Source organism: Anabas testudineus, chromosome 10, assembly GCF_900324465.2.
Source record: "Anabas testudineus chromosome 10, fAnaTes1.2, whole genome shotgun sequence".
In the NCBI taxonomy this organism is placed as follows: domain Eukaryota; kingdom Metazoa; phylum Chordata; class Actinopteri; order Anabantiformes; family Anabantidae; genus Anabas; species Anabas testudineus.
In genome coordinates, this window is record NC_046619.1 from 14,176,371 (window position 1) to 14,247,021 (window position 70,651).

At 40.8% G+C, this 70,651-nt stretch overlaps 6 protein-coding genes across 6 annotated transcripts in view; 5 read left to right on the forward strand and 1 right to left on the reverse strand.

Annotated features, from left to right (window-relative positions):
* Window positions 1-1,973: 1,973 nt before the first annotated feature.
* Window positions 1,974-6,847, forward strand: rap2c (RAP2C, member of RAS oncogene family). The gene is made up of 3 exons (XM_026357850.1): window positions 1,974-2,925; window positions 4,862-5,147; window positions 5,696-6,847. The coding sequence occupies exons 1-2, from the start codon at window positions 2,653-2,655 to the stop codon at window positions 5,138-5,140; spliced, it is 552 nt and encodes a 183-aa protein (XP_026213635.1). The 5' UTR covers window positions 1,974-2,652; the 3' UTR covers window positions 5,141-5,147; window positions 5,696-6,847.
* A 2,537-nt stretch (window positions 6,848-9,384) lies between these two features.
* On the forward strand, window positions 9,385-11,433 carry zgc:92907 (ALG13 UDP-N-acetylglucosaminyltransferase subunit). The gene is made up of 4 exons (XM_026357851.1): window positions 9,385-9,588; window positions 10,559-10,721; window positions 11,009-11,147; window positions 11,242-11,433. Exons 1-4 carry the CDS (start codon window positions 9,508-9,510, stop codon window positions 11,351-11,353), a joined length of 495 nt encoding a protein of 164 aa, XP_026213636.1. The 5' UTR covers window positions 9,385-9,507; the 3' UTR covers window positions 11,354-11,433.
* Window positions 11,434-16,698: 5,265 nt separating this feature from the next.
* si:zfos-80g12.1 (sestrin-3) lies at window positions 16,699-29,077 on the forward strand. Its single transcript, XM_026358168.1, has 9 exons — window positions 16,699-16,939; window positions 23,335-23,532; window positions 23,702-23,884; window positions 24,063-24,308; window positions 24,719-24,833; window positions 25,031-25,143; window positions 25,784-25,950; window positions 26,058-26,202; window positions 27,194-29,077. The coding sequence occupies exons 1-9, from the start codon at window positions 16,874-16,876 to the stop codon at window positions 27,281-27,283; spliced, it is 1,323 nt and encodes a 440-aa protein (XP_026213953.1). The 5' UTR covers window positions 16,699-16,873; the 3' UTR covers window positions 27,284-29,077.
* Window positions 29,078-30,105: 1,028 nt separating this feature from the next.
* foxo4 (forkhead box O4) lies at window positions 30,106-37,672 on the reverse strand. The gene is made up of 3 exons (XM_026357863.1): window positions 35,646-37,672; window positions 33,639-35,171; window positions 30,106-33,116 (listed from the first exon to the last, which is right to left on the reverse strand). The coding sequence occupies exons 1-2, from the start codon at window positions 36,084-36,086 to the stop codon at window positions 33,669-33,671; spliced, it is 1,944 nt and encodes a 647-aa protein (XP_026213648.1). The 5' UTR covers window positions 36,087-37,672; the 3' UTR covers window positions 30,106-33,116; window positions 33,639-33,668.
* A 3,833-nt stretch (window positions 37,673-41,505) lies between these two features.
* On the forward strand, window positions 41,506-49,112 carry ubl3b (ubiquitin-like 3b). Its single transcript, XM_026358281.1, has 6 exons — window positions 41,506-41,663; window positions 42,234-42,346; window positions 45,363-45,471; window positions 45,726-45,812; window positions 46,775-46,852; window positions 47,808-49,112. The coding sequence occupies exons 2-6, from the start codon at window positions 42,320-42,322 to the stop codon at window positions 47,858-47,860; spliced, it is 354 nt and encodes a 117-aa protein (XP_026214066.1). The 5' UTR covers window positions 41,506-41,663; window positions 42,234-42,319; the 3' UTR covers window positions 47,861-49,112.
* Window positions 49,113-67,891: 18,779 nt separating this feature from the next.
* LOC113160715 (serine protease 23) overlaps window positions 67,892-70,651 on the forward strand; it is a 3,142-nt gene continuing 382 nt past the window's right edge. The window contains exons 1-2 of the mRNA XM_026358109.1: window positions 67,892-68,153; window positions 69,597-70,651. The exon at window positions 69,597-70,651 is cut by the window's right edge and continues 382 nt beyond it. Coding sequence (XP_026213894.1) covers window positions 69,610-70,651 — 1,042 coding nt within the window. The 5' untranslated portion in view covers window positions 67,892-68,153; window positions 69,597-69,609. The remainder of the gene's footprint in view (window positions 68,154-69,596) is intronic.

Genomic DNA, 70,651 nt, shown 5'->3' on the forward strand with positions numbered 1-70,651 from the left:
ACAGAGCAGCTCCACCTGTAGGTTGAAAAACATAGAGAGATGTGTTCACAGGGTCTTAAATTCACTTTCATTTCTGTCTCTTTGTGATTTTCTTTTTGTCCTTTCCTGTCATTATCCAAAACAACAAACAATCTGAATTCTCCTCAGGATTTTATTCAAAATTGCAAACAACCTGGTTTTCCAGTCTTATTCTTGCAGCAACAACACCCTTCCTCAACCCTGTTCCCTGCAGATTTGGACATGTGATGCTCTTCAATTGCTCTTAAAGCCAACGATTTTGTTGCCATGGCACTCGTCTTAGTGGTGGATTGACTGAGTCGTCCTGGTGAATCAGTTCATAGCCCTCTGACTGTTGAATATTGACTTTAAAGCATGTGTGCACAGAGATGTGTCTCTGTAGGACATGTACCCAAAACTCACCAAAGCTTGTCTGCTGTGGCTCACCAGCTCCCATCATCACTGCTGATGTACAACGTTGGGAAACATACACGTGGAGTCGTTTTAACATACTTATTGGTTAGTGTAATAGCATTATTTTTCAACAGCTGAGTTGCATTGTGCCTTTATCATACAAGATGTTTTTTTTTTCTTTTCATTCTATAGTTGAAAACAGCACGTGTTGACTTTTTTAAACCCTTTGTTGGTGAGTTGTGATTAAATTGGGTACAGTCACAGACTAAATGGCCACCTGGCGATGAGGGCCAAAGACTGTTTGAGGACTAAGCCATATGAAAAACTCTCTCTGACACTCTAGGACAGTCTTGAAAGTGACCGCTGATTTTTCGTCACCTATTGTTTCACTCTGTTTTCTGCTTGTGGTGCTTGTATGTGCTACTGTGCTACATGCCAATTTATTTTGCAGTGTATAGCTATTAAGAGTAAGTTACTGTGCCTATGATGAGTTCTGCGGTTTCTGTTTGACCTTCAATAAAACACATAATTATGAACCTCTAAGTGTTTTTACTATCATGTTTGCATAGAATACTGCTGAAAACCTGTCAGTATAGAAGTGATACTGTAGCATTATTACCTGTTATATGACCATAAGTAATTTAGTCTTAAACGTTTACAAGTAATATCCACAGATACCACCACTGCTCTATGTAGAATCATTGGAAAACACAAAGGACATGTACTTATCATAATAAATGTAATATAAAAAATTACATTACATTAAAGCAAATATACTTCTGCAGTGTTGTATAACCTATTTATGATTTAAATAATCTTTGTTTCTCCAAATTGTATGTGTCCCTGTTTTAAGAAGAGTAAGAGTATTAATTGGTAATCTTGTGATTTGTTTTTAATATCGGGAACATGTTGGAAACCCTTATTCTTCATATAGGCACTGTATGTGTTTACTTGATCCACGTTCTGACGTTGTAGGGTGACGAAACATTAATTTCCTTTTATAAGTTCATGAAGTTAAAAGTAACTGTATATTATCCTTTGAATTTTGATGTCTGCTGTACTTGTTGAATTTAGGTTTCTTGGAGTCAGAATTGTAGTACAGGGTAATGCTGGTGTGTGAATGTTGTTAGGTGCATAAAATAATACAAGAAACTGAGGATAAAATAATACCACCACATAGTCAAAGGGCATGTTTGCAACACGAGAGTGTGAGGGTGTAACAGAGCCTAGACTTAAAAACTGAACACTGAGCCCAGGTGTCACCACAAAGCACTGATCAGCACCCAGTTCCCCAAACGGTGAAGATAAATATGAGAACAGCAGGGGTCGCTACTAGGTATTGATTCCGTAGGGTGCCCAACATTTGCACATAACACGATTATAGAATTAACACTGTACCCCACATAAACATCTGTTTTTAGCATAAGCAAATTGTTTTCAGTATTTGTGGCTGTACTGATAACAGAACAACCGTACTACACGTCTGTTTGCAGCGCACAGCAGAGGCTTTTATTCTGAAAGGATTTCCGCCGGAAGTCTGGTAGCCTTTACCGGAAACCAGGTCGCTGGCTTCAGGAAACAGTTGGAGGAAAAAAGCTTTTCTTTCTGTAATCAAACCCGCTCAGTGCGGAGTCAAACGGACGCCAGGGTGGATACAAACCACCGCCAATGGACCCCCGGATTATAATATTAAACCCGCGGTTTGTCTATCGGTAACACGTTCGGCTACCGAGGGACCGGGTCGGAACCAGAACCAGAACCAGGCCCTCACGGACGGACGTAACCGGTGGTGTAGTTTGCGACACCGGCGGGGTGGAGTGTGTGTGTGTGTAGCCGAGTTGGCATGCTACTCTCGGGGACAGGGTAATGTTTATGCTCGTAACTTAATGTCGGTAGCTGGACAGCAAGTTCCCCGGTGCTTGTGGTTCGTCAGATCGGATGCGAAGACTCGAAGCCCGGGTATGGGACAGAAGAGAGCTAGCTTTGCTGCTAGCTAACACCGGAGTTGACCGACAGCAAGTTTCACTCGTTAAAAGTCACGAAAGCTACACAGCGTTAGAAAAACAGCAAGTATGAGCGGTAGACCAGTGTTTATGTGAATAAAGAGGGAATATTTTGTATCGCCTAACATTTGTCAGCCCACTTGTTAGCTCGTTTTAAGGCCCGATAAATGTTCCTGGAGCGAGTATAGCGCGGTAGCTAAGTCGTTAGCTGCTAAGTTAGCCTGCCTCGACCGCCCCGATGAAAGAGTACAAAGTTGTCGTGCTGGGAAGCGGCGGCGTCGGTAAGTCCGCGCTCACCGTCCAGTTTGTCACTGGCACATTCATCGAGAAGTACGACCCGACCATCGAGGACTTCTACCGCAAGGAGATCGAGGTGGACTCGTCGCCCTCCGTGCTTGAGATCCTGGACACGGCGGGCACCGAGCAGTTCGCCTCCATGAGAGATCTCTACATAAAGAACGGACAGGGCTTCATCCTGGTCTACAGCCTGGTCAACCAGCAGTCTTTCCAGGTACATGAGGTGCAAGCCACCGCACACACCTAAAAACACGTGGAAACTGGTCGTAGCTACAGGTCAGGGCTTTTGGACGCGGTGTTGGGTGTGATTCAAACCAGCCCTGCTGTGAGTGCTGCTATTAGTGGGCTGTTGTATGAAATGGTAAAAATGTCAGTGTCACAAAATCCACCTTGATGGCTTTAAATATCTTGTTTTGTCTCATCCAAAGTCCCAGGTCCAATTTATTAGATTAGATTCAGTTGAACTCTGTCATTATGCAAGTACAGGTTCAGAGCCAATAAAGTGCAGTTATAGCCAAACCAGGACTGCAAAGAGAAAGTGTTATGTACAAATAAGATGCAGGTATGAGAAGGTTAAATGGTGATAATGGTGTCATAAATCATATTACAGTGTGTCTTTGCAGTTAACAATGCAAGATGTACAGTTTTTCTCTAAACATAAATATAAACACAGTTGGTCATACACAGAAATGTAGTAGATGGAAAACGAGCATTGGGACTTGGAGAATGTTTAGGACAGGAGACAAGTCCTGCCCTTTGACGAGCTGGAACCTGAATTTGTGTCTGATTTTTAAGTTGAAACGTTACTTAATGATTAAGCATTTATCACTTTAGTTGCAAATATGTTTATGTTGATTTAGTAATTTATTGGTCACTTATAATTTTAGCTGTAAAGTCTCCATAACTGTCATGCTGCTAAGATTGGTCAGTGGGGAGAAAATTGACATGTTACCCCTTCAGTATTTGTTGTTTCTAGCTTTTCAAATCTTAACAACAATGTTATGAAGTTTAAATGTGTGCAATAAAATAACGAATTTACCTTGTAGTAACTAAAACAGTCATTGACAAACTGAGGTAAACCAAAAACGCCAAATATATAATTGCAACTGTTGGTACTATATACTAATATATTTTATTACATCTACTAATACACTCTCATTATATTAGTTTAGTTTATATTTACGTTTAGAGATAAACTGTATGTCTATATAATCTCATTATATTAGTATATTAATATAATTAATAGTAGTATTTTATTTTTTTGCAGTTTGGTGCAAAAGTGTATGTTGATGTTTTCTCACGCCAGGAAATGATGCAAAGGCCTAAATGTGTTTGCTTTGGAAAGTATTTAAACATCTTCACTTTGCAGATTTAATTTTAACTGGGTTGAAGTGTCATCAGTCTACACACAGTTTCCATGATCAAGTGCAAAGTGAAATTCTTTGCATTTTTATTGAAAATGAAAAATTGAAAGGCTGGAATTTAGGAGAAGTTGAAAGGTGCACAAGGTCATAAAGTGGTAATTTTGTGATATCTCTTTACTACTAGAACGACTAGTGGAGTAATATAAGTATAGGTAATGGCAGTATTGCTAAACATTCAGATGAAGCTGTTATTCAAGCCAGTGGGGACAGATACAACAGCTTAACTAAAGCAGATATAATATTTATATGAGGCTGGTTGAAGACGCTGAGTATTTACTCTTTGCCTGGATGAGAGTAAAACAGTTTTAAGTATGTTTGGTCAAAGACAAGACTGACATGATGGTTCGGGGTCATAGAAAGGGTTCTGTCTGTTGTGGGGGCCACGCAGATGCTCGTTTGTTTTTTTTCCCCATCATTTAACATGAGTACTGGACTTCCTTAGGAATGCTCACTCAATACTTGGCACATTCAACTGCATAAACTGTTGTCTTAATGTTCTAGTCAAATGTTATGTTTGCTTTTCCTTTTTGCAGGACATTAATGTAATATGTTGTAGCCACTCACTTTTTGCTTATGCTATTTTTACTATTCCACTATTTAACAGAATATATAATATAAGGCATGAAACTGGGGCACAGCTATAGTGTCGTATTTATTTTTGTCCCCTACAGACAGCCTTGTGGTTTTTATGACAACCTACACTCCAATGTTTTCTTCATCTTTCAGGACATCAGACCAATGCGAGACCAAATAGTGCGAGTTAAGCGCTTTGAGAAGGTGCCGTTGATTCTGGTCGGGAACAAAGTCGACCTGGAGTCTGAGCGTGAAGTTGCCGGGTCAGACGGACGAGCTCTGGCTCAAGAGTGGGGCTGCCCTTTCATTGAAACTTCAGCCAAAAGCAAGACCATGGTGGATGAGCTGTTCGCAGAGATCGTCCGACAGATGAATTATTCCACGCTGCCGGAGAAGCAGGAACAGTGCTGCACAGCCTGCGTGGTGCAGTGAGGAAGAGGTACGGGCACTGCTGTTTCTATCCTCTTCAGTCAGGTTGCACTCGTATTCACAAGCACAGCACAGTTGGCCGTTTGCTAATTTTACAGAATGTGATAAAATGTCCCTGCAGCTTCTGTGTAAAAATGGTTTACAAGCTGAGGAGAGATGTGACACATGGATGACTGTGTGGCGTTTCAGTGCAGTGTGAGGGAGAGGAGAGATTCGGGTGGAAGTGAGAAAGATGAGTGGGTGGTGCAGCTCCGCGCAAACCGTTGGTTTAGCTTGTTATCATAAGATCACAGAAAGTATGTGGCATAAAGAACAAAACTGTCTGAGTAGCTCGGGGCCAGGAGAGGAAAAAGACTCTGACGAGCAGAGATTAATGAAGCAGACAGTCCTGTGAGCTGAGTCGCAGAAAGAGGAAAATGTAACATCCTGAAGAAGAAATAGTTCCAAAACAGGAAGTTCACTAGTTTCTGTGTTGTGTGCCAGCACAGATGCACTTTAAACCTGTTTTATTAATCATTTCTGTTCTATCTCTCTCTGTCTCTCTCTCTCTTTTAATAGATGCATCATTTTTCTGGATCACCAGGATCATTTTGATGAACTTGGGGACAACCTGACTTTGACCCTGCTGACAAAAACTTACCGCATCTGGTAAAGTTTCTCTTTGCGGTGGTTTCTCACTGTCTGTCACAGAACATCTGACAGGATAGACATCAGTCTTATTTTTGATATCATAACTGTTAGAGGATGTTTCTGCTGCAACCTTAACGGCCTTTGCGTTGACCCAAGATGGGGTCAGACAGACAGACTTGTAAGAATGGCCACCTGTTGTTTTTCTTTTAGTCGGTCGTATCCCTGACATAATAAGCAGGAGTGTTTGTGAGGAGCAGCTTCTTTTTAAAGCTGTCTTAATCACTATCATATACTTTATTATTACTTGTATTATGTCTCAAGTTTGGAATTAGTACTTCATATTACTGAAACATTTTGACTTTTAAGCATGTATGCTTGGATCAGCTTGCTGCTCAGGTATGCTGTTTGCTTTATTTTGAGAATATTCTGACACAGACCACAGCAGGATGTAATATGACTGGATTAAATGGTCACTTTATCCACCAGTCCACTCTAGTGCCCTGCTGGTCAAGAATTTCCCATTTATATTATCGCAGTAGCCTGAAGCAGCTAAACTCGTCTGAAAACACGCATGCTCAAAACTGAGAATGTTTTACTAAGTCAACTTGAAGTGTTAAGGAAGAGCCATTTTACTGTTTTTACTTTGAATTCTGTTAAAAGTCTCTCTATAAGGCATGAATCGCGTGGACGCAGGTCTTCCATTTTCAGTTTTCTCATGCAGTCTCTGTGGGAGAATGATTTTGGAACGACCAAAGGAAGCTCACGGTGCATTTTTGTGTTCAACTACATGATGTGTGTTGCTTTAATTCCAAGAGGCGCTGATTTGTTGTCATCTAATAACTCCCGCTGCAATGTGGTTTGATAAAAGTTCTGGCACAGTTAATCAGATTTAACTTTGTATTTTTCTTTTTCTTATAGTGACATATATTTATTAAAAAATAATGACATGGGTAGCCAGTTTTAAACTTTTAATTTTATACTAGTTTTTGCTTTTTGTGACTTTTCAGGATTGTATGTATGTTTTGTTTTGTTTTTTCTGAAGCTGAGAATTTAACAGAGCCTTAAATAATTTCTCTTTCACTCTGGTCTCATGTTTCTTTATTTTTAATCACACACTATTCATTTTGATCAGTGTGACCTTTTGCTTCTTGTTATTTTATAATTTCTAATTTCAGCATCATCACCACCCCATTAACTACTGCCCTAAAGAAACCAAGACTTCTGTTTTCTGTTATTTAAATAAAAGTAAGCTGAAAATAATGATTCACTCACCAGTAAAATAATCAAGTTTAATTTGGGTATGTGGGACAACAAAACACAGGACACAGCTGTTCATTTCCTGTTTCACACCAGTAGTCAGTGTGGTTACTTAAATTATTATTTTTACTGAAACCACCATCTTTCATTTGACCTAACAAAGTTTTGGTGGCTAATTCTGGTTTACTGAATGTTAATTAGAGTAAACATGATGACTAACGTCCAGCACGTGATAATGGCTTACTGAGCTGAAAAGGAGATCATTTAAAGCCCTGCGTGGGTTTCTGGGAAACCTTGATAGACATTTTGTTGACATTTTGACAAATTAATTGATGAAATGGTGAAAAGAATAATTTGTTGTGGTTTGGTCTACATGGTCACCCTATGTTGATAGGAAAGTAAAAGTCGATGTAGAGTCACACTTTTAAAGTCTGTTCTAAAAGGCAGCACTTCCTCCTCATATGGGTCTTTTACTTTTACTTGCAGTCATGAGAGCTAATTTTTAAAAAAGCTGTTGCTGTTAACCCCAGTAATATTTATTGCAAGTGACACCCCTCACACACCTGCTCAAATACTAAAAACATCTTTCTACTTTTCTAATCATGTTTGCGAATCATTTTTAAAGTAAATAAAGGCTGAGTTAAGTGATCTCAGCTGCTAGTTTGTGCTAGTTGTACATATGAACATGCAGCCAAACAATAGCTACACTCATCATGATTTTCTAACTTTAAACTTACACTTTTCATATGTATTTGGACAATGGCATAAACGTTCTGTAGCCCACAATGAGTTTGAAATGAAATGATCAACATGCAGAATGTCAGCTTTAATTATGTTGGCTCATTCTGCTGTAGCTGTGGCACCATCTCTGTTGAGGAACTGTGGCCTAACTGGTTGATGTTCCTGATCGTATCTGACAAAGAGAAAACAAAGAGTTAAAACTTTGAAACTTCATTCTCTAAAAATACCAGCTCTGAGTAGCAGGCTACACTTTCCACTTCCTTGTTGCTGTGTGTTTTCTGTGCACCAGCCTGGCAGAGTGCAGTTAAGCTGGTGTGCGTTTAAAGTTTTTTTTTTTTTTTTTTTTTTTTTGTCACACGTGGTACTGCTGCCGTTTTCACATCCCACGGAGCAGAAAACTGGCTCTGCTTCTTCTCGCTCTGTGGTTGTCAGGTGGAGCTGCTGGCTGCTCTCTGAGCCTGTGCATCCTTCACCGAGTTGGCAGCACCCGCTGTGTGATGGGGGGCTGACGTATCTGAATCAGCAGGGTCACCACGGCTCCTCTAAGCTCCTCCAGGAAAAAGAAACTCCTGTTGTCCTGCTTCCTGCTGCATTTATATCTGTTCACACCACAGGAAAAATGTACAATAGAGACATTACAGACAAAATCACAGCAGGTCCCTTGACTGTTGACGCTTCCATCTTCCCTGCTGCTAAAAATGGCTCATGTCTGTAGTATGTTAAATTACAGTATAATCTTGTTAGGACCATGTAAACCAGTGACAGGTTGCAAAACAGCAGTGCTTAGTGACTGATGTTTCAGATGCCTGAGTTGTTGCCACTAAAGAGACCTCTTTAAACTTGTCACATGGTTTCTTTTCATCCAGCTTCAGCTGTACCCACTAATCCCCCAGAGGGACACAGGATGGGGATGATCATACTGTAGCTATCATTGGGCAGGAATCAGGGTATCAGGGTTCATCCTGGACAGGTTGTCAGTCTGTCGCAGGGCTGACGCACACACAAAAAGACACTCATAATCACACTAATGGGCAATTTTGGAGTCCTGTATGTTTTTGGAGTGTGGGGGAGGAAACTCGCATAGAGAAAGGGCACATCGAGGCTGCTTACTGTGAGGTGACCATGCTTACCACTGCACCAAAACACTGGTATGTTAGTAATATTTCACAAAAAAAAAAAAAAAACATTTTTAGGAACATTTGTAAAATTAATACAAATGTAAGAGCAGTTTCAGAACCGTTAGTCATCAACCCTTTCTCCTCTCTTTTTTTCATGACCTCTCAATCATGTAGGAGACACTTGCTGCATCTCATGCAAAGCTTCAGATGCTTAGAATAATAAACAGTTAAATTATCACCTTCTGACAGTTTCAACAAAAACTGAGAAACGATGACCTTGTTAAAGTAGAATTTGTGGCCGGGCTGCAGTATTTCTTACATTAGATTGCACAGGTGTACCTAATAAAGTGGTCAGTGAGTGTGTGTGTGCTGAGACATTACAACAAGCTGTATTTTTCCACGCTGCAGACTCCTCACTCTTCGTCTACAACACTTTTACCTCCACGCCTGCAGGAGGCAGCATAACGTGCTGACGTCAGCGATGTGACGCGTATTGTCGTCACTGTGAAGCGGAAGCTGCTGTCAGGATGAGGACAAGCAGTGAGAGGAAACAGTGAAGTGAAATAAAATATTAAAATAATTTAACAAAAAAAGGCTGAAACTGTCAGGGTTAACAAAGCAGACATGAGGACGGTGTTTGTAACTGTCGGTACTACGAGTTTTGATGATCTGATTGAAAACATCACGTCTTCAGAGGCCGTTGAGGTGAGTGAAGTCAAACCTAGAGATAATAATAATAAAACTATATTAAAAAAGAGTCATAGGTCTGTTTTATGGCTATATTTAGATTTACAAAATACTAAACTAACCATCTGGGTGATACAATCATCAGTTAATTGAATGATGCAAATATTTTAACTCGTTTCATACACAGTCACACTGTCTAAATCATAACAAAGATGGCGGATCTTCATAAACAGAGCCGCTACTTAAGAAACTGTTTTAAAATCTTCTTCATCAGTCAGTGACCTGGCTGTTTTATTATCCAGATAGTTAGAATAGCCTTTGAAGAATCTACGCATACTTTTAGAACTCAGTGTAAGCGTTTTTCAACCATCCTCTAGTGTTTTCAGTTTTTGTTGGGTAATAAATTATAGAGAAACCGAGTATCATATATTTAAGTGGAGTATATGGAAACACATGAGATCCACAAACTGTGGGTGAAGTTAGCTGTAAGAAAGAAACACAAGCTAACATACTGTTTGCTATCAGTTTCTGATTACACAACTGACTCTGGGCTGAATGGCAGGAATAGAGAAGTTACCGGGCAATATGTGTCCAACTTTTATGTTAAACAGGGAATTTGTCACCTAATGTAAGAATTAACTGTAATAGAGTCACATCTACAGTGAATAGATTTACTGTAAGAGCTCGTCTCTTCTGCAAGTTCAGTTCCTAGCTGCTTGTGAAACTTGTGAAAGAGAAAGAATTGTGTCTAGTTCAGTGTGGCATTGAAAAAGCACTGCAAAGCTACAGGACAAGCAAACAATGAAGAACCCCGCACAACAAACAAAGATTTAACCCTTCAAGGAGAGAGACGCATGTTATGTCTCAGGTTTTAAAACTGGTTTTAATAAAATTAACTGAAAGTCAAAGCAGCTGAGTCAGACCTGCTCTCTTCGTAATCTGTGGGGAAACTAAGTGGTACCAAAAAGTTATTTTTGTCTCCACACAGACTTTAAAAGCTCAAGGATATGAGCGTTTGGTTCTTCAGGTTGGTAGAGGATCTCTTCTTCCAGTTGCTGACAGCTGTCCACACATCAGACTAGAGGCCTTTCGATTCAAAGACTCTATAGCAGAGGACATCAAGCGGGCTGATCTCGTCATCAGCCATGCAGGTGAGCTGAAAGATCGAGGATGCATAATCAAGGGAGAAAACTCATTAATTTAGTCGTTTTTCGTGAACAACCTCTTATAAAATTGATGCTGTTTTATAAGATCGTCTACTGTCATGATGTGTTACCCAAAACTAGCAGGTTTCCTAGTCAGTGTTTGCAGTCAGCAAACATGCATCAACAGACCTGAGCTACACAACCTCTCCTTCACCATGATCATCTCTTTCAAACTTGTTTAAATCTCAGTATGAAAGATGGATACAAAGATCTTGATCATGACTTTTGCTCAGGGGCAGGAAGTTGTTTGGAGGCACTGAATGCAGGCAAACCTCTACTGGTCGTAGTCAATGACAAACTGATGAACAACCACCAGCTGGAGCTAGCTGCACAGCTGCACGCCGACTCCCACTTGCTGTACTGTACATGCAGGTATGTGATCCTCAGAAACACGGTGCACTTTATACATGTGAGGTCATTTGATGAAACAACAGTAAGAGCTTTTGTCTCCTGATAAACCTTCTAGCACACTGACAGAAACACTGAGGACCATGGATCTCTCTGTTCTCCAGCCATTCTTACCTGGACAGCCGAAGACTTTTGCAGCCTTTCTCGACAAAGCTCTTGGTGTTCGGTGAAAGTATCATGCTGTAGTAGATTAAGAAACATTTTGTATGATTTCTATTTTGTGTGCAATAATATAATATCTGATTTCAAATTCCAAGTGTCGTGTGAGTTATTTATATTCTAGATTTTATTTATTCTTTTAAAGTTTAATACAACTGAAAAAGCATTTAACATACTGAGAGAGTAGGACACAACAAAAGCTCTGACAGCTTCACTTTAAGAGGAAATTAAGGCTGCAGAGTTCAATATTCTTCAGTCTTCAGATTTTTTCAATGATTTTCATCTTTATCAGCAGCTGTGTGACTGTGCTGTAAATAAATTTTTTATTTGTTAATAATATTTACAGCTTTTTAACTTTTATACACTGCCTGTCCTAAAGAAAGGTCACACACTCAATTTTGTTGGAGCATTGATTATGGCAAACATTCGCCGTGGCATCGTTTTGATAAGCTTCTGCAGTGTCTCAACATTTAGATCTTGTATTGATGATGGAAGAGTGGGACCGCTGTGCAAAGTCTTCTCCAGCACATCCCGAAGATTCTCAATGCACAGTTCTTAACAGAGTTTTAGTAGTTTAACAATCTCCTTAGATGTTTTCTTTGCTTGATTCATGCCAATAATTTGACTCTTCTGAAACAGATTAACACCTTTTTCCATGACCACAGGATGTGTCTTCCGACGTGGTTGTTTAAGAAATGAGACCCATTCACTTAGTTAAATCCAGGTGGTGAATATTTTTCATTATGTGTATTTAAATCTTCCTCTCAGCAGCTGGTTTATAAATCTAGGTCACAATGGGATATGCTTAATTCATTTTATACAAAACAACTTATGGCATCCATTTTTTCAAACTGTACTTTTACCATTTTTAGCCTTTGTGGTGTGAGTAGAGAAGTTCATGTGAGCTTGTATTTCCGGTGCTCCACTAGTAAATAGCCTGTGCAGAACATACTGTATTTCTTAGTAGAACATTTGTTTTATCATTTTTTATTGGTACCTGTTTGTATTTGTGCTGCTTTGACTGGTAAACAGGACATAATCTGTGTGTTTTTGCATCGCTCTTCTGTGTCTCTTATGAAATAATCAGTAATCTAAGCTACACTGTACATGGCTTCCTTCCTTTGAATTCCTACTTGATCAAAATGCAAATAAAAGGTTGTCTTGGTGTAAATGGTGCATATTTGCAAAAGCATTAAATTAATTTACAGCATCACAGTCAGGAAAGTTGTACCAATTCTTGCCACAAGGGTGAGATGAAGTTTAAAACTATGATGTTGTGGATTGAATTGTTTGTTCTCCCAGTTTCAGTGTCAGTGTTTGAAAGTGATGTTACTTTAAGTTTTTAAGCAATATGTCAAGATTAGGTACATGGTCGTTAACACATACACACTATAATTTAGTTTACAGCTGCAGTATAAGGTTATTGTAAGTGTATTCATGTAGTATTCAAGTATTGACAATTATAACTTATCCTCCTAAGTCTCATTTTTTATTATTATCACTTTTTTTAGATGTCTTGTTTTTTACTAATTGTCTTTTATGTGTTTATAACACCATGTGAGATATTTACATGTAAAGTTCTAGTTGTTATACACACCTATTCCTGCTTTCAACTAAGAATCACAGCTGTTATTCAATGAGGAGTGTGTGAGAGGCTGTCCTAAACACTTTAACATGCAGCAGATCTGAGAATTAAGATTTTAAATCAAACTCATACTGTCCAGTTTAGGAAAGGGAAGATTCATCATTTAATTGAGCTACTGTTTCTTCACAATGAGAGGATTTGTTCAACAGGAAGTGATGAGTGAAAGGCAGCACGTAGTTTGGCTTCTCATTCTCTGACTGTGTTTACAACCAGGAAACATTTGTGTCCATTTACTAAAACAAAGACTGAAGAACTGTTTCTATCTAGTTAAATATAGTAAAACTAGATTTTTCTTATGTTACTGTAGGTGTGACTTTGCCTTGATAATGGACAATATTTCAAATGTGACATCTAATGCCAGTGCTGAAAAAGCAAAATAGACTTCCTTCTAAGAAAAGTCCCTAGGGTTTGTTATTAGAATTTCTGTGGAAAGGATTCACCGTGGTATGAAACACGTTGGGACAGATGGTTTTCTTCAGTTCCTTCAATCGCATATGTGACAGCTGACAAAACAAGTGCGATAAACAAAGTATGATGGCTTCATATTGTGACTCTGTGGTTTCACCAGACAGCTGTTACCAGCTCAGCTCAATTAAGGAAGTGGTTACTTTTAACAAACAACAAAAAACGAAAGTAAGGGGTCAATCTACATAGGCATTTCTATAGAAATGGGGCACTCAAAAAATACCTGGCTGAAATATCATCATTATTTATTTGGTATTTGAACCAGCTAAATTAACTCAGTGTGGTTTTGTAATTAGGTTTCTTTCATCTTAAGCTTTTTGTTAAATGTAATATCTAACACACAGTGTTGCTGTTTTACCCTGATTCAGCTGGTTTGGACTAGCCACTCCAGTATGATTCATTCCTGCTCCAGTGTTACACACACACACACTAAAATGTCTGGTTTAGCTTTATTTTCAATGAAAATGTGTGGAGTTTGATAGATCCTGATAAGGAAGATGATAGTTGGTTTAAGGACAGCACTGTCTCACTGTACTTTCATTTTAACTGCTATCTTACAGTGCTCAGCATCACTGCAAAATGCTTTAAAGCAAAATCTGATTTTATATTATATGTGTGAATATGTTTCCTTCACATATATAATCATATGTAGATATTTAACAGCAAATTAAAGGGGCTAATTACATGAAAGTGGTGCATTTGCCTTGTCATTTGAACTGGACTTGAAGAAGGCTTTTAAATAACCTATTGTTAGTTTTTAAGTCCTGGTTGGTTTTCATTTTTGATTTCACTAATCTGACATTTCCATAGAACAACAGTCTTTTCTTGTTAGGTTTTTGATTGCCCCTCACCACAAACAACACAATTTTCCACAGAGCAACCTAGAGTCCTCGACAAAGATCTTATTTATAACGAACTGTAAATATCTGATTAACTTCAGGAAGGAAGCAACACCGAAAATACTTTTCTGAGTAGCTAATTTAAAAAGAAGTTCTGACCCCGGCACAAAAAACAACCTGATTTGAACCAGTTCAAGATTTCTGATATAGAACAAATGTCCCATTCATTACGACAAGACTGGTTAGAGGCGTGAGACTGAATAAGTCTACAGAAATGGTAACAACTGGGTCAAAGCAGAAGGTCAGTGTGAATGCAGTTGTGGACTCTGCTAGAAGGACTCCAATTAATACTTATTGTGTATTTATATGCAGGAATTATGCATTTTTCTTATGACTTTGGGCAGTTTGAGTGATTTGATATTTGTCAGGATTTAACGGTCTTCCTTGCTTTAATAAGTGAGATATCAACCCATGTTGTATTAATGCTTTGACAGTACAATCCAGTTATACATAAGTACAGTATGCAAACCCCCTGTTAAGTCACTGTTGAACATTAATATGCAGCCTCCAGCCTTTTCCATGAGGGTTTTTGTATTTAGAATTTGAATTACAGGTGTTGAAGTCGGAGCTTGTCTAGTTCCTCCCTACCAAACAGGGAAACACATTTCTTTATGGGCCTGTTTATGTACAGAAGCATTGTCATGTTGAAACAGGAAAGGGCCTTCCCCAAACAGCTGCCGCAAAGCTGGAAGCTCACTGTAGTCTAAAATCTCAGTGGATGCTGTGGCATGCACAAAGTCCACACACAGAGGTTGGTGCACTCTTTGCAGGGGCTCTACCCTTGTTATGGGTCTGGTGTTTTTGCACTGCAGCCTTTTATGACCATTTTCTGTCAATCATCTTGTCAGCCCTAATGAAACTTTAGACATATTCCTATAACTGGAAAACATTTGGTGGCCCAGTCTGATCAGTGTACAGCCCCAGTTTAGCCTGGTGTGTCCACATACATGCAACAACATAATTTATGTGTCTAGAACTGACTGTCATCTCTGAGCCTATAGTTTAATCTGAATCTTGCCCACAAATAAATTTGGACTTGCTGCTTCCTGTAGGTATCAGATTCGAGGCCTTCCATGTATTACTCAGCATATCTCAGTAACCAAGTAATGGTTGTCCTGGTAGTTAAATGATAGGTTCACAATTTTTCAACCCTTAAAATAATAGCCAGGTTTTGCTTGCTGTAATCATTCCTTCTGTTCATACTTGACATTAAGAGATCTCCTCCTAATGTGTGTTCAGTGTGTCTGATGCAACATTTCCCCACCTGAACTGAATATTGTAGCTAAAACTGTAGCCATCACAGATTGCAGGTGTACACAAGGCAGCACAAAAACAACAACTGTGTCTTGTACAAACCGCTCCTTCCTAACAAATCCTGTCCCAGGCCTGTCTGGATTAACCACTTAAGGGGACCCTAGGGAGGAATTTGTTGTTGGGACCCTGTTGATCTCCAGGTAGGAAGTTAGCTTGTGATAATAGAATATAGAAACAAACCAAATTCTAGGTGGAAATACATTTAGTCATTTGGCAGACAAATAAACCATTATGATTATGAATAATATTAAATAAGGCACAATCATTTTATATTCAAATTTAATTTGAGCTAATGTTGTCGTCTTAATTTTGTAGCAGCTTACTAGGATACTTCTACTCAGTGTATGTGTGGAAAATGGAAGTTTCTGATTCCAACATTTGTTTCGTATTTTTTCTGCTGATTTTGTGAGTGATGTATTTGCCTATGATGTTTTTAAATCTTAAGTCCCGTTCATGCTTTGTGTCTGATAAGCTATCAGTAATGTAAATGTAGTCACTTCCTAGTCTCTGATAGATTCTGTATTATTATCTGTATTAATTTGTGTCCATGCAGACTGTCAACATCCCCGACACTGCTGCACACACTGTTTTATTTTTCACTTTCTCACCCTGTTCAGACACAACAAAGAAGCTCCTCTTGTCGCTCACTGTCCATAGTTGTCATCATGCTTTGTAGTGTGCATGTGGTTCAATGTGTCTGTGTGCACATCCCCAAAGAACTGACTTCAAGTCTGAGCTACTGGCTTTTTAACCACTTTGAAAAAAATCCCCTTTTTTGTGTCCCCACCACTAAAGAAGTGGAATATAAAGTACAACATTTGCCCTTTAGAGTATAAAGATCTGACCTGCACAGAGTAATTCAAGTGTGCACTTGAGTTTCTGTGAGTTACCGTGCTGCCGTGTGAAGCTGGCAGCCTGGCTGTGCGTCCTGCTCGGCCTGTGTTTGCCTCCCTGCTCCCTGTTTGCAGATGTTCATTAGCATTCGGATATCGCCCCCTGTGAGCCAGCTCCGCCTCCCGTGCTTTGATTGGGCACACTGTTACTGGAGCTGTCAGCCCAGCTCCGGGAAGGTTTTCTGTCGTCTCGGTCCAGTCTTCAGCTGCAGCCGGCGGAGCAGGAGGAAGGCTTTTTGCCTTTTGTTAGCTAGCTTGGAAAGCACCAAGAAAAGGACAGAGCCGCATCCATGCAATAGCACACTTTTTTGGAAAATGATCATCTGTACGAATAAAATGGAGTACCCCCTGAGAACCCAGTGCCAGCGAGTCCAGAAACAGGTATGTTAACGCTGACATTAGGCGAAGCTAACAGTAGTTAGGCTAAGTTACTTTTAACACAATTAAAGCTAGCGGCTAGCTGGGGAGCCCGAGTAACGTTCATTCATTTGAGACAGGATTATTTTAGCTATATTAAAGAAAAACTCTTTACCACCTTCCGCGTTCATCTTTGTCGCCTCTTTTATAGCTTTAAACGACCCGTTTGTGCCACTAACAGCCAACTTATATGACAAACATCACCGCTAACACTTTAAAACCTCTGTAACTTTTTAACATAGCGTCAGTCAGTAACGTCACTGCGACTGTAACGTTAACTAGCTAACGAGCTAAATTAACCGAACCAAACTTCTGATCGAGCTAACTCAGCTAACGGGTAATCAAACACGCTATTATTAAAACACAATTAAAAATGCTTTAAAAAGCTGAACATGATTTAATTCAAGTTTAGGAGCTTCTACTTTTTTTTTTGTCAACATTTAAAAGTCATTGTTTAGTTTCCATGAGTAGCCGTTAAAATGTCACGTAAAACTCGCAACTGTGATTAAACGCTGACGTTACTAAGCTACATTAACGTTAAGCTAGCTAAAAATGAACATTATCAATGAAAGTAGCCCTTTGTTTTAGCCTTTAACATCACAAAGACTGCACGGACGCTTTAACGAAGAGTCTGCTTTTGTTTGTTTCGCCAAGGATGATTGAAGTAGCTGCTTATAAAAGGTGTCTTTATTCCACTTTTCCACGGATTGGTGCCTGATTTTAACCCGACAGTGCATTAACGGTGCAGGAGAAAGCTGTAGGTGAGGATGACATCATCTGTGGATTTGGGAGAAAAGTGTCTGTTAGCTGTCTGAAGTAATGCAGCGCCATTTATTTGCTTATAAATAATATATAAGAACAAATCGAGAGGATGATGAAGAGTCAGTGTTTTAAATTCATGCAGGCTCCTGAGCCCTGTTCCGTTTTTCCTCCTTCTGGTGCCTTTAAATGTTGCACACTCTTTTCTGTATTGTGCTGTTTTTGCTGGCTGAACTGGACTGCCAATCAAAGTTGTTTTTCTCCTCTGTCGCTGTCCTTTCATCTAGCAACAGAAAGGGGGCGCTGTCCCGAGTGCAGTCCAAAAAAAGACATGTTTGCTGCAGATTAGAGCCCAGAAATGGAGCAAAACAGGGAGGAATGCGAGCACCGAGGGATTCAAAGCCCTCTACTCTGGTTTAAAATCCAGTGCGTTACTTTTCACCAATTTTGTCACTGATTGCTGTTTATCTACATTGCTATTCAACTTGCATTTTATATTGTTGTTGCAAAGACACCCATAATGTAAGTGTATGGCTGCTTAAACCGCTTCCATCACAATTATTTGACAGTCTTGTAAACATCACTAAATTTGAATGTCTGACTTTGATATGGTAACCTACATGCCCCTGGCTTGTTTGTGCATAAGATGAGTAATGAATTACCCCGCTATCTGTGAAAGTCTTTTGTAACTGCGTCTCCTCCTTTCTCTGCCTACCTGCCTGACAGGTCTAATCATTCATCTGCTGTGTGTGGGCTCGGCTTTCTGTCTGTTTTTTTTTTTTTTTTTTTTGGTCCTGCAGCACAGTGTTTTGTTTGTCTTGGTTGTGCTGCATGCGCTGTCCTACCCAGAAGCTCCTTTCCCTCCCTTCTCCACCTCTTTGGGTTGCAGCTGGTTTGTTTTGTGCTACTCCCCGAGTTCAGATTGCAAAGTCAAAATCAGCCCCGGGCTGCTTGTGTTTCCGGTGATGCTGGCTGGGAGGGGGGGGGGTCAGTGCCACCACGACTCTGGCACATGATAAGGACAGACCCCTCCAGCCTCAGTTGGAATGCAGATTAATGTCCTTCTCCTGTATCTGCAGCAGCCCCCCTCCTGCAGCCCATCAATACTACCACACACACTTAGACAGACACTACATGCGCACATGCACGTCTCATCTCAAGCTGACATATTTACCCTTGGAAGACTGCTGGCATCTTTTTTAGTCCTTCGTCGTGTTACTGCTCATACAGTGCTGCAGTTTTGTTTGTTAGCCTGCTATCAAAGCCCGTCTTTGTCTCCATTTACCTTTCCTCCCTTCACTGACGTCACCCCTGTTTTTCATTTCATCCTTGCCTCTTGCTCCTCTCAGATCAATAAACAAATGACCTCTTTTGTGTCGGCAACGGAGATTATTATGTTTTTGAATGTCAAATGATATGCACCTGTGAAATTTTGCTGAACAGTCCCTCTGCAAGCTGTTCTTTTATCTGTTCAAGCTAGGCCACAAGTTTGAATTCTTCTTGTGATTTGAACAGCAGGTCTAATATCAATATCACTGTCTCGCTTTATTCACCCTCAGGCTTGTCTGTCACTACACAGAAATGGCTCAGTTTCAAAATAAGTTGCTGCTGGGTATACTGTAACAGATAATTAGGCTTGTGCTTAATGAAACGCATCTATGTAAACCCAAAATATGCTATGTAATCCCATAGACTGTCACCTAAATTATGACGTGTTCCTTTTTGCTTTACATATCCACCCACACACTCTTGTTAGCAGCTTTTTTTCTTGTTTCATGCGGGTGTTTTTTTTATGTGGGTGGACAATAAGGAGTGTATTGCCTTATTATAAGTACTGCTGCGTGCAGCTTTTGAGGCTTGTTTTCAAGCAGGAGAGATGAAGCACTGTGTCTAGGGGTCTGCACAGTTTTGACAAAGGATGTCTGTCTAAACCATTTTCTCTTATGATAATCACAGTTATTGATTATTACTGATAAAAGTGTTTCTCTAAAGAATGTGGGGTGGGTGGCCTGCTTGATTAATCACTGAGATAATATTGCTTCTCTAATTCAGTCTTTCTGAAAAAGGAGAAAGATATTTCATTTTGGCTGGACATTAAAAAAACAAGTCCCCAAAATTCGAGCCTGTTAGAAAATCTTGACATATGTACAATAAACACATTTATACTGTATAGACACTGTACATGGACTTAAACAGGAGATTCAGCTGAGTTTTAAAACTGTAGGATGTGTCATTTCCTGCTGCACGACTGCTCACACCAACTCTAGTTCCTGTTTCAGTTTGACTTTTGGGGTCGTATTTGTCCAGACATGTTTATGTGATTACACAAAACACCAGTTTCCTCTTTGTACAAGGCCATTGATGGCAAATTTCTTGTCCTGAACCTGTACAAGTAAGTGTTGTCTTTTATGTTAGCTGTAATTATTGTTACCTTGATGGTGTCTGAAGCTTCAGTCGATGTCAGAGCCAGTCAATATGCTTCTAGAGATTTGTTGTGATTTTCTGTTTCTCTTTATATTTCTGATGGTATAATTTGTATTTTCCTCTTGACAACAGCTGCAGGCTGTTTGTCACCTGGCAGGAAAGCCCAATAAAGCCCACAGACAGTGTCTTTTATGGGCTCAGGGTTTCGTGTAAGGCACAGTAACCTTTTGCTTCTAACACAGAAGCAAAAGGTTACTGGTTTTCTCTCTATTGAAGAGCTGCAGCACAGACCCAGTGGATCAGGTAGAAGTCTATGCCTTGCTCTGGGACACTTGAATAGGGTGAAAGCAAATCTTGCTCATATGTTAATTGTCACCTGATCGCTCAGTTTAATAATTCTTTGCCTGAGTGGGCTCTTAGTCATCTTTCTTTTCATAAGAAACTGCCATCCTTCTAGTCTAAAATGTTTATGTGGATTTTTGTGCAGTGAGGTTTGGTCCTCGTCTGGAGCCTTAAAGCCAAGTGCATTTACTATTGGATTCTTACAGTATGTTGTCCTGTGATTCTGAACCTTTGGTTTTTTTAGGACTGCAGCTAATGATTATTTTTATTACCTTCTAAATCTGCTGCTTATTTTCTTGTCTAATTTGTCATTTGATTTGTCTAACGTGTCAGAATGTCCATGATAGTTTATTTAAACCATAAAAAAATGTTTTGATATGGGTCCAACCAAGAGTTCAAAATCCAAACCTATTTAGCTCACAATTATATAATTAACCCAGGGACTGAGAGAGAGTTGTTACTTGCTTATCCAAATAACTGTTAAAGGTAATTTTTCAGTCAGTGGATCATTTGACTAGTTTTCCCCTTTTACATTTTATTAATGAAAAAAAAAAAACATTTAAAAAAAAAAGCTAGATTAACACATCGAATGGCACAACTGGCACATATGTGGGTTGATATTTGCTGAACCACCATGCAAAAGATATGTTCAAAATTATATATCTCAGATGTTGTCTAAAGTCTCTGGTACTAGCTGAACAGTTTTCAGCAGCTTTATATGAATTCTTTATAATATAATTAGATTAAATTTATTCAGTTAGGTTATCAGTATCAATCCTACTTTATTTCACAGTGACAGACTGAAAAAAATAAAGTGATGAAAAGATCATAACAAGTCTTAATCGAAACATGTTTTCTTATGGTGCACAACTCTGAAATGATGGCTAGTTAAACAGGCTTATTCCTCTCGGTGACGGAGCCAGTTAGGGCTTGGAGGAGCAGTAACCTAGATTCTGCAGCTTAGCATGCTAATGACACACTCTTGTGTTGCAAAGAGATACTTGTGAATATACTCTTGTCAATAGGTCTTTGATTGGCAGGCACCTGTGTGCTCCAACTACCCTCCAGTCCCGTTCCCATATACTGACAGATGAGAGTGGGTCAGCGCGTGTTAGCGTTTCATTTAGTGCCTTCGCTCACCCACTGCTTCTTTATTAGTCCTTCTTTAAGATGTTTTTCGCCCTACTTTATATATACTAAGCTGTTAGGGAGGCATAAACATCCGAATGAGATTGATTAGTTTAATGTCTGGTATGTTAACATGTCTTTTAAGATCTGAGCGTAGACTTTATATAGGTCAAGAGGTGGAGCCTGTTGCAGAATGAGGAGGAAACCCTCATCCAAGGCAGGGAGAAGTGAAATACCTCATGGAGCGACCAGCCAGATAAACATGGTGTCTAATTCCAGAGAGCTGTACGGGCTAATATTAAGTAACAAGGCCTGTTAGTCGCCATTTGCAGTTGCCTGATTTGAGGTGTCTGTTATTTGACAGGACAGTAAAAAACCCTCGAGAGCAGTCTGTGCTGTGAAAAGAGAAGTCTTTGCCAGCATTCAATTCAGGCTACAGAAAGCCATTTGGCTTTGATTAGTGCTGTGCACTCAGGTTTCACATTCAGGGGAACTGAGCCTGTGGCCAAGCTCCCAAACTTCTTTTCCTAGAGGCCACTGTATGACAGTGAGAGAGGTTATACATGGGCTGTGCCTATGAGGAAAGGTCAGCTTCCGTCTCCACATGGGTCTGTTTCTCTTGGCCTCAGGCTTCACAGCTCTGTCGCTCCAATGTTTATGTGTTTGGTCTCATCCACTTCTTTGCTGCTGCTGAGCGTCCCTCAACTAGGTCTGCTAAGAAAAAGTTTTACATTAGTTCCTTCATCTGCAACTCCTCCCAGCATGAAAATCCTCATTTCAAAGAACAAGTTTGGGTGTTTTTTCCTGGTTTCAGCTGTGCATCAAATTGTTTATTATTTTTGTACATTTTCATTTTGTAGAAGTGGAAACCTGCTATAACCCATGGTGCTTCATCTATATTTAATAATAAACTGTCTGACCCTGCAGCCAATATAGGTTGGTGACTGTGTCTGTCGAGATCCCCGCTGAGCACCATTGTTTGCTTGTTTTATTTCAAGGAAGAATATCATAAGGAATGTATTCACTTGCCAGTGGCGCTGTATCACGACATAGAGGCTGCTGTTTTCCGAGATTGCCTCTGCTTAGCTGATTTAAGGTGTGGAGCATGACTCTGGTCCAAAGCACAGTCTGAGCCCGTCATCACATGGTGTGGACACTGGAGTCCAACCCTATCTTGAGCCAAACTGCTTTGGCTACAAAATGAGCTTTTGATAATTCCCTCAGAGTACAGTCAGCCCTGCATTGCTGATTTTAATATCATCTTGTTCAAATAAAACCAGCCGTTATATGTATACACAGTATTTTGAAATAAACGTTTTCACATTGGGAACACATTTTTAATTATTACACAAGAACAACAAAGTCAGTGAACAAGTCGAGGCATTGTGAAAATGCCAGTGGCTGCTAGATTGGCAACTTACATTTATAATCAAATTCTTCACAATTAAAAGATTGTTTTGTCTATAAAATGTCAAAGAGATTACATAAAAATGCTTGTTTTGTCCAACCAACAGTCTTAAGTGTAGATATACGTAGATAGTTAAGATTACTATAATGTAATATGGAGAAAAGTACTAAATCATCATAGACAAGCGTCTGGTTGAAAATTTGGGTGATTTGTGTTTCAGCTATCATAGCTACGTAACACACATAACATACTTGACCAGAAGTCAACCTTCTCTTCCTCTCTGTCCTGGTTTCTGTAGATGATGGTGAATGGTGAGAAGGAGCGAGTGTCACTGCTGTTCATGAAGGCTCTGGTCAGCAGGGGGAGCGTGGATGCTGTGTCCCAGCAGATGGCCTCCCACCCTCAGTACTTGGAGAGCTTCCTGCGCACACAGCACTACATCCTGCACATGGACGGCCCCCTGCCGCTGCCGTACCGACATTACATCGCCATCATGGTCAGTGACCTGGCTGTTCTTGCGAATACATAATAAACTCAGTTTGTTATGGCAGCAAGTAACACCAGGGCTCATTCATAATTCGGAATGAAAGATAACAGGATCTTTTGTTTGACTTGGTCCTGCTCCTCAATCTGTCTGCTCAACGTTTTCTTCCTGTGTCTTACAGGCAGCAGCACGACATCACTGCAACTACCTGGTTTATCTGCACTCAGCCCAGTTCCTGAGGGTGGGCGGGGACCCTCTGTGGTTGCAGGGTTTGGAGGCGGCTCCCCCTCGTCTTCGCCTCCTTGACCACATCAACAAGGCGCTCGCCCACCAACCCTGGATGACAGCCTGTTCACACATCAAGGTACAGCAAAGGAAAACACAGGCAAACCACCCTTAACATAATTTACATAAAACATAACCAGATCAAATTAAACAGTGACCTGTTATCACTTAAAATACAGAACTCATTCTCACAGTTGAAAGTCTGTTTGGTTTCTTTGGTGTGTCTGACCCTAATCTTTTGTCTGTGTTCCTTCCAGACGCTGCTGAAGGCAGGCGAGCAGTGCTGGTCGCTGGCTGAACTGGTGCAGGCTGTGGTGATCCTGGCCCACTGCCACTCCCTCTGCAGCTTTGTGTTTGGATGCGACACAGACTCAGACCTTGCTCCTCTCTCCAAATCTCCGAATGGTACCCCCCCGACCTTCTGCCCCTTCGATGCTGCCAACGGCAATGCCAATGTGCCTCAGTCACTCCCCACTCCCTCCGAACATATAACACGACGACGGGTAACAAATGAGACTTGTATTTCATTAAAATAATCATAACAGACAAATACAAAGACACTTAATGTGTGTTATGCAAAAAATATTTCTCCTTACCTTTTAAACATTTCTTGTACTAGGAAACTATATTTATAAATTTATCATTTATAACAACTTCCTCAAGAGGAAAATTTGTTTTGGAAATAGAAGATTTCATGCAATATTATGCTTCATTTGAGATAAACTGGTGATACAAACATAAATAAATAAAAGCTTGTATGATTTTAAGCCTATTTGTGGAATTAATTTTCATTTGATTGAATAATAAGTTATGGTTAATTTAAACCATGAATACATTTAAACCAACTTATGATTTAAAAGATTTTTGTATAAGTATGAGATTATAATCAGTAGTTTTTTGTTTATGTTGACAGTCTCTGGACTCCAGTTGTGACATGGTGTGTCTCAAGGAGAGGATCCAGAAGTCACAGGAAGAGCGTGAGAAGAGAGAGGAGCGGTTTCTGCAGACACACACACTCCAGCAAACAGGTAACCTACTTGGCAGAAGAATGCAGAAAGAGGTACACAAACTAAGACTGTTTAGATGTTCCCACTCACTTCTGATGATTATCTTGAGTGTTAGATTTAGGTCACATGGTGTGAAACTTGAGCAATTGCCCCATCACCAGCCACACTAAGTGACACACTCTTACCGTCTCCTTTGCTTTCATCGTCTCTTTTTTTAGATATGGAAGAAGAGGAGGAGATGATATGTTTTGCAGACCCGTCGCGTTTTATCACGGACTCTGACTTTTGCTATCAGGAGTTTGCTCGTAGGGAGGAGGAGTTTAGAGTTCAGGTGAGGACACATTGTGCATATATCAATACTCAAATTTTCAGTAGGCCCGCATGTGTGTTATGATGCTTTATGTAATGGCCACTGGAAATACTTGTTTGACAGTTGTCTGTTAAATGTGCATAATAAACATTGACTTTGTTAACACAGGTTTAAATATAGTGCAACCTGTGCCAAAGTAACCAAACCAATATTTTACAATACAGTATGCTTTATGATTTTATAGCAGCAGTTAATCTAATCAAAAGTAAACTGATGCAATGTTTAGTCACACGCGTAGCACTTATCTCGTCTGGTATTTGAATGTCCCATTTCCAAACGACATCTGTGGCACAGTCAGAAGCAGTTTGAGACGTCCAGGTGGTCGAGGCCAAATTAAGATAATGCTACCCCAGCAAGAGCAAGTTAATCAGTAAAAGTAATTTTGATACATTAGTCGAGCTTAAAAACTCAAATTAGCTTCAGAGAAATTTATGATATAAGGCTTGAGATATGTGTTTTTACTCCCTCATACTCGTACACTTTTTGTTGTTGTTTTCTACAGTTAATTCAGAAAGTGTTCAGACCCCTTCAGTATTTGCAAACTTAGCAAACTGTTTGTGTTTGTTGTGACTTGATGGATGTGTTATATTGACTCTGGCAGGACTATTCATGGGAGGACCATGGCTTCTCCTTAATCAACAGATTGTATTCAGACATCGGGCATCTCTTAGATGACAGATTCAGGAGTGTGACCACCCTCCCATCGTTGCTCAGCGCCGACCTGAAGAGGGCGATATGGAATTATATCCATTGTGTGTTAGGAATACGGTGAGACTGCTACTTCATTTTGAAATTAAAACATCCCTGTTTGCTCTAATAGAAAGACTAATTTTATTGTATTTAAGTAGATAAGCATTTGTTTTTTGTGGTTACAGCTACGATGATTATGATTATGGAGAAGTGAACCAGTTGCTGGAGCGGGATTTGAAGCTGTACATCAAGGCTATGGCTTGTTTTCCTGATGCCACCAAAACTTCATCGTGTCCACTGAGTTGGGCTCCACTTAAGACTTCAGAAAGGGTAAGAGGCCTTTATACAGACCTACTGAAAGAAGAAGTTCAACACTTTGGAAAATACCTTATCAGTTTCTTTGTGATGGTTAGATGAAGGCATTGATAGCACTATGACTGTATCTGCATGTGAAAAGCACCTAAAGCTGGACTTACAGTCGTTCAAGAGGTTTCCAATCAGATTTCGCCCTAACAGCAATTGAAGGGTGTTATCAAGCCAATTATGCTTCATATACCCCACACTAAATCTTTACATTATTTATTGAACTTCATTGACTGCACACACAAATGTAGAGAGCTGCAGCTACTTCCAAAACAATACTCTGTTTCGTTGCAGGAGGGGACAGTTGCTGTTTAGATTAATTTATTCATAGGGAGCGGGATCACAGGGAGCAGAGCTTTGCAGTTTAATCACTTTGTTGAACGCCTGTAACTGATATCTTCAAGCGGAAACAAACACAAGCAGCCAGTCACAGTTCAGTTTGTCTCTGTAAGCGATGTAGCCCTAATGTGTTAGTCAGGGCTCATCGAAAGTGAGTCATTTCTTCACTTGCCCAGTTACTTCCCGTAGTCTCTTCTAGTTGCTTGGCCACAAGTCTCAGCCAAGAAACGGGTATTGATGATTTTACACTTTAGATTTTTGTACAGGTGAAAATAATAATACAGTAACTTGTTAGCTAGTGAGCTTTAGAGCTGCAGCTAGGTGGATTATATTACCTTTTCAATAGCCAGGGTAGCTGTGTCTACCTGTTTCCAACCTTTATACTATGCTAAGTAGCTTCGTGCTTAATGGACAAACATGAGAGTGACCTTTCATCTATTTCTCAGTAGGAAAGTGAATGAGCACATTGCTCAAAATGTAAAACACTTCCTTTAACTGGCTACTATATTTTCCCCAACAAATACGGTTTAGTGTTTCTGTAACAATAACACAACATGAGATGTGTTTCTCAACACCATTAACCATTAGTGTGAATCATTTCCTATCTTTTCTCCCTCAGATACATGTGAATTTACTAATCATGGAGGCCCGGCTGCAAGCGGAGCTGCTATATGCCCTGAGAGCCATCACTCAGTACATGATTGCCTAAGTGTTCGGAGAGGCACGAAGTCAAATCTCTCCACCGGTACAGAGAGACCCAGAAACATGAGGACAACGAAATCTCAACAAGAGCGGCACTTTTGAGGACACAGAGCTTCATCGTTTTGTAGCTGTACCTAATGAATGTGCTTTTCTTTTCTCAGATTTAATGTATTTAAACCATAGTGTGCCACAACCCCCCCACACACACTCCTTTCTGCAGATTCTCTTGTTGTAAAGTCCTCTTATCGAACATTTCGGCTCTCAAAGGTTATGTGCAATTATTTCTAGAGTTGTTTTAATTTTTACTGATTTTGTGTTCCAGCTCATTCTGTGATAAACTGCTCGGTTGTAGCGGAGTGTTACAGTGGCCAATATCCGCCTAGAGTTTAATCAGTCTCCTTTTGTATTAACTCAGCTTTCCCAAAAAAAATACCTTTTGTACAAGTTGAATGAATGTTAATGGGAGACCTGGGTCTTTAGGTTTTTGTTGGTTTGTTTTTTGGACAATCTTATTCAGTGTTGGAAGAGAACGATAAGGGGACTGTGAAGGATGACAGCTTGATCTCCCTAACATTTCGTATTAATGCTGGTCAAGAACAAACACAACAGCGACACAGCTGGAAGTTATCACATCACTATAGTTTCTTTTAATAAGCACTTTTTAAAACTTTATATATTTATAATGCAAGGTAGCTCATTAGTGGATGTTGAGGCAAACTGTGTGTGGGGTGTGACGCCTTTCTTCTCCACTGTACGACGTTTAACAAACATTTTTTTAAATGTTTGTTCTCAAACTTTAGACTTTGCTTTTGTGCTCAAACCCAAATTTCTTGGTGAAATGTCTTCTTGATCCCAAATGTTTCAGTGGATTATTGGAAGGATTTTGATGTTGGTGACATTAACTCCAAACTGTCACAACTAGAAAACATGTAACTAAACTGAAGAGGTCAGTGAGCTGTGTCCTACAGTGACTATTAAGCTGAGCCATTTTGCAAAATGATTTTGTTTCTTTTTGTACTGACACGCTTCAGAAATGATCAAATCAGAGAGTGAATTTCAGACAGACGGTTGTTTGGTAGTGAATTGAAAAGATGAAAAATGCCCTGAAGTAGATCTGCACTGGTCATGGGTTGAACTTGGGTTCAGAATATTGCTCAAAGCTGATTATCGAGTTAAACTCCGCAGTACAGTTTTCAGAGCAGAACAATGTGCAAACTGGTTGTTAAAACACTTGTATCTTTTGTCCTTTTTTTGTCTTCTTTTTTTTTTATTTTTACAGTTTTTGTAAACTTAGAGTAGTTTTTTTTGTTTGTTTCTGGGTGTGACTGTAGGACCTGCTGTTATGCTGCAGCCTGGGTAGATGTAGAGGTGTGACAGACTGTTTAGAGTTATTAGACGTAGACGTAGAAAAGCAACAGAAGTGCATATCAACAAAAGCAAAAGCGCTGTTAACACAGGTGCCTTCAGGCTCGAGGTGGAGTGCTGCTGGATGTGGCTGCTGGAGGCTTGATGAGGGCTTTGGTCGCAGCTGGGAAAACTCCTCCACCTGACAAGTGTCAAACTCGCGGCGTCTCCTGCGTGGATGGGAACTGTTTTTTCTTGGTGTTGTTCAGCACCATTTCTGATGAAGTGTTTTCTATCAGACACCTTCTACAAGTCAGAACGAGCCTTTGACGCGGATGTTAAAAATGTTCAACTTAAGTAGATTTAAAAAATGGACAATTATCTAAAAAACAATTTAAAAAAAAAAAAAGCAAAAGATAAAAAGTTTTTTGAAAATGTGAAATGTTTTCTATAAAGATGGTCTATGAAAATAACTACAGTCTACTGTTTTCTGTTTGTTCTCTATATAATACCTTTATAGTATAGATTCACAAAATCAGTCAGTTTTTAATTATATTGCCTCAAATTTGTCTCTTACAGCTTTATAATCTGGACAAAACTGACCTCTATTGATAGGTTCTACATTTGGATAAACTCCCTGTTAAGAGTCTGTAGAGGAAATATTTGTAAGTATGTATGAGTAGATCTACAGGCAAATTACAATGTTTACTTATAATGATTAATAACTAAGTTTTTTTAATATAAAATAGTGTTGCAGTCACACTTGATATATTGGACAGAGTAGTTCAACTTTCATTTCCTGGTATTTACATGTAGAAATATTAAATAATATAGGACATACCACCTTTCATATCAGTTCACCTAAATTTACTTGGTGTTTGTTGCTGTGCATGTGTGTCCTGTAAGTTTGGCTCTAATTGGCTATAAAGTACTATTCTTGATTTTAATCTTGGGTTTTGCCTATGACGAATATATTTGTTGTTTTGAAAAAGATAAATCAATCAGATAGAGGGCAGAGACACCCCCAGTACGACACTTTAGTGTCATGGAAAAGAAAGAAATTACAGAGCAACACAGAAAATGTCAGCTCATGACCCCAAATAACCTCCACAGAGCAGGAGTGAGGGTGTCACAATCCACCACTGGATAAGACTTCATGAGCACAAAACTAAACCCCTCCTCATGGTTTATCAGATTTCTGACACAAAAACAAGAAGTTATCAGAGATGGTTTGTAGTATAAGATAAAAATGACCATTACAATGTTTTAGCTCTTCTGTGGTCGCCCCAGATGGTTGGGAGACTTATCATGTTTACCTAAAACATAAATTAAACACCATGCATCAAAGAGTTAATAACATGCAGTACTTTTAAAGAGTGCTGCTGTTCATGGACATGGATAATATTTGTATAACTTAACAGCACCTCTTGGTGGCTGACCTGCAGAACTGTCTCATGAATGAGAAGCACCAACAAACCACACAGCGTGGGTTAAATAGTTTATTGAATTTACTTCTGCTGTTCAGAAAAGTTTATCACCTCTGGCCGACTTTACGTGTGAAGAAAGTAAGAGACTGAAGGGGTGGAGAAGAAAGAAAAACTATCAACAATAATCAATAAAATCATTAAATGTAATTGGCTTATGCACAACTTATCAACCCCTGACCACCCCACCCTCCCCTATGGAAAATAAAAAATAAACCTTTGCCAAATACTAAATACTGGATCAACGGGGGCATTTTAAGTTTCAAAACAAGCATACGGGGACTAACTGCTACTTAAAACTGAAAAAAAGTAGATAATTGAGATTACATAGAAAGATGGGAGATATAAGGGAATTAATTAATAACACCACACCTGCCTGTTTTTTTAAGGGGAAACAGTGAACTAGAGACAACGAAGCCTGGTGCAGCAGATTCTCACAAACCAACCACCCTCAGCTGCTGCACCCTGTCCTATCAACTCTTCACAACACCACCAATACATGACCATTATGAATGAAAAAAAAAAAAAAAAGGGATTGTTCATATACAAATTCCTAAATTAATGTTGTTATGACTTATAATAATAATTAAATCATGCCGTTGTTTTATAAGCTGGTCTTTTGTTTCCAGATCTGAAGTTGTGGGGATTATTATTATAATACATAAAAACAAAAAGTCCCTGATATGCACCCACTGCGTCATGGCGTACTTCAGGATACATTACAAATGACAACTAGCACCATTCGAATAAAAGACAAACATTTGTGGGGAAAAGAAAAGAAAACTTTACAAAAATCACAGTGAAATGATAAATCTGAAGAGTTTTAGCTGCAGGGAGTCTGATCACAAAACTGTTATGAATAATTGAATACAAACACAAAACACACAAATTTAAAGGGGGAGGAAAGAACTTAACCTCATGCTAGTGTTTTAAATTTGGCCATTAAAAAATTAAAAACCCGAGGGAAAGGCTAGTACTGCTAAAAGAGGAGTCAAATTTCAGATCAGCTATTTTTTAAAGATAGAAATGTTTCCAGTCTGATGTGACAGAGAGAAAAACGTGTGAAATTCATGTTATTTTTGCCGTTGTGATCTGAATTCTTGCTTTTCTTCTGCATGACCCTGAGAGGTAAAGGTTGTATTTAGTCTCGATGTGAGATGAGAAAGTGGGACGATAAGAGTTTTTGCTTCAGCGCTGATTGCTCTTTAATTAATGCGGAAAACAATGAGGCAGATGACTGGGAATTTCGTCTTTAAAATGGTCAAGTATCGATGCACTTTGCGTCACTTGTCAGATTTAATGTTACAGGCGCCTTTTGCGAAGCTTATGTACAACTGAGATACTGTGTCAGGCCCAAGCGCGTTCTAAATGCCATGCAAACGCAAATATTAGTGTTCCTTTGGTTATGTAAAAAAATCTACATGCAGTTCATCCTTTACAAAAATAAAAGTATAGAAAATTACCGTTAAAAATGATCCAAAAATTCTTCCTCCAATGTAAAAAACATCACTTGTCATTAGTAATATATTCATATGTATTAATATCTCATTTATTACCTCCATCTAAATTGTATATTAAACTATAATCAAATAAATTCTTTTTTTTTTGTACTTCTCACACAGTGAATTCATTAATTTGTTGAATGTTAGTACTGATAATTAAAGTGGGAGGATATTCTGACATGAAGCACCAACACCCACTGTCAACCCCACCCCCCGACAAACTATCAGGAAAACATTAAATAGAAAAAAACCTTCAAGAAGACATTTTTCAAATTTCCTTCAAGATAATGATTTTGTTCTCCTGATAAATCTGCATAGTGTGACGCACATGTGCAACATGTACCTCGTGTGTTTTCTCTTACGCTATTTAAACTTTCTTAATGAAATGGTGCAACCCTAGCGTGGATGTTTTCTCTTAGTTTGGGGTCCCTGTGTCACAGGAAACCTAAGTGCTTTGACAATGCACAGGCTTGAAGAAAAAAGAAAAACATAATCAGGTAGACCATTTGACAGTTGAGGCATATTACTGTCTAAGACAATATAATACTTGGCCAACTAATCACTTGTTGGCAAATAAATTTACACTTGAATGCCCCGTGTATAAAGTCACAAATCACATTTCTTCATTTTGTTAGTTTAACTGCACATCAGGGATTAAAAACAAACTGACATCTACCTTAACACACTGGGTTGAAGTCAAAAATGCCAAAACTGCAAATACATACCGTTATAACAGTTGAATCACCAAATATAACTGGAGAAAAGAAAAAAGAAGAAAAAAAAAAAAAGCATCATCTTCTACCTTGTTTTCTCTAGAGTGAGAAATTTAATCGTACACGTAATCGTAGTCCAGGTGCACAGTTGGGCGAGATGTGCAGCCAATGTTGAGTCAAACATTTTCATATCTCAAGTCGTCCAGTCTTTTTCGTCCAACTGCTCACAAAACGGTCACGATGCTCCGTTTTCACGACTCCTACGATGAGACTTTTCCTCTTCAGGAAGACGCAGGGGAGTCACGGCAAGCACACGTCGATGGAAAACCTGTTCTCCACAAACACACAGTCCACTGAGTCTTCAATACCAAAGCCGTCAAGACCAGAGGGTACCGTAATCCCCCTAAAGCTAATCCTGTGTAACATAACTGCATCAACTCCCAGCTGAGGGGAGAATGATTTGTCTCTTCACTCTAAAAACTTTATGTCACACGTAAAAAAAAAAAAACAAAAAACATCAGATTAAAAGACAAAACGGCTAGCAGCCAGATCGTTGCAAGTGTTGTTTTCTTTCTTTGAAAGAACAAAAAAAGAAAAGGGAGAAAACTGTGCATAGTAGCCTGAATCTGCTCCCTGTCCTCTGCATGTCTTGGCACGTGACATGACTGAGGTCTGGTTTTATCTTTGAAGTCCGAGAGAAGTGTTGGATTTGAAAACAGTATGTTCGTCCATCAGGGAGGAGGACCGCATCTGTTGTTTTGTCATTTTGTGAGGTTATCTTGATTGGTGATCAGTTCCTGTGGGACAAGATGATAGAAAGTCATTGATTAAATAAATAACTAATTAATTAAAATTACATAATGGAGATTAGGACTAATTAACATTTCAAATCCATGTGTTGTGTTGAGCACAGTTTATAGAGATTTAGTCTAAGAATAACAAGTGAAAACTGTTTTAGGTCTATGTTTTTTTCTTTTCATGAACATTTTACTGATTCAGGGTTAGGGTTCTTTTTTTTAATGATTATTGATAATTGCTGTTCAGTAATTGATAAATGTTGGAAACCAGACTTTTTTCAAAGCCAAATCCTCATATTTGAGGAGCTGAAAATGTCTCAATTTGAGCATTTTTCCCTTTATAAAAAATGTAAACTGGTGATGACGGTGTATTTTGTGTGACTCACTTCACCGTTTTTTCTCTATTTTATATAACTGTAAATTAAATATCTTCAAGGCTTCTCAGATAAAACACGTTGGGAAAATTGTGCTGGACATTTTTCCCTATTTTCTTTAATTAAGGAGAGATTACTAGAACCTGACCTGGCTACTGCTGGGTGGTCAGCTCAGGACTTAACTGGGGACCCAGTTGTGGGCGGAGCCCTGTGTGGTGGCCGGGCCTGTGTAGCCTTGGGTTCCTGGCAGTATGGGGTCAAAGTTGAAATCAATGCTGTCTCCATCCATGAGGTCACTGTTGATGATGTAGTCCACGTCACAATCCAGGTTTTCAGTGAACATGTCTATGTCTAAGTCTGTGGGCAGTCGGTCCTGACCGATGGGGAAGCAAGACGGGGCTGGGAACTGACCCATCACCTGCAGACCTGCGCTGGGATTGGCCGAGCTGACGCCGTGATGAGCGCCTACAGCCTGCACCGTGCTGTGCTGGATTTTGACGGTGGAGAGCTGTGGCGGGTCCTGAGACATACCTGAGAGGATCATCCCCAACCCCATCTGCGAGCGGTGCTGGTGTTGTTGTTGTGGCTGCTGCTGCTGGTGGTGAAGGTGGTGCTGCTGCGACTGCATCTGAGCCTGCAGCGCCATGGGTGCCACCGTGTTCGGTTCCAGTCCTTTACCCAGAAGCAGCTGATTGGGTTTGGGCCTCACACCCATCACGCCTGTGCCCAAACCCATCAGGCCCACGCCTCCTGGACTGGGCATGAGGGGGTCGACCTGGGTCATCAGGACATCGGTCGGAGGAGGGGAGTCCGAGGTGAGCAGCGCCTCCAGGCTGGAGGGTACGTGTGTGTTGTAGTGTCCGCTGCCATGAGAGCCAGAGCTGGACATTGGGTTGAAGAGGGAGTTACTGAAGGTCGGCGGCTCTTTGGCGCTGGGTCCGCACTGAGAGACGGAGGCCTGGGTCCCGGTGTCAGCAGGGGTCTGCGAGAGGCCGGATGGTTGCAGCTGGTGGAAGGAGGAGAAGCTGGAACCACGAGGCAGCAGGGTGGAGGCGGAGGGCAGCGGAGTGGGAGGTGCTGGTGGGGCTGTGCTGGGACTAGCTCCTCCCTGGGGCCCGGTCATCAATGTCAGACCATCAATCAGATCCAGCTCCTCCATGAGGGTCTCGGTAAGGGTGGGGGTCAAGCTGCTGGCAGGGTATCTCCCCAGTATCCCGTCCTCAGGAAGGTTGTCGTCATCCTCCTGGCCAGGAGCGATGGGGGACAGACGTCCGCTCACGGTGCTGGCATTAGAGCTTGTGCGTGGGCGGAAGGTGGTCCACATGTCGTTGTCGTCCATGCTGCCGCGGGACGAGGGGCTACTGTTGTTGACCCCCCATTTGGGAAACTGCTGGGACGAATTGGGGCTGTCTGCACCAGCTGAACCAGCGCTGCCATCACCCTGCAGAGCCCCTGCGGCGCCCCCCAGAGCGGCCGCTCCAGCCTGCTTCTTGGTCTGCTTGGCTCTCATGCGACTCTTGAGCAGTTTGCTGCTGTTGTCCATGGAGGCGGCCCGGCGGCGAGGAGCTTTGCCGGTCTTCCCTCCCTCTGGGTTGAGCATCCACCAGGAGCTCTTTCCCGTCGACTCATTGTGAACCCTCAGGAACTTGTTGTGGAGTGAGAGATTGTGGCGGATTGAATTCTGGAAGCAGAGAGAAAGAAATTGAAACAAAACGCACCTCAGGCTCTGGGGAAATTAGGATTGGCACAATTTTCTGCTCCATCATATGACCAACAGTAATTGATTCATTGTCTGGATAATCAGTAATGATGTAAAGAAGGTTTTTTCAGCCACAGCAGTATATTAATAACTACCTGCTGAAAAAAGTGTCATCAGTATGAAAAACAAAACCATTTAAGGCGAATTTTTATGACTGAAATAACAACAGAATGATTAAATTTTGACATTAATGTGAGCTCCTCTGCTGGCTGTGAGGTTTCCTTAAGGATGCTCATCTTCCAGTCAGCGTTTCTTTGATCCAGCATGAATTATAAAGTCATAAATCAATGACTTACAGCTGAGTACATGTCCACACACACACACACACACACACACACACACACACACACACACACACACACACACACACACACACACACACACACACACACACACCTTCCAGCCTGCCGAGCTGTTGCTGTCTCCTTTGTCTCTGAAGTAAGGCACCGTTTTCACCATCCACTCGTAGATCTGTGCCAGGGTCAGCCTCTTCTCAGGTGAGTTCTCGATGGCCTGGCTGATCAGGTCTGCGTAGCTCTGGTTCCCCCACGCGTTGCGCCGGGACGACCCTTTGCGTGGAGTCGCGCCGGCTCCGCCCACACCGGCCACGACTCCGCCCTCGGCCCCGGTCGCCGCTTTCTCGGGCTCGGACGTGATTTGCTGCGGCTCGGGCTTGTCCTCATCGGCGGGCGGGGTCCCGGCGGCGGACTCGGTGCCGTCCGCCCCCTCCGGTTTGACAGCAGAGATGTCGGGTCTCGGCAGCGGCCACGTGCAGGAGCGGGGTCTGCTCTGCGGCTCAAAATCTGGGTCAATCGGGGGCACCGCTGGCTCCTCCATGGCGGACCACTGGACTTCCAGGCAACCAGAAAGTCGAGAAGCACTTAAAGCATCGACTTTTAAAATATCAAGTTAACTTTGAGGGTGGTGCAAAAAAAAACAACAACAACAAAAAAAAAAAACTTCCTGACTAAATGAAAACAATATGCTTCACCCACCGAGGAGCCTACAAAAGAGACGTAATAATCTGGACACACCAATAGCCTCGGTTAATCCTCAGATTGCAGATTAGGGAACCCAAATAATCTCCTTAATAGTAACTATCATAAACCTTCCGATTTATATAGATTGAAGTAGGGCTGAGACGTGAGTCCCTTTGTTTGAATGAAATAAAAACAAAAGTGGCAGAGTGGCACCGAGAAGCCAAACATCTGGAGCGACAGAGGTTTTAGCTCACCTGAAAATGAATAATAAAGTCATTTATGTTTAATTATGTAAAATAAATGCCACTCCTAGTTAATAAACACTCAATTTAAGTATATTTATAAACACATAAAAAAGTATACTATACCTTGTTTTTCCTCACAAGGTGATAATTTAGGGGGATAATCTTAAATTTTAGATTTGTTTCGTACCAAATATGTCAAATTGTCAGATTCAAACCCAGGATTTGTTACTGTAAATCTATAAAGGCTACAAGAAGGGATTAGCTGGCTACTGTTACAAAGGATGTTCCCAGGAGAGCTCCTGTCTGTCTCCACTTGTAAACAAAGTGATGTCTAGGCTTTCCACAAGCCAAAATACCTCGACACAAACTTTTTAAAAATCCCCAAATGATCTGGGTGCAGTCTCTAGTTAGTAAGAGTAAATCAAAGAGCCGGTAAACGCGTGTGATTGTCCGATATACGCGTTTGCTGAACTGCCAAAAAGTGTAAAAAAAAAAAAAAAACAACAGCTGATACGTCTGTGGTCAAAGTGTTAGATCCGCTGCAACTAAACACCCGAACAAATGTCTAGTGAAGAGAGAGCGAAAAGGAGAGCAGGTTAGGCTGGTGTTTCAGTTCATAAAAACATGTGAGGACCAGATAAATGTCCGTAAGAAGAGTCCGTACTTCAGGTCTGCACGATCCGCCACATTGCGGCCAGGCGCATGTCACCATCTGCCATGTTTCCCCACACTCCTGCCGCCGCACACGATGCTCCAAGAGGCGGTTATACAACCGTGGCGACCCCGCACGACCCGCAGCTCGGCCGATCCTCGCTCAGCGGGCTCGGGAAACGGACTAGAAAGCGGATTCCCCCGGCGCCGGGTGAAGTTGGGTCGCCTCGGCGGTCTGTCGGCTCCCACTCGCCGCACTTTGAAAACACCACGGTAGCCTCCGTAACGTTAGCTGGTTAAGCTGCTGCTACTCCAGAGTTTACAATCCGTGAAGAAGTCCGCCAAAAGCTTCCGATAACTACTTCCAACTAACCGTTTTGAATCAGCGAAGAGTTTTGTAAAAGTTCCTGTCGTTGTGTTGGTCCTAATTTTCACTCCTTGCGGATCTTTTGACTTGTTTTGTTTTGTTTTGACTCCGAGGCGAAGACTCCCTTCTGACGTCTGTTTACCACGGTCAGACAGCCACTTCTGCGCACGCGCCGAGTGGATTTCTGGGAAACCGAGTAATTAGCGTGACGACGCACATGCGCACACGCCGGCTCACGGCACAGAGGCAACATGTAGGTTACCTGTAGTAGAACATTATGTAATAGTTTATCAGAGTGTGCTCAGTCTCAGGTACACCCAGGACATTTAAGGTATTACCGGTCAGTGGGGAGGAAGAATTAGAGCTACACACACACACACACATGTACTTGTAGATGTGTGTCTGTACTATACAGTGACAAGAAAAAGTATGTGAACCTTTTCAAATGTTGTGGTTTTCTGCATTAATTTCTCATGAAACGTTATCTGATCTACATCAATATAATATGCCTAAAATAATGACACAAAAAATCAGATCTTCATTGAGAACAGCCATAAAAACCTCATAGTGCTAGTGGAAAAAGTATCAATTAAAGACTCAAATTGATAAGAAATACACTGTACACGTTCTTAATGTTGCAACAAACAATGCAGCTGGAAAGAGCTGTTTTTTAATTGAATATCTAAAAAGTTATTTATCATCAAACATTTATACTCTGTTACAATGGCACACTGTGCTTGTTAATACAAGTTAAATTATCAATTTAAAAGGTTAGCTGGTCATTAGAAACCCCGTTTTCACATGAAAGGAGGGAATATCTAAGTTACTCCAAACAGTGGTGTATGGAGACTGTCTCCCAGCTTAAGATTCACAGCCCCTAGTACTCCTATTCTACAACCACTGGAACCACTTTGGCTTATTGACTTATAGACTTTGCACATTCTCTTCCAGATCCTGCTACTTCTCCAGCTTCTCCTTCTTCCTGGTGTTGCTGTCACTTAGCCAACGGTTAGCCAATACCTGCCTGTTTGGACCTGTCTGGGCCTGAGGTCCCACGGGATCTTTTCCCTGTTAGGAACTTTTCCTGGAGGAATCAAGCACTTTTAGGCAAAGTAGCATGTGATTGACATCATTTTCATACTCTTTATACTCTACTTTTAAACTATTCAGTGACTCCTGGAAGACACCACTCCCATCAGGAGTGAAATGTTTCATCATAATATAAAGATCACTCAGAACTTTTGATTTACAATTACTTTTTCCTCTAAGGGGACAAGTGGATGCAGATAATCAGAATAAATGCCCCTCACACCCTAAGAGAACCACCAGACCCCTTCACTTTAAAGGGGTCAAGCATTCAGGCCTGTACTGTTCTCTAGGTGCACGGCACACATCATCTGAGCATATCACTTTATTTCCAGTACCATTAACCCATCTACATGGATGGAGGAAAATGTTAAAGGGCCTTAGTGCAAAAAGTCTTTAAATAAGAGACTGAAATTATTAACAAATACTCCATATAATTAGTAAATACTTTGACTATTAAACATCTATTTAGCACTTTATTTAGTGCTTCCTATTTAGCACAGAATGCTAAATAAAAAGACTTTCTCTAAAGTTTCCTTTTAAATCCTTCCTGCTCATTACCTGAGTCATGACTGATGAGAGAAGACACTTCCTGTGTTGAAAAGCTGCCGTGGCTCCAGGTGTCTGAACGCTAGGTACAGACCCAGTTTTCCTGTTTCTCTTCTGTGACTCACCAGATTGCTCATAATGTGGGATCAACCTCAGGAACCAGCCAAGTTGTGCTGTCTGCAGGTATCTGGAACAATGCTCTGCTTTGTTGCTGCAGCATTTTCTCTTTTAATTCACTTTTTCAGGGACTGAGACTTCACTACTGGCTGATTTTTAAAATCACTTTAGGCTTTAGCTCAGATTAAACAGGCTACCGCTGACATCTGTTTAGTTCATTTCAGTCGTTGTTATCCTGAACTATTTCTTCTGCTGCTCCAATGCCACATATTAGTATTGCAGAATAAAATCTGATGACCTGGTTGAGCAGGAAATTTCACAGTCTGTACTGAACTTTAGCTGCAAACTTTCTGTTTCACGGATGTTATTTATAGATAATTAGTTCAACTCATACAACCTTTTTTATTCAGAGTGATGATTGATGCAATGACCCCCCCCCCCCTTATTTAAATGATTAATTCAATTAATAAATTTTAAGAGGGAGAAATTCAAGAACTATTTTATTGAAAATCGTCTGTTTTTGCACACTCAGTAAGCCAGGTGTCTGTGTTTATATCTAATCCCACCACTGTGGTAACATGCTGCTTTATTGTTGTTACTACAGGGTAACTTTTATGACTCATGATACAGAAATTTCAGGCATGTCTAGGCTCAGGGAGACATAATAAATAATATGTATAACAGTATAACAGTTAATTCTGCAAAAACACAAACGTGGACTATCACACCTTAACCCAGCGTATTTTAATTTTCACTGATCCTGTTTACCTTCACATGTATTTTGATCAAAACCTTCATGAGTCAGATTTGGGCATTTTGACACCACAAGTATGTTGTGGGAGTTTGGCGAGATAGTCTGTAGATTTGCAGATAACATAAACACCTGCTATTGTTATTTCTCAAATGTCAAATTACATCACTTATGATCATTATTCATGATTTGTGATTGTTTTTATGCTATGGATAAAGTCTGATAGTTATGTAAAAGTTATTTCATTGTAAACCTTGCTGTTTGGCTGCCATATAATGAGTAATTCACTTTAAAAGTAATTAAGTTTAAAAGTGATGTACTAGATTATTTTAGATTAGATTAGATTTAATGGTACTATGACAGTGCAGAGTACACATACAATAACATGCAGTAAGCATCTGACCAGAAGTGCTAAGGAACTGTATACTTGAGATATAAAGTACAGGTATGAGTGGATACTATGGGCTAAAGTGGTGCCAGAAATCTGTCTGTTCATAGTTAAAAACTGTGCAGGTCACATGATGATTAGAGTCACATGATAACAGTAATGTATTGTTGTCGTGGTGTACAGTTCAGCATGGTTACAGCCTCAGGAAAGAAACTCCTCCTGAGCCTGCTAGTGCAGGAGTGGGGGCTTCTATAAATGTTTCCTGAGTGCTGAGCTGAAGTCAATGAACAGCATTCCTATATGTGCGTTGTGGTTGTCAGTAAGTTAGTGCACAGTGCAGATGGACTCCTCTGTTGCAAAGGTGGATGGGTGTAGTCTCCTGTGTGGTCTGAAGTTTGAGATGCACTGTATGCCTTGCCACACGTGCCACGGTTCAGTGGAGAAGGGCTTTTTACTTCTGTGTAAGCTGTAGGCCCCTCTGTCTCCAGACCTAAAAACTGTGTCCCTCACCTTAAACACGAGGCAGACCCCTATTCATCCAGGGATCCAGCTGGGAAAAGGTTTTGTTTGTAGTTGCTCTGTCCACACATCTGTTGATCTGGTGTAGGAGAAGAAGTTGATGCTTGTGTGGGAATCCGTGTTGGTTATGTAGTGTACTGCAGTTGACCGCATAGTTTTTTAAGTGAGCATAAATGTTTAAATATCACATACTAATAAATGTAATGTTAATGTCATGACTTTATGTTATTTAATATAGTTAAGTGTTGGATATTGTTGAAGTTTACCACTGAATAATTATAGGCTAGATTAAATCAGTATAGTCTAACTTAGACTGTACAGATATACGGGCAGCCTGTATCTTTATTTTATTTAACTTTTAACCCTAACCCTAACCTAGATAGGGGACTAAAACATGTCCCTATGAAAAGTATAAAGCTGAAAAATTCATGTAAAATATCTGGATTGTAGGCTACAGTAGGGATTTCCTCACAGGTATATAAACTGTCTAAATAGACATATTTAGACGTATTTCACGGAGTGTAAACTTTTTTTGATATTTTTAATATCAGTGTTAATTTCACTGAGAGATCCTGGACTACAACTCCCAGAAGTGTTTGCGTTTACAACCAGCTGACATCCGGCGTCTTCCCGTCCATTAGCCACCGATACCCACAGTCTACGATATCCATCTACACTCGATATTTTCCCTATGAAAAGCGCTTTCTGCTGATTCGTCAACTCAACTGGATGCGAAATTTCATCATAATCGTCAGATGCAGGTGAGATCGACGCATCACAAAGTAGCGTTTTGCATTTAGTTGGCCTTCAGATAGCCAGCGATAGCAGGCTCGGCACAAGCTAACACAGCAGCTAATGCTAACGTTAGCGTAGCCTTCTCTGTTTACAGGGCTCAGTGTCGTCATCTGTCAGGACGAAACTCGATGTGTGATACATTTTGTTGGTATTTTACGGCATCGTACGTCTTATTGCCACAAGACAGCGAGTCCGATTTGATGGTCGAATCAAGCTAATAACGGAAACATTAGCCCGCTAACTTAACGCTAGGTGTTCACCTGATAAGATTGAGCTAAGCTACTTAGCTCGTCGCTGCCGTAGCCTAACCTAATCTAACCTAACAAGCTGAGTTTATTATTTTTAATAAGCTGAACCGCACACCGTGCTCACTACTTATACGATAGGTAATACATAATCATTGACACGCAGGTTTGACGTTTGCTTGGTAATGATACGCTGACATGCTAGCTCGCTGGATAATGGATTATGTGCATTGCAGTTTTGGTGCCAGGATGTGGGAAGCAGCCTCACACTGTTTGTGTTGTTTGTTTCAGGGCTCTGGCCCCGTCTCCAGCAGCTGAAGCACGCCAGTCCTGTTCTCTCTGCTCTACATCCACACGGCCTTCCTCCTCACTGAGTCATGACCACCCAGAAGGATCTTGATATGGTGAGTGAGGGTCTGTGACCTTTTATACTAGAATCAACACAGATCCAGGTTTTGTTTTCTGCACATGTAACACTTATGACATGACCTGACCTATTGCTGCTGCTTCACGATGTGTTGTTGATTTTTTTTTATTGTTATTGATTACATTCGTGATAACATTTAATAAACATTTTCCAAAGTTAAAGAGGGGGGTGGCCATGGATTAGCCAGCGTCCACAAATACTTAGCTGGGACAGTGACTGCTGTTCCTGTGAGCACCATCTGTCTAATCTGAGTTAAAACGTTGCCCTACTTTCCTTTCAAGGTTTAGACTCCAATTGATTGTACCCTCTTACTAAGTGCCCCCTCTTGTCCCTTCCATCCACATGAATAGACAACACTAATTTAGAGACGGATCAAAGGTTATAAAAGGTTTCCTGTTAAGAACGATACTTGATAACTGACTTTCTAACCTTCATTGTAGAGTAATATTTTACGTAGGAAACTTTTCAAAGGTTTGCATTTTTGAGTATTATTGAGTTTTGGGCAACAAAACAAGATATTTGCGACTGCGTTGTACAAGGCACTGAAGCTGTTACAGCTGAAAGTCATTTCAAATTTTCCAGTGTGGATATTTTTTAGTTTTTGTACATAAGTTTTACACCTTTGTATCTGTATCACACTTCCCTCCTTTAATTTGTTAATTAAACTTGTCATATTTTCTTTAATCTAGGACTTGTACATCAGGTGAAAACCCACAGTAGCGGATCATCTATCTCGGCAGCTAGCCTGGGGTATTAGCTTGTAGTTGGTTATGTTTTTAGGAAACTTGACCATGAGTCAAAAATGAATAAGCCTTTGGTGGCTATGTTAACCCTAAAAAAGTAATTTATAGCAATGTTTGCTGGATTAAATGTCCTTCTTTGGATTGGAGAAGCTTGAGGACATTTGTGATGCGGGAGGTTACCACGGGTAACCAGGCAGATTTGAATTTGTTTTTAGTTTGTTGGGATGAAAGGGGCAGGGGACAAAGCTTGTAAATGACGACACGGGTATGTAACCCCAAATGGAGGTTATTCAGTTCAGATGGGGGAGGGAGGGCAGAGGACCACCAAGGGAGGATTGTGTATGTAAACAGATCAGTGGGGGTGTCCCTCCCTTACGTCACACCTCACAATTAAGTCTCTTTGTTCTCTTCTTTGCTTTATTTATTTATTTATTACGTTCAACATACACAAAGAGAAATCCAACAGAAACACAAAAAGTCACATACAGTAGCAGGTTTTAAAAAAACATTTCAATAAAACAAGGAAAGAACACACGTCAGTTCTCACCCTTCAAGTAGAAATGTTTCGGGTAGGTTTCTGTGTAATTTTGTGTGGAAGTGTTTTCGATCGACTGTCAGTTTTTATTGTGTTTTTTTTATTCCTAACTTTTCTGGAAATGGGGTTGGTGTGTGATGATAAGTGATAAAAGCCTGATAAACTGATGTTTATCAACCTGGGTGGGTCGCCTTTTATAGACATTTAACTGGGATATAAGTGTTCTCTGTTGAAATATATTTGTGCAGTCGGTGTTCATCAGTGACCAGTGTGTTTACATATGCTGTATTAGTAACCTGGTTACTGGAAAAAAAAAAAAAAAAAACAGATTAGCATTTACGTGACAGATAAATCGCCATTCATCAGGAAAATTCTACCTTTGAAATAAGGTTTCTACTATTTCTACTACTAGTTTGTGTAAACACTCCGTCATCCTCACACTTCCACTTGCTGCTTCGTCACCATCTTCGGGTGACGGGTTGTCATCAGTAGTGATTTACGTATAACTGCTAATTGTGCTTTTTTGTCTCTTACAAATTAAATATAAAACCGCGGTCCAAACACAGTTACAGAAAATTTCACTAGAAATTTTAGATAAAACTAAACAACAGATGAATAAAACCACACCTAATTCCTGAGTATGAAGCAACAACAATTCTTTTTGTTCTTACTTTACACCTTTATTTATTCAGGATAATTTTACTGAGAGGCCACACTTCTTTTTCAGGAACGCCCTGATCACATTCACACAATTACGTACATTAACAAAACTGGAAGCTGCCCACTACAACCACACACTGACCTGTACTACAGTTGTGATTAAGAACCTTGTTCAAAAGTTTGCACCTCATAATTCACGTTGTGACGATATAAAAATCATTTTTCAAACTGTCTTTAATTTACCTCAGTTATAATCAGTTTACTCCCAATAAAAGGATTACATTTTTCAAACTAATTGCAAAATGTATATACTAATTCAATTAAGCAGTTTACTGCATAAGTGCATAATTTACCTAGAATTTCTCTTAGACCTTTTTATTAATTGCATCTATTCATTTTTAAGTCTATAATGTTGTTCCTTTGTTTCTTGAATGCTAAATAAGAGTTTTTGTGATCTATTCTTAAACACTACACACAGGGGTTGTATGTCCGATCCTACATTAATCTTTTAGTGTTTGTTATTTGTTGTTTTTTTTATAACAGACGGGTATTATATAGTTGTCCAGATTATAACATTTGGGGGGAAGCCTCACCGCCCTACCCACATGCACAGTCCCTGTTGGGGCTACGCACTGCCCATGTAAATTTAATAACACGGCCCAGAGCTGTCTGGGACACCTGGGGTTATCGCATTAGGCTGACAGCCCAGTGAGGAGCTCAGAACACGCGGGAACTAAAGGGCCAGTGTTCTCCCGCTCAGCCCCACCCTTATCTGTTGTTGTCTCCAGCAACAGGGGCTCACTTCAGTGTAAGCCCTCCATGAATGAAGGCGTCCGGTCGAATGGTGGGGACCTGGTGTGAATAAATCTAATTAGACAGGAATGCCCGTCTCTTCACAGCCTTCTGAAGGTCACCTCATGTCTGAAGAGGTTAGAGGAAGTGAGAGGATTCCTCTGCCACTAATTAAGAAGAATTTTAAGGGAAGTTTGGTGTTGTGCTTTTGCTGTCGCCACGTTGCTATGGACTAAAAGGGACCTGTTTTTGTTTTGTTTTAGGTGCACCTCCGCCTTATCCTGGTCAGTGGGAAAACACAAGACTTCACTTTTTCCCCAAATGACTCGGCCACAGACATCGCCAAGCATGTATTTGACAACTGGCCTGCAGGTACAAGTTTCAGTTTTCTGTATTCTTCCTTTCCACATTGTTAATAACAGTATTATGGTGAAGAATAGTGAATGTATCTGTTGATTAAAAGTTTAAATTTAACTTGTTTTATCTCTGTATTTATTACATTATTATTGTATCGGGCTACACAGTGTGGCATTGTTGTCATCCTCTCTAATATAAGAGTATAAATGTCTAGTTGGGATTTACTATCATGTGGTTTTAAGCGATGCACTTTCTCTGCTCTCTATCAGGATGGGAGGAGGAGACGGTGAGCAGTCCCAGTATACTGCGCCTCATTTTCCAGGGACGCTTCCTTCACGGCAACGTTACCCTGGGAGGTACGATCATGTCTTAATAAAGACACCTTCACAAAATAATTCAAGTTTCTCTCACTGACAGCTTTCACACCAGGTGACCTACATATGGAATTCATCTTTTTAATAAAGCCAGCAGATGTGGCTGAAAGACATTATTTGTCAAACTGTTATTTCCAAATACTGTGACACTGTCAGAGATGTTGACTTATTTGCTTCATACTGTGATATTTAATTCACTCCAGAAGATTCAAACCACTTGTTTTTTCAGAGACAATTCATTACATTTAGTAATCGAGACTCGGGCAACTAAACTAAAAGAAGCACAAAAGATAAAAGATAAAAACATCACAATGCACCAACACATGCAGCCTACAAACTTCAAACACAGTCGTAAAATCACTTGTCAGTCATATGATGAAATGAACACTTCTGTTGCCGTGGTGACAGGTGTTAGGGGATTCCAGATGTTTCGCTTCACCTCACCATGAGTCAAGCAGCGTAAGCAGCTGATTTGATGATTTAAATCTCGTTAAGCTTTCGAGCTCACAGACTCTCTGTTCTGTACGTGTGCTGCTGGGATTTACTGACCACTAATCAGATCGGTCGGTTCCGGGTGGAGTGAGAGAGTAATTTTATGAAGATGCAAAAAAATGCGCTTTTTCTGCTGCTTGTGTCATTTTTTAGGTGTGTAATGATTTTTCAAATCCATGGTTCAGTTGATACCTCGTCCTTTTGTTGAGTTTCTGTTGTTTGTTGAGTTTGTTTGTGGACTTTACTACACTACTTTTGGATTTGTGTGTTGTGGTTTCTGTCTCAGTTTTATACCCTTAATTATTTCACTCTTTTTATTTAAAATTAATGAATATAAACAAACCAAATATCCTGAATGAAGCCTGTCACTCAAACTGCATGGACACTGCGTGGTAGGTGTAAAACTAAAAGTAGATTTTCCCAGAATCATCACGTGTTCTGTGTTTTTAAAGCTCTGAAGCTGCCACCGGGCCGAACGACCGTCATGCACCTGGTGGCCAGGGAGACGCTTCCAGAGCCCAACTCTCACGGTGAGCATTGTTTCTTTGGCTCCTTTGCTCAGTAGAAGTAGAGACAGTTTCTTTTTTTAGTCAGAGAACTGGAAAACACGTTTGACTGTGTATCTGCTGCATTAACTGGGTTCAGGATACAGCACTTTGAGGACAGGAAACACTTTTATGCTCAAGTGTTTCTTTTTTAGCTCGTCATCTGTCACAGTTGTTTTTCCTGACTGATTTTCTCTCTGGTTCATTGCAGCGGTAAAGGCACCAAGAGACGCTACAAACTGGTTTTTACTTGACATAAATTTATTTCCTCTGTGTCAGCAAAACACGTTACACCAGCTCTTAGAAATTCATGCAGGTTAAACTGGACTGAACAAACCCTTTTATTGCTGACTAATCCTGAAAAAGTCACTGTTGACGTGTAAACACTCACCAGCTTAGCAACAAAGAGACTGCAAACGATCCATAATGCAGCGTAGACATGTTACACTGGTGCTCTAACCGGTCACACGATTGTCTCATCCTCGAATATAAGCTTCTGGTCACATTACAAACGGAATTGGTCCAAACAGATCGGGGCCACTTGCATATCTACATTCTTCATAATGATCTGTTCAACAGCTTTCACATTAGGAATCTAGTCCTTTCCCTTCTCTCCACATTAACATAGTGTCGTCATTTTGTGTCGACACTTCACGGGACACGAAGAACTTTACAGTCTGTTTGTTTAATCCCTAAACTTGTTTAAAACAGGATTTAAAATAAATAATGAAATAAAAAATCTGTGAGAGTTCACCAGTAAACAAGAAGAGTGAAGAACAGGCTTTGTCGCTCTACACGGCTTTGATAGTTTTACTGTGTTTTACACTTGAAAAGACAGGAATCGACTTAATGATCAGATCAGTGTAAAGGTTCTGTAGAGTGATTTGTGTTTTCTCCTGGTTATTTTTGTCCTCATGTCTTTGTTGTCCTGTTTTTATAGGTCAAAGGAACAGAGAAAAAACCACAGAGAGCAACTGCTGCCTCCTCTTGTAAAGCAACAGAAAAACAAACCCCACCCCAACTTCTCCAACACACATAACACACACATGTAAACATGCATACACGCTGTTCTCTCCTGCTCGCCATCCTGTCGGCTGTGGATCTGGAATAAATCAGGAAGTCTGGTTAGGGCTGTTACCTGCTTTGGTTGAACTCTTGTCCAATCTAAGGCTATTTTTCGTGCCAATATTATTCACCTTTTGCCCCCAAACCTTTTCGCTATCAGCAGAATCAGCTGTTAGTCTTTTTGTTTGTCTCAATCCTGACGTTAAACATCACCTTCTCTCCTTCGTGGACATGTTCTCTGCTGGACAGGTTTTACAGAGCTGTCAAACACACCAGGAACTCGTCGTTCTTCATGAACACAGAAGTGCTATAAAGGATTTGTGGACCCTTCCCTACTAGTCACATGGACGTTTCCCCAGGTGTTACTGAATGGTGTTAACCCTCTCATTGCACTTAACCAGTTTGTTAATGCACAAGTGTTTATTGTGTCACCCTCTCTTCGCTCATTGCTTTTTTTAATTCACCAGAGGAGCAGACCTTCATTCCCCATGTGTAGACAACATGCCATGCTCCTCGCAGACTGTTCCTGCCTCTTATTAACTGAACCGTTCAGTTTATATCAGCACCTGTGGCGTTTGTGCCATTAGCTGGATAACGGACCAGTGGAGACGAGACTCTTAGTAGAAGGAGCTGCACAAACACCTGAGGAACCTACAGGTGTAGAGAAACGGCAACAAGCTCCCAGCGAGGCTGGAAAGAAGGAGTCGGATGGATTTGTGTGCCTCCAGGTGTCGTGTTCACACCTCTGGTGGTGATTTTATTGACTAGACTGTTGCTGCTCCCTCATAACGGGGAGAGACACGGCGGGCCAGTTAAACGCAGATAGAAGAAGCGGTAGAACATGATGGGAAGGCGTGTTGTTGGCGTGAGATCCTCTTCTACTGGACACTGGAGAGGAGGCAAGGGGAGAGTGTCCCACTCAGAAGAGTAACGTTAAAAAGGAAAATGTTGATGGTGTTTCACCTCCTTTTCATTTGGATGCTGTCTTCTTGTTTGCCTTTTATCGTGGAATTCAGTAATATCATTAATATTGAAATTTAAATATCAATTTTTATCTTGTGTATAGGTATTTGTTGAATTTTAGTGTGGGTGAGATTGTGTGCGAGTGTGTCTGAGGGTGTGTGATGCACGTGGCATACTGTATGACGACTAGTAAGGGCATGTGCTATTAAAAAAAAACAAACTAAAAAACAAAAGTAAGTGAAGCACTGGGAGTGTTGATGGGCTGCGGTTTCTTCAGAGATGGTCGTAAACCTTTTGATTCCTTCCATTGAGTGTCCTTTGGTTTGTGTTTTTGTCAATCAATGTCACTGCTATAACGTTTAGCTCAGTATGAGTAAATGTAAAAACTAAAATGCAATGTGGTCTACATAAAAGCTTGTATTATAAATTAATAAATCTTTAAATAAGTCGTCTTCTTTGGATTCACATTACTATTTCTCTGTGGCAACAGGAGCAGCTCCATCTCATGTAGCATGGGTGCCACCTGAACCCTGTTGGGCAGCAGTAGTTAACCTGGAAAGACTTTATTCATCCGCAGGAAAATTTCTTTCACCTTCCCAGGACTTTGACCCTCCTGTGGAAATGCAAATCACAGTTCCCTTAAGTGATTCATTCCTGAGAAAGAAAAGTACCAGAACTTTCCAGGGGAAACTGGCCTGATGTTATATTAACAAGAAGTTGGACACGTGCATCAATAGACTGAGAGAAAGTTATGTATTTGTAGATCCAGTCCTTCTTTTGTTTTGTGGATCTTTCATGTGTTTCTCTCACAAGTGAGACTTAACTGAGTGAAGCTTCTTTCTCTACTGCTCTACTCCTTATTTTAATTTTATTAAGCTTCCATCATACGAAAAATAAAGAGTATATTAGGGTAACTGATTATTTAAGGTCATTAAGGTTTAGTAGGTCCAATATTTTAATATTGCTTTTTTGTAAACGGGGACAAAACCGTATCGTATCTTCATTTACACTCTACACAGTAGTAACTATACACAGTTTAGTGCAGGAAGTAAATCTAAGGTTAGAATTTTCATAACATGCCAATACATTTCCAAACCACATGCATCATTGCACCTTTCTGAGTTTTCCATTTCACACACCTGTTAACCTGGAGTCCTTTTTAGTTTTTAGTTCATCTAGTTCATATATTAACTAATATATGAATATCACAGCTGCAGTACAGTGTGTTGTTAACCTTCTACGACATGTTCGTGTCACTAACACCTTAAAATGTGCACATAGTATCTCAGGTTGGTCCTTTTTCATGTGTTGGCAGTATTTCTGTGTGTGATGTTTCTCTTTTTGCTCATTTTGTGTCTTTAAACTTGAGTTTTTCCTCTTCATATAGAGTTTCTGCCCGTTTGTTGATCTACCCATGTGAGCTAACAGACTTTTAAACTCTTCTGTTGTTTATCTCTAGGTGGCAGTGTTCCTCTGTTACCCTGATGAGTTAAGGTTATGGGCTGATGGAGTGTTTGACATATGCATGTTGATGGAAGTGTATGTTGTGTTTGTTTTGGCTGCAAGTAATACACTGATTGAAGCTGACGCAGCAGCGTAAGTACAGTGAATAATTCACGAACCGCTGTTTCACAGTGTTCCACCATGTCTGTAGTTGTTAACAACATTAAGCTGCCTGAGCTAAAAGGAAGTGCAGTGTGTTTATAGACAGTTTTCCTGTCCCTCCATCAGAATCCGTCACTCTGTTGTTATAACTCGATAAAACTTTGTGTTGAGCTAATTTTCATTCTTCTCTTCTGTTCCTGACATGTAGCTGCAACACGTCCAGGTTTCCAGTTGACACTGGCAGTGCAGCTCAGGAAAAGTGCAGTCAACCCACATCTCTCTCCTCACTCTGACTCTAAAGTCTGCTTTTGTGTTAAAACTTGTTATCATTATGTCTCTTCACATTTTCCATTCCCTCTTATCTGAACTGCTTTTTGCTGCCAGTGGAGTTGGACACAGTTTAGTGCGCAGAACTCGAATCTGTGGACACAGACGTGTGAATCTGACCACAGAGGTGATCAGCAGGGTTTAAATGAGAGTCCAGGGAGGTGATCTGTTGAAAGCCCACCACATACCGTGCTGCTGCTGCTGCTGCAGGATGAATAGCTGTCTGCGGTCGACATGACTCAAAGAGCGCGTGCAGCCAGTTTCTTGGGTGTGCTGTGGTGGGCTGTGGTCCAACCAATATACACTGCTGGTCTGTGTGTCCCGAGAGGGCGGTCTGCACTTTGAGCTGCCTGGCCTCTCTTAGACCTGATCTGCAGGGATTAACTCCCACTTGTTGTAAGAATGTCTGAATATCCTAGAAGTACTGTTACTGAAGTAAAACTGTACTCCAGTACACGCCTTGTGTTTAAAACAGATAATTATAGAAAAAACGTAGCTTATATCAAGACTATTTTGGACATGAGGTGTCATTATGAACACCTCACATTACTGTACTGTGATATAACAATAAAGAATCTGAGTCTGAGGCAATGGGTGCAACTACATCTCAAACAAATATAAGTAATTTAACAGGTTTTAGGTTATTTACTCCTATTTAAACTAAAGCTAAACAGCAAATTAAATCAAACTTTATTCATGTAACCTATTTTCCCCTTGGGTTTATAACATGTACAACATACGTCTTCATACAAACTTCCTTTAATGCAAACCTGATGTTCACTATAGTCAAACAACTGCGGAAAGTTTCATGAGTGCTCGTTTATTTTCGTACTGTACACAGGTAAATGGAAACCAGATCATGGATATAAAAGTAGAAAAACATCTATGAAAATACATTTAAAGTACAACAATTATTTGTAGTATAATTTAATATATAAGTTCTAAACAACCTCTCCTCAGCTTCTCTGTTCAAACACGTATCTTAGTTGGAAAGGATTGATGACCGAATGCCTGAATCAGCAGGGTGTTGTGATAAATGTGTTATTTTCTGTTATGGTATTTAGCTCTAAATCCCTCTTTCCTTTTGCTGCTTCTGACCATTTTCTTATCTGACAGCTCCTCCTGTATTAAAACCAGCTGTGAACACACTCAAAACCAGCACATACAGTAGACTGAAGGCTACCACCGCCTCCCTTCAACCCCCTGGACTCCATTTGGGGTCATGTTTGCATATTTTCTCTGCGTGCAATTTAGTCTTTTAGACTTGTGGAGTAAGTCTTCACTTACATGCACACTTAACACTACTTGTCTGTTTGATTTTGTGAACTCCACATTTGCATCAGCGGTGCCACAATTGATACATGAGCAAAAGCAACAGCGTAGAACATTTTCACCTATGTTTTTCTTGCGTGCGTATGTGTTGGTACGGTTCTACGTTTGTGCACGTTAACATTGCAATGTGCTCGTTTCTCTGAGTCTATTTGTCCACACAAGAGGTCGTCCGGTGTGAGAGGGTTCAGCAGGCCAGTGTGAAAACATACACACTCATGCAGGGGTTGAATTAACCCAGCAGGGTGTTAGCAAATGAGCAGCTTTCATGCTGACTCCAGAAGCTGCTGCTGCCTCTCTTGATCTGCAGACCTCCTTTCTTCTACTAATTGGTAAAACGACACTGGTTTATGTGGCTCGTTGTTTCCGCATGAAGAGATCATAACCAGCAGGACCAGGTGTGTGTAGCGCAGGAAGACGTGCTGCAGCTTTGCTGTATCCATAACTAAGGGCGGTGTTAATCTTTACTTTGGCTGTTTATTTTACCAGATGGTCCCCAGTCCTGTGTGATGGGAAAGAGCCCTGGCTCTTTGCTCAGGAGACGGGGACGGATGGAACGAAACCTTAAGAGCTCATTGAAAAGATCAGAAGTCAAATATTTTTTTGATTTAATAACTTCTCGGAATGAATTTGAGAAATGTCTGTTTGGCTCCATGTTTCCAGATGAAAGGAACCTGGTTCACAGATTACCCCTTTACTATTATTGTGGAGCAGTGGGTGGAAAATACAACACCATTGAAACATTTACCTGTTTTTTGTGAACAAGATATGAAGCTTAGCATTGTGTGATTGATTATCTTTAATTTTTCTCCAACATTATTCAGCAGCACATTTCACTGAATTTCAGTATTTTAAGTAGCACTGTGTAAATCTCATTGATCTAGAAACCTTACATTAACAGACTCACAATGAGTTTGACAGTGTTTGAGGAAAACGCCCATCATTTATCCATTGGCCTCTCTACTTCACAGTATGAGATTTGGCATGAAACAAAATCACATGTGTCTAAAGAACACACCCTCTCTGGTTATATTCAAGAGCATTTTCATGCATTTTGGTTTGACCATGTTCACATTACACCAGTGTTTATACCCCGTCCCTTCATTTCAGGGCACCACAGTGTTTTGGGTAAATTGAAGTAGTTCTGCATTGTGTTGCAAATATACTTTGCAGGGAAGCAGAAGCTTGAAGTCTGAGTCCAGAGGGAAAAGGGTGACTGATAGACGGAACTGTAGGTGGAACAGAAACAGTATTTACACAAATACACATTTTGTCTAAGTTTATCAAAATCACAAACTCATCAGACCTCTGTAGACTGTGGTGTGATGAGAGGGAGCTGTCTTTGGTAGTGATGTGGTGTTGGTGGTGCAGCAGATATTGTCCTGAGAACCACAGCATAATGTTTGATTACATCTCTGCTTTCTCAGCATTAATACGAAGCAACAACAACATCAGCAGCCTGCGGCATCTCTTTGCTTCTGGCTTTGTGAGTTTTTCTGCTGCTTGTTGTGTCACTATGAAAGACAGTTGAATTGGATAAGAAACACTGTTAATGTTAGGCGGCTCTGAGCCATCCATCGGTCTGACTTGGTGGGAAAGGGGTAAACATGCTTGAGCAGAGCTTACTTCTGAAGTCAACCACAATCTCTTTTGTTTTTCCTACACAGAGGGAAAGATTGTGATCCTTGCACGTCTTGGCAAGTTGATCCACCTTCGCCCTGTAGGACGTCTCATCATTTTTGCTAATGAGACCCATCACTGTTGTGTCATCAGTAAACTTGTACTTAGTAATTACACAGTAAAATACAGGCTGCGATGTGAAGCTAAACAACAAATAATTATCCAAGTCAAGCTCAACATGGGGCCAGAAGGTCAAAGGTGACAGAGACAGAATGGTGTGTAATGATTAACACTTGCGAATTTACTATGCAAGCGTCTTTTTTTTGTTTTCCTTTTTAAACAAACACTTTCTGTACATCTTGGCTCGGGAAACTGTTTAATCAGATCAAGTGGTCACTTGATGGTGCAGTACTGGCTTCTCCCCAAACTTTCCTCCTCAGGTTTCACTTAAAATTGTAAAACACAAACACATTATCGAGCAAAACATACTAAACTCATTACACACAGAACTGAGCCCAAAGGCAGTGAATCAGCCCAGAATCGCTCAGACTCAGTTTCTCTTTCTTAATACTGATCTGCTTTGTTTATGTACCTGTGATGATATAACGACTTGCTGCAGTTCGTATTTATTTAACTGCAGTCATTAACTGATTTATTTGCTTCAACACGTGATCAGTTCTTTTTATTTTATTTTATTTGCTACATCCACGATCAAGGTCACGATTCATGTTCAGGTGTTTCAGATTTCTCCATTTTCACGCTCCCACACCCGCTCTGATCTGATCGCTCTCCAGACATCATTAAAGAGAATACATTTCTTTATCTCCGGATCTAGTTGTTGAATTTTTTTCACGTGTTCACGTTGTGTGTGATTATTGCTCAGTGACACCAGATGCTGACCCAGGGCTCTGCGCTGCACTGAATGTCTGAGAAGAATGTGGACACGTCTTCTCCCTTCCGATTCCTTTGTGAAGAAGAACTTTTTTCTCTTAAAAACACATCGAGACACATAACGTCTGCCACTTTCTATCACCATAACCACATGCAGCTTTCTTCCAAACAACTGACTTTCGTTTTTGTAAATCGGTGCTGAGTGTTTGTAGTGGTTTCTACAATATCTGCAAATACTGCTCCTCTTTCCACGTTTCTAGGTGCCCTTTATTGGACTTGTTGCTGTGTGTATGTTGTTCATTAAGACATCAAAATGCTTCACAGTTCATTGCTCCTTTTACACTGCCTGCTGGAGCTGGAGCTGTAATTCCAGTTAGTGAGGGATCAGATGGAGGTCACTGTTGGCCTGTGGGGGTTGCAGCGCACCACAAGTCCACCGAGCCTCCCTGGACTACATTACAGTTTTTATCCTCACTAATGGGATCTCTTGGTGGGGAATACCAAAGGGTGATGGGGATTAAGATACCTGGCCTCGCTCCCACACGCCGTTACTATGTCGGGCGCAGCAAATGTGCTGCACATGCTGCTGCAGCGACCTTTACATCTCTGCACAGACCAAGAAACCCCAAATCTGAGTTTGGAGGTTTGATTATTATGTGTGTGTCAGGGATCTGTCCTCTAGTCAGCGTCTCTTCGCACAGTTGCTGCATTTTTGCTTGTTTACAACTTGACCCCGTAGAATCTGACACTGTGTATAAATCAGGTGATGGAGAGCTTGGATACGCTCGAGCTGAAGTGACATTGTTGGATGTGTTTTGGAGTTTCCCAGCCAAACTAGGAGAACGGGAAAAGAGTGAGAAAACCTTAACTTGGATGAGGAATAAAGAGTTGAGGGTGGAATAAGTCCCACGTCTCTTTGTGAAGGCCTCACAAAGAGAAGAAGACGTTGTGAAGGAGAAGGTTGGCTGAGAAATTAAAAGATTTTATAGCAGAAAATAAAGCGTAGGCCTTTGAAGCTGATCTCTGTACTCACTTCTGTGCTTGAAACCGTCTCATGCTTGGTCACTGCGTGAGTCACGACTTAACACTCCATCTGTCTGTCACATGGCGTCTGGGGGCGACTTTAAAAACAACAACACTGCTGCATGAAATCAACTCCACCACCACCATGTCTTCTCCTCTCTCCGAGGAAGTTGTTTTGTGTTTCCCTGTGTGTTACAGACAACTTAAACAGACAGATGTAGTTAGCTATACTCTGACATGTAAGCCATGCATTTTCTCCCATGTTAAACCTCGCCTGAGGTCTGCAGTCGTGCATGGTCGCACAGATCCTCGGGCTCACACCTCCCTGCAGCAGCTGCGGTGCTGAGAGCAGCAACAAGGAAAGGTCAGGTGAAGTCCATTGTTATAGAGCTGTCAGGTCTCTGATTTATGAGCAGCAGGTTCACACTGTTTGTAGTACCCAACATGCTCATTGTTTCCATATTTTTGTTTTATATACAGGAAGAAACAGAGTTGATTTAGATGGGAAACAGTCTGTGTCCTGCACAGTCTCCTCTACTCTTGCACCTGGCGCAAATGTAATAAGAGGACACTGCAGCCAACAATGACTTTCATTATCAATTAATGTGCAGATTAACTATTAATCATGTTGTTCTTGTGAACATAGTGTCAATTCTGGGTGTCATTCTCTAAAGTCACTACGTGCCTTGTTTTGTTCAGCTAACAGTCTAAACTCAACAGTGTTTAATTTATCTAAATAAAACAGAGGAAATCAATAAATTATGTCCCTGGACATGTTAAAACCACAAAATGTTTGGTATGTTTTCTTGTAGAATGATGTTGATTATCAAAACAGATGACAAGGGTCTGTCGTTCAAGTAATCGAGTAGTTGTTTCAGCTGGATTTAAAAGTCAGAGAAGCAGGTTTGTCATTTCGCAGTTGCTGGTTTGTGTTGTGTGACATATCCTTGGCACTTATCCCTCAAACTGCTCCAGCGAAACTTATTACTGCCCTTGAGAGCTGACGAATGTGAAAACAGTGGCTGGAAAATAAAACTATCTAGGTCAACCTTTAGGTGTTTTCATCGTTTTTGCATTTGCTCAAAGTGACAAAGATGAAACCATTAGGAGCGCTAATGACAGCAGGTTAAACCTCTGCGGTTTCCAGATATCCTCGGGGTGTTTGTTGTGGGTGACTACAGGGCATCTGGGACTTGGCGGATGAGTGGAGTTTTTTTGGGTTGTGCAGGGGAGTTGGTGAACCGGTGCTCTTTAAGCTGACAGTCATTCAACACCCTGCCAAGTCTCAGTCTCGTAATTCAACAACACCTTTTGCCTTCAAGGTCCCTGCATGAGAGGAAGGAGTGACAGCAACACCGGTACCGTGCACAGAACAGCAGCTTGTAGCTGGTAGAGAGACTTGACATGAGGCACAACATCCAGGAGAAAATATAAACAGACTAAATTAAAGATCTGGAGAGATTTACTAAAAGTAAATGTTTCAACAGGGTACAGTAACACCAGGCTGAGGAGTGTTTTTGACACAGACTGATCTGTATATGCTGTATGTGTGTGTGTTTTAGCTGATGTTGTTTTGCTTTTTGTTGCTAATGGAATTGGCCTTTGCTTCTGGGATGAATTGTGCTCTGAATTGAGCCGTCCATCTTCTGTTGCTCTTCCTGAGGGAGGGAGTTTTGTGATGTTAATATGAGTTTACTTGATTTTACAATATAAACCAATTTGATTTTACTCTGATGGCACTCGCCGAAAACTGCTGTGTAACTAAAACAGACTTGATTAATAACACTTCTATGTCACTGCACCAAAGGAAGTGAGGTCAGCAAAACAAGATTTCAGCTGGTACTTAGTGGTTATAAAAGCCAGTTCATGGTTTCTGTTTGCCCGTGGACAGACACATTCCACATATGCGCACTACAAAACATAATGTCGACCTCAGACGGCAAGAAGAACAGCTCTGCTGTTTAATTTAACCACATGAAAAAGTAAAACAAATAAAATCATATGTGTAACCTCTAATAGAAACAGTACATGTCTACAAGGGTCCAGTACGTGTGTCTGGTAAATGCAAGTCTGTGGACTTTATGGACAAGGTCTACCTACATCCTTGCACACCTGGATAGAATATAACATTTGCATCATGCACATACTTGCAGACCATAAGGCATAAATTGGCTTTTGGGGTTTGTGGTTATGTTGAAAGTTGTTTCAAGTTGTTTTTCCTCATTGGACATTTGCACATTAAAACCTTCTTTTGAATGTTGTTAAACTTTGTTGTATACTAACTCTAGGATAATTGATTCATCAATATCATGATGTTATTAAGAAAGTTTATTGATTAATTATTGAGAATGAGTTTTCTAATTACCACAATATGCATTTAAGATTAATTTTCTAAACATCAAAATTACCCGTGTTTTATTATTATTATGAATAACAGGGGACAAAACTCCTCACAGGTGGTTTTTAATTACAATTTACCATATTTGTTTATATTATTATTATAACATGGGTCAGACAAAGGACCATAATTGATGATATTGAATCATGTTCTTCCTTGTGCACATGGGAGCTCATGTATGCTAAGAAAAGCAAAAAGGGCTCTGCCTTCACAGAACCACAGGGACCTGTTAGTTGTGGTCACTGAAAACAGTTTAAATTCTGTGAATACAGCTTTATATTATACATGAATAAAAAAAACTGCAGACACATCAATAGGTGGAGGGATAAAGAGCTAAACCTTGTGTAAATGTATCTCAGAGTACTTAATGTCCAAGAGTCAGGGGGAGCAGGTCTTGGCTGAGTAATGGGTTTACTAATCTGGATCTAGATGGGAGTTGAACGTGAGGACACACAGCTGCAGCCCAGCCTTGTCTGTACTGAGATCAGACTTTGGCCACCTTGGTTGCCTCATGTGCCGCTCTCTCTCTCTCTCTGTCTCTCTCTCTTTCTTTGTGCAGGATTCCTCCCTTTTTCTATCTTTCCATCTTTTCTGATAATCTGGTGGAGGAAAATGGGTCAGGTGTAGAGGACTGACTGATTTATAAAATGTTTTGTAGATTTTTCTGGGACAGAATGTCTCTTCTTCAACTGAATCCCTGGTGTCAGACAGTTTTTCTTAGTTTTGCAAGAGATATTATTATATCAGTTATTATAAACAGACATGCATTTGCAAAGTTGTTGTGATCATCCTAGATTCACCTCCTCACCTCCTCTGGGCCTTTTGTTCATTTTAGCTGTGAATAGCCTTTGGATAAGTTTACAATTAAACAGTTGTCGCTAGGATGCTTAGTCACAGCCTTGATGTCTTTTTGGAGCTGCTAATCCCTGTGCCATCTCATGTCTGTTGAATTTATAGACCACAATCAGCCATGGATCAAAAACAATAAGCTCCAGCTGAGCACGGCGCAGAAATGTGCCATGCTTGAATCCAATTATAAGCATCATTGCTTCATCAATCTGTTTGCAGCTAAAAGCAGAACCAGTCATGGGGACAAAACTCTGAACCCAAGCTTGTGGCTCATCTCCATAGAGAGTATTATTCTCAGGAAAAATGAGCTCCACTGCTTTCAGGGGTCTGTTTTGGACACTTGCTTTGTTTCTGTGAGATATGCAGTGTTTAAAGGATTAAACTGTTGGTGTGGAGTTGCCCTGATCACTTGCACAACTCTGAAGCCCAGTTTCTCTGTTCAAAGAGAACAGGAACAAGAAATAGGCCTTGTAATTCCCAGGCGAGCAGGAATAGGCTCCAGCAAAAAGTGCATGGCCAAACCTCAGTGAATTCCTGATAAAGCAAAGAATGCAGCAAGAAAAGCCACGTTTTCTTCCTTGTCGGATTTTTTCAAAGCCATGAAAACCTCCCAGTGCACTCTTTTGGCTCGCACAGCTCCTCATTCACAATGCACGGGCCTGGCAGCGTTAGAACCATAAAACCCCTGCGGTAGCCATAGAGGGAGAGAGGTGAGCAGTGGAAAAATGCTTTTATTTTGCTGAGGGAATGAAGTGACAGTTCAACACATGGGTCCACAACTTTGTCCCTGTTTGGAACTTTGATTTGTTTATTGGAGAAAGTGTTGGGATATGTCTAGTTAAAAAAAAAGACCTTGTTTCTTTAGAATATTGTCTAGGAAATGTCTGCTTACTGACCCTGGCTGTGATTATCTATGCTGCTTTGTTTTTTTTTTTTGTTGTTTTTGTTGAGTAACAGTGTCACTAAATTAATATTGCATGTAACTGCAAGGATTAGCAGCTGCAGATAAGAACAGAGTCCAAATGTCTGGCAGCCTGCAGCCTCACAGCTCCGTCTGTCAGAGCTGCAGCCGGCTCGCCTCTGCTGACTTGCAGGACAGCAAAGATGAAAACACACAAATACAAATATGAGGGGAATTGAATAAAATAAGAAATATACAGTTTCATACATCACTAAATTAAAACAGAACACACTGCACAAAATATTTCTTACAGGATGATTGGTTGTTATTAAATATTTACATCTGTTAACTGACAGGTTGAAGTTTTGTGCAGCTAACTTGCAGAGCACATTTGTATATGCAGACATAAATAAAATAAATATTTCTTTTTATGTTATGCTAGTTGGTGATTCTACTATTACTTTGCTATAGATGTTTATAACAATTGATTTAAATAAATTAGTCTTCATTTAAAATTCAATTAATAGTTTGAAACTAGGTCGTTGTCACTATAAGAACACAAATGAAGGACTTTACCTCCAAACTCAGTATTATGTAAAAAGCCACTGAAGGAGCAGGCAGGACTATTTAACTGTGCAAACCTGCCCTGGTTGTAACTCAGGAGCTTGAATAGCTTTATTCCTCTAAGGTGCTTTCTGTTCGGGGGCTGGTCAGTGTACACTCTGTGTCCAACACTTCCTGGATTCCTGTTATCAAGGCGTCTCTGTTACCTAGCAACCTCGTTGTTCCTGTGGGCGGTTCCTTTGTGAGACCTCGAGAACATTCCAGAACGCACAGGAACGTTCCACAGCGTTCCAAGCAGGCGTCCCTCGGCCTCACAGCAAGGGACCAAAACCACCATGCAAAGGTTAATGAAGGCTGTTAAACCTGCATTAACCCACGATTTATGTTATGAAACTTGATCAGGTGACAACGTGTCTTGAAAAATGAATCCTCTGCAGAACCTGCAACACAAAACCTGTCGGTGATGATCCCTCACACCTGTTATCAGCCACAACAACGCTCCAATAAAGCCACTGCACACTACTGGCATGACGCCCCAGTAGAAACTAAATCTGAGCTATAAGGACAGTGAATATTGACTTTATATTGACTGATGATGCTAATGTACTGCTTGTTATGCTGCCTCCAAGATACAAAATTAAAAAGTAAATTTTCCTCTTATGGTTTTTAGTTTTGAGATAAAGTTAGACCACATTTTGTTAAATACCAATGAAACTCAGGCAATTAAACTTGACAAGTGGAGTCGGGCAGTGATTGTATACATTTATTCAAATACTATATGTATTGTCCATGTGATAATTATTTTTAAAATATAGTCTGTTTTTCTCAGGATTAATTTATAAATGTGCAGAAACTAAAGTTACTTGTTAAAGACACAACAATACTAAATGGGACGAGTTATTATGAAACTGGGTTTGGAGTTACATAACGTTTGGTAAGATAGGTTGTTGTGTAATAGCCTGCTGTATGTTTCTAAAGCAATGTGCAGTTAAAAATAGGAAAGGAATAGGTTAAAAATGTTGGAGTTTCCAAACTAGAATGAATTTTTACAGTAACTTTTCAGTGCAGGTAGACTGAGAGCTGACACAGACTGAAGTGCACATACTTAAAGGGCTAAACAAGCACATGCAGGGTGGGAGGTACGTGTCTGATTAGTCATCCACTTATAAATGAAACTCAACCGCGTCTGTGGATGAACCACTAGGACAAGTGTGAGCGGGAATGTTCGCTCTGAGGCTGTAAATATTTGCGTGTTTACTGAGTCCTTCACAGCTGATTTGTTCCTAAGCTCAAATGACCAGAATGCTTTTTGTCTCCTTCTCCTCCAAGGAAACAGTTTCAGGAAATTTGATCCATTTCATGTGGTCAGTTGGTTTGCAGCCACCCGCGCTCTGTTTCTACCATCACCTCTTATTGATTTCTTAATATTCAAACCACGTTGGTTTGATGAAGACTTCGCAGGCCTGTGGTTCCACTTGAGATTTATGTTTTTCCCACAGCTTCATGGATCCTTCACCTCCAGACACTTCAGTTGATCACAGCGTGTGTGTGAGACAACTGTGTATTATCTCTGGTGTCACCAAACAACTCACGTCTCACAACATTTTTAGCATTCCCTGAAAGTAATTTTTCCTCTCTGGTATCACTTAACGAACCATTACTCAAATATTCAACCCGCACTTTAATGCCTGTCGTTGCTGAACTCGTGTCAAGAGTTCTGGCACTGATCTTTTCATTGTGCTGGGAGGTTGTGTGGAAAGTATTTTTTCATGAAGAGCTGGAGACATGGAGAAATGGATTTGCTTTTTTATAATATCCCAGTTGGACACATTGTTTTTAGGGTCAGGATCAGAACATAGAGAATAATATTAATGATAATAGATTCATCTGAAAACAAACAGTCGGATTTGGTTCTCCTCCAATGTATGTGGTTGAACTAATTCAGTGTTCACACCCATTTTTGTATATTATAAACATCTTTTATAAACTTTTTCTCCCAATGTTTCTGTGGCCAACATTCTTCTACAGAAAACATGGCATTTCAAAGAATTTGACAACAATCGACTGAAATGACTTGAGAGTGATAAGTAGATTTATTTTGCCCTCGGGGATCATAATTCATCCTGAAACCAAGAATAACTTGATTAAGTAAACAGATGCCCTTTGCCCCTCCATATATCCAGGCCAAAGATGTATTTTAAGGTTGTTATAGGAGGCCAGAGGAGGAGAGCACCGTTTGGCACGACTTCCAGTCTCAGCAGCAGACTTCACTCTGCCCAGACTGGTTAAAGATATGAGGAGACACGCTCTCCACCTCCCTCCTGATGGAGTGCATCACAGTCACTTTGCATTCCTTAGTTCTGTTTTTGCAAACTGTGTTTTTTCCTTTTTTTCTTTTCCTCTTACAGCTCATCCAGCCAAACTGACATGACATCATACAGAGGGGAAGTCGGACTGAGTACGTACCCGCAAGGCCCTGCAGGAGAACCAGGGAGCAATGGCAGGAGGGGTATCGGCTCAATGGGATGATGAGATATTCATCAGTGAGGAAAATCTAATGTCTGAAAAGGTGATTGTTGGCACAGATGGCGCCCTTGTCAAGTGCTGCAGCAACACGTGGACTGAAATGTGGAAAATATCTGCTGTGTTTAGACCCCGTGATGAGGAGAGAGAAAGGGCAGGCCGATGGGATGGGAGGGCTTCAGTAAGAAAGGACAGAGCAAAGAAGCAATAAATATATCTGGATGGAAAAAAAAGGGGACATAAAGCACTGAGGCACAGGCTGAAGAGGAGAAAGGGAACAGTATTTGTGTTCTCAGCCCTGCTCTTTAAAGATCTTCACTCTACAAATGCTCCAGTGTCTGTTTTTCTAAGTGACAAGGGCAGGTCAAGAGCTGCAGCTTTGTTATGAAAGGTTCATTCTACTGTTTTAAGACTCGGGTGACTTGTTTGAATCTGAAGCCAATTATCAGATTAAATAATCCAGAGAAACTCCTGTCGTCCTGCTCACAGATAACTTGGCACTGCCCTCACAGCATGTGACCTCAACAGACCTGATTCATTTTACATTATACAAGGCAGAAGGGACCAATTTGAACAGCTTTATATAATGGGGAACTTCAATAAGGAATGAACACTGAACAGTACGTAGCAGTTTTAGGCTTGTGCTCAGTGTCATAGCACCATTTCCATGGAAATTTAAGGTATGCCTGCTCACACGTACCGAGCGTGAACTCACTTATCTGGAATCCTCCAGGCCAAACAGCCCAGACAGTTACCCGCAATGAGATACATCAGGGAGTCCTAGACACAAATGTTGAATAATTGTGAACGAAGTTAAACACAAGTAGCACAGATGGATGTAACCTGATGGTTTTCATTTTCCTCTCTCCCCGTACAAACAGGGACAGTCTAATAACTCACGTCCCCGAAAACTAGTCAGATATAAGTGAACCCAGCCATCGAAAAGAGTCTCTGCGGCACTTTTCTCTCTTCTTAAATGACTCATTTTGGAAAGTATGAGTCTGGATCAGAGAAAGAGACTGAAAGTGTTGAGGATTGAGAAGGTCAGGGGTTGAGGAGGAAGGTCACCCACCTTCAGGACCTCAGGGTTAAAGCTAAATATTCCACTCACTCTGTTAAACATGTTAGACCTGAAGAGCAGTCTCATCAAACCGAAAGGCTTTAGTGTCGACACAGGAGCAGTTCAAACCAAAAGATTCTCCGTCTCAGACTGTTTCACTGAAATGTTTTTAGGGTCTGAACAGGTAAAAACACCCAGAGCATCCTAAATAAAGCAAAAACAGGATCAGTACCAGCTGACAGTGACCATTTTAAATCAGGTGTCAGGTGTAAAAATAAATAACATATAGGCTGGGAAAAGCCGTTAAAAGCTTCTGAATCATATAAACTTTACAACTTTACCCCAAAAAGTGTGATTTTTACCCACACTAGCAGCGTGTTCGTCCAGGTAGTGGACAGGTATGTCAACAATGACTGTATGGGCTGTTATAAAACCTGGTGCAGATATCAATACTTCTACTTATCATTAAATACGCTAAACGTCATAGACATTATACCTGCTAAACAGAACCAGACTAAATCTGTCACCGTAGCATGTTGATATGCTGATGTTAGCATGTAGGTCAAACCACAGAGCTTCTAGTATGTTGTCGACTATTAGTCTCAGTGTTCTTTTATCTGGGATGCTGCGTGTCATTACATACATCATTTAACAAGAGCAGTTCTCAAAAGCAGTAGCCATTTAATTACAGGCTTCAGGAAGGATGTAAGGGAAAATCAAGTATGGCAAGTATCCACTTTCTCTGCAGTGCTGCTAAATAAATCATGTGTCCACATCTGGTCCATCCATTAAACAGACGCTTCAGTTAACATGATGCTAAATATGCTAAGAGGGTGGACAATAAAACGACTGTCCCATCTGGTGTCCATGTATGAATGAGTAGCGACAATCTGTGACGTGGGCCTCGTGGTCTGCAGTGTGGAAAGAAATGTCACCATCAAACACAGGGAGCAGTGTGTCAGTGTCACCGGGTCGATTCCCAGGCCAGGAATTTACTTTCATCTGGAGTTGACACATTCTCCCTGGGTTCGGCTGTGTGTCCTCCAAATGCCAAAGATGTGACTGTCAGGCAGAGTTACCGTCCAAAATGTGCACTGTGAGGGTTTATATTAGTTCTGTGATGGGCTGGAAAACTGTCTAGACTGTTTATTTACACTTTGCCACTTCACCCCAAACTTCCTGGGATGTTGTTTCTATGCTCCAGCATCTTGTGACCCTGAATCTGGAGAACTGAATGAATGCTGTCAGACAAAACAGAGGTTTCCAGAAATAAAAAAAATATATCATCAGCAGCTGTTTTTAAGAGGCACATTTTTTCTTTATATTGTAAAATAAACTGCAGGTGCCCGTTCTGTAAAGTGAACCGTGAATGAACCTCGAAACACGTGTTAGACAAGAAACTGCTAATCTACCATATAACACACAGGAGACAGGTGTGACACTGGATTCTCAAAGAGGTTTTATTTTTTTATTCTTGAAGATGTGTTAGTCTACACACCAATTTACACAGCTGACAGTTTAAGAAAATTGTTCTGGAAAGTTTCCACTATGTGTCACAAGCTTTGATATATATTGGCTGAATATTTTCTTTGAAGGAACATTTTGAATTATTAGCTGTTTTTCTGTGAGACTAAAACTTCATATGTGCAAAAATATTTTACTAAAAACAGACAAAGAACTGATTTGACAGGGACGTAAATGTTTAACTTGGGGCTCTAATTGCTTTGATGCACTGAAAGTTTTATGAAAATATGAAAAATATAATGAACATCACATTTATTACATTTATTAGCATGTTGACATTAGACATAAATACTTAAGTATTATGCCTCATTTGAAAACGGTTCAGTAATTTTATAGTAGGATGCACAACATGATCACAAAGGATTGTTTTACATTCACAGTAATGACAGCCGCTTACCTGATGTCTATTTAAAGTCTTTTGAAGTAGCTAAATAAAAAAAATCTTTAAAATAAAAAGTATTATTTTAATTATAAGGCAAATAAAGAGAACATGTAAAAAAAGGCAGAATTCCGCTAAATCTTTCCTATGTTCACGTCCTGTAAAACCGCAATCTTGTTTTTACATGATTTTACAGAGATAAAACAAACTAGTTAAATGTATATAGAAGCTTAAAAGTGGTAACTGTCTGTATTTCCAGGCTTCATGCTGAGCTAAGCTGACCAACTGCTGGCTACCCAATATATTTGCTGCACAAAAAACAAATGTCTTTAGTATTTCCTAAAGAGTTGAACTATTCCTTTAAAAATGATATCAGTATTTTCTCTCCTGTATGATTTTAAAAATATGAGGAGAAACTTTTGTGAGTAAGAGTGAAAAGAATAGGATGGGAAGAGAGGAATCTAGAAACAGAGGCCAAGTTGTTCAATGCCAAAGACACACAAAGAAAATGTCTTGTCTCGCTGTCTGTGGCACAGCGACAGACAGCGATACCATCATCACAGCCGCAGGCTTATAAAATTACACATTTACACCTTCCTGGCTTTTTGCCTGCTGCTTTCCCTCCCATCCACAATGATTTGCCGATATATTTCTGTGGGAATATACCTTACACTTAATCTGTCAGCACATATTCACAGCGCAGGAACAGTACCAGTACCAGCTGAAGATTTTATTACAGGGATGAGGAGCAGGTTCAGTTAGGTGTTTTCTGTGGGGTGACATTTGCTCTGCGGACAACAACGGCACCATTGTTCTGACAGCCTGACTTGTGTCCTTGTTGGGAATTCCTCAGCATTCCTGAAAACACTGTCGCTGTGACTAGGAGCTCTGTTTCAGCCCCAGTGAAGCTGCAACAAACCCCATGAGAGAGTCGGTGCACTGCTTCCCAAATTCCACAGTCTCACATGGATCCTGAAAGAGACATGAAAGACCTCTTGGAGATCAAGGTCAGGCAGCAGAGGATGGGGTGAACGCTGCTGCTAACATGTCCCAACAGTCCTCTGCCTGCCAGCTAGGAGTTGTTCTTCTCCTTCATCCATTATAGTTCTTGCACTGATGCCAGAAACAAGACTTTTCTTGCTTGGGTTTAGCCGTAGGCTATCAATAAAAGTGCCAAACGTCTGATATGATGAATAAAAACACTTATGATTGGTAACTGAGTCAGTAGAGGAAAATTGTCAAATTAAATTAAATTATTATTCATGTTGATGCAGTGCACCGACTGCTAAATTATTATACTGTAAAAAACTCAAAGTCTGACAATATAACGCCTTAACACATACTGTGTTTTACTATTAAAAAATAATAATAAATATATATATATATATAAACAACTTTACTGAGACTATACGTTGAGCAATCTTCTTTTTGGGTTACAGTACCATATGTCTTTGACCTATGTAGCAACATGCATTTTTTAAGCTGGTGAAGTTGTTAATAAGATCATTTTGGTAGATATTGTAAATATTGTAGATGTAGATGACCTGTAGATGACCCACAGCCAATATTTCTTATATTTAACTAAGAAGCTGAACATGGTAAACATTATTTACTTAGCATGTTAGCCTAATATTTCTGTCCAAATTATTAAACTGACAACCACTTCAGCATCTTCTGTATTTTGTTTTTAATGATAATTAACTCTGACACTTCCTCATGATGTCATCTGGCGGACGAGAATTGAATAACGCCTCCAGTGAGGTCACTTGGAGGAGTTTCTTAGCTAGAAGCACACAGATATCCTCATATCCGAACAGCAGAGGGACATTTCATACCATGCATCACACTCACCCAACAAGAAGAATGGGAAGGATGTTGAAAATGAGTGAAGTCGCCCTTTAACTTAATACACACGCTGTGTCCCGTCTGCAGCCGGAGGCGGGCGCTAGGACCGTGAGGCAGGACGCTGCACAGGCTGAAAACACTTAGTGTCAGTCGAGAGACTTTCATCTGCAGCTCCGGGTCTGAGCTGGGCAGGTTTCAGAGCGACTCCCTCCACATCTGGGGCTTCACACGGGAACAAGCTGCGAAAGAAAGATCGAGCAGAGATTTAGCTTCTGTGGGACGAGACGGAGGAGGGAGAAAGTACCTGTCGACCACCAGAGAGGATGAGGAAAACCTGGGACCTGATCCTGAAGGACTCGTCTGATGGGGCGCAAACGTTGACTGGGGTGTAAACCCGGACCACTGATCTGTAATCAGGAGGTAATTTATTAGATGTAGTGGTTGGATTGGGACTGTAAGCATTAGACAGTGGAGTGGAGACAGGAGACTATTAAAGCCTGAATGAGGTCTCAGGTGTTTCTTTAGTCCTCTCAGGTAAAACGTGGGCTTCCATGTTGTCTGACAGTCTTTAATAAAGAGGGCTGAACTTGACTTGACTCTGCTGCATACATGAGACTAAGATTAGATCACATTTAGATGGTGAACCCAGAGATAAATTGGAGTGGTTTACATACTTTGGGCTGGGTTATTTCTGCACTGAATGACTCCACCATCTTGCCTCCAGTTATATATTTTGTCACATTTGCACAGGGACGTCTTCTGTGGTTTTAGTTATAATAAGTTACATGTTAATCCAATAAAACAGCATGCACTGGGGTGCTTTATTGGATTAAATAAATTAAACAACATGTCAGCTTTAGAAGACCCCACCAGCCAATTAGCCACTTAGGATGCTCTGTACCTGGTGTAATAATCTGCAGCTGTCAAGCATCTGACACGTCAACATGGATGGAAACTTGTACTTTCCCAGCTTATTCTGGCTCCTTTGCAGTTTTACACTATGAGGGACAGAGTATAGGTGTGTGGACAGGCCCCACCCTGTCTTTTGTTAGGAATAATGCCCTGTGCGACCGCCGTGCCTCGACTTGTTTCTTTTCACTTTCACACACCTGCTCTCTTCGTGCCATGAGTGCCTCGGGGTCCACGGTCTTTAGAGGGGATCAAGTATCTCCTTGTCCTTGTTAATCTGCCTTGAAAACCCCACATACACTGTAAAGTAGTTAATGTTTGACGGAAAACAACGTCTTAGCTCGGAGCTTTGACAAACATTTGATTAGAGGGTTTTTGTTGTAACCTCTTGTTCACCCAGTCAGTCTGTCATTATGCAGCGGTTCTGTCTTTTAGATCATGTCTAGGAAATAATTGGCGGATGTTTTTTTTTTTTTAAATGATGTTTGAAGTAACCACACTTGTTTCTTTCTGCATTACTGACCACTCAGCTGTCTCCTGGCTTCTCAGCTGTGCTTGTGGCCACTTTGCTTCCTCTATAACTGATCATTTCATGAGGATTTATGCACCAAACACACATTAAAATGCTTGCTTGTTTCCGTCGGGCTGAAATCCGATTTTCCTTGTAATCTACATTATAGGAACAAGAGGTTGATTGTTGCTTCACTGCACCACATGAAACTCGGCCTGGTTGCAACATTAGATCTTGCAAACTGGACTCACTTGCACACACGCAGTGATTTACAGTCAGCAATCAACAGTGAGAGTCCAGATTTATGAGGGATTAGTGGTCGGGTGTTTGTGTGACAGCTCGTTTGGGAATGTTTTCCCCACTTGTGTTTTCCTTACTAACACAGGAATTCATGCTTTTTCTCTCTGTTTTACTCGTGTATCTGATTGTTTTTTGTGTTGCAGTGTTTCCATCACCATGATGATGCCACATGAGAGCTCAATTCTGATTCACCTGCTCCTGCTCCTCCAGCTCCTCCTCCCCTTCACTTTCTCCTTTCTGCACTCTCCTCCGGTCCACATCCCCACGCTGGTCCCTCACTCACCGATGCCTCTCACCCGCTCTGGGTTCAGCGCTCAGACGCAGCTGGACTTTACTACTCACTGCAATTCCAGCTGCTTCCACAGAAGAGAGCAGGAGGAACCGACGGAGCAGCTCACCGAGAAACTGGGTTTTGAGACTCTGTACGCTGACGGTTCCCGCACTCTCACCGCGGTGGATGTGGAGGCTGAGGACGAGTTGGAGGGTGATGCAGGTCACTTTGCTCATCCGTCACCCAGATCAGGACTCGGAGTGAAGCTCAGACACAAGCGTGTGAGGCGGCAGATTTACGGAGCAGACGGGCGTTTTAACATCCAAGGTGACAACTTCCTGCTGGATTACCCTTTCTCCACAGCTGTGCGGATCTCCACTGGCTGCACCGGTGTACTTGTGTCCCAGCTGCATGTCCTCACAGCTGCCCACTGTGTGCATGATGGGAAGGATTATGTGAAGGGGGCGAGGAAGCTCAGGGTGGGCTTCCTCATCCCTCCATCCATCAACAGCACCAACGCTGGCCTCACGTCTTCCAAGAAGTCTCTGGTCCGTTGGGTCAGAGTGAAACGCACCCGTGTGCCGAAGGGTTGGATTCAGGGGTCTCAGGAGGTCAGCATGGACTTTGATTATGCTCTGCTGGAGCTTCGTTGGCCTCACAGACGTCCCTTCATGCGCCTCTCTGTGGCTCCCTCCTCTGATGACCTCGCAGGGAAGCGCATTCATTTCTCTGGTTTTGACAGCGACAGACCTGGAGAGCTGGTCTACAGATTTTGTCCTGTGGAAGAAGAGTCCAGCGACCTGATATACCAGCACTGTGATGCCCGACCAGGAGCCAGTGGCTCCGGAGTGTATGGAAGAGTATGGGACAATAGTTTAGAGCGCTGGGAGAGGAAGGTCATTGGCATTTTCTCTGGACACCAGTGGC

Coding starts and splice junctions, on each gene's coding strand:
- rap2c (XM_026357850.1), top strand. CDS start 2,653: ATGAAAGAGTACAAAGTTGTCGTGCTGGGAAGCGGCGGCGTCGGTAAG. Junction 2,926..4,861: donor TCAACCAGCAGTCTTTCCAG/GTACATGAGGTG, acceptor TTCATCTTTCAG/GACATCAGACCAATGCGAGA.
- zgc:92907 (XM_026357851.1), top strand. CDS start 9,508: ATGAGGACGGTGTTTGTAACTGTCGGTACTACGAGTTTTGATGATCTG. Junction 9,589..10,558: donor CGTCTTCAGAGGCCGTTGAG/GTGAGTGAAGTC, acceptor GTCTCCACACAG/ACTTTAAAAGCTCAAGGATA. Junction 11,148..11,241: donor TTGCTGTACTGTACATGCAG/GTATGTGATCCT, acceptor TAAACCTTCTAG/CACACTGACAGAAACACTGA.
- si:zfos-80g12.1 (XM_026358168.1), top strand. CDS start 16,874: ATGATCATCTGTACGAATAAAATGGAGTACCCCCTGAGAACCCAGTGC. Junction 24,309..24,718: donor AACATATAACACGACGACGG/GTAACAAATGAG, acceptor TTATGTTGACAG/TCTCTGGACTCCAGTTGTGA. Junction 25,951..26,057: donor CATTGTGTGTTAGGAATACG/GTGAGACTGCTA, acceptor TTGTGGTTACAG/CTACGATGATTATGATTATG.
- foxo4 (XM_026357863.1), bottom strand. CDS start 36,086: ATGGAGGAGCCAGCGGTGCCCCCGATTGACCCAGATTTTGAGCCGCAG. Junction 35,172..35,645: donor ACAGCTCGGCAGGCTGGAAG/GTGTGTGTGTGT, acceptor CTCTGCTTCCAG/AATTCAATCCGCCACAATCT.
- ubl3b (XM_026358281.1), top strand. CDS start 42,320: ATGACCACCCAGAAGGATCTTGATATG. Junction 42,347..45,362: donor CCCAGAAGGATCTTGATATG/GTGAGTGAGGGT, acceptor GTTTTGTTTTAG/GTGCACCTCCGCCTTATCCT. Junction 45,813..46,774: donor CGGCAACGTTACCCTGGGAG/GTACGATCATGT, acceptor GTGTTTTTAAAG/CTCTGAAGCTGCCACCGGGC.